The 72089-nt window shown below is 41.5% G+C and overlaps 1 long non-coding RNA gene across 1 annotated transcript; it reads right to left on the bottom strand.

Annotated features, from left to right (window-relative positions):
- Positions 1-45577: 45577 nt before the first annotated feature.
- Positions 45578-50004, bottom strand: LOC140701970 (uncharacterized). Its single transcript, XR_012081005.2, has 2 exons — positions 49003-50004; positions 45578-45908 (listed from the first exon to the last, which is right to left on the bottom strand). It is a non-coding gene; the product is annotated as an uncharacterized LOC140701970 (long non-coding RNA).
- Between the last annotated feature and the right edge of the window lie 22085 nt (positions 50005-72089).

The following is a 72089-nucleotide window of genomic DNA, read 5'->3' on the forward strand; positions in this document are numbered from 1 at the left end:
TAGGGACTTAACTTCCCACGGTCCTGGTAAGAACGGGTCATAACTTAGGACAGCAGTTTCTTCTTCTTTGTCTCTTAATAACGGTAGTGTCTCCTCATCTCCGCTCTCTCTCCATAATGGGTCTCCCTCTCTCTTGAAGGGACCCCACGGTCCTGGAGGTACGCCATCCTCCGCGCCTCCTCTGCACTCCATACCTGCTGTTCTTCCGCTTCCCGGGCTACGGCTTCTTTTTCCTCCCTCAACCTTCTCCTCCACTCTCTCGCCTCAGACTCTCCCCAGTATGATGGCCACTGGGGAAGCCCTTTTCTCTGTTGATAGTCTGCTTTCTCCCGTGGGACTTGTATCTTTTCCCATTTCCCAGTCCACGGGTCTTCCACCCAGATGAGTTCCCAACCCCCCCCCCCGGTATACTGTCGTGCTCCCTATTTATAACTCCCATTCCTGCCTCCACTACGGACCTCCCCTGCTCTTCTCTTCCAGCCAATTCTTCTTCAGTCTGCATCGCTACAGTCATACCCCATAGGTTTGCTTCCAGCTCCCAGGTGTCTATTCCCCGGTGTACACCTTCTCGAGGGTTTGGCGGCAGAGTGGTCTGCACCTCTTTAGTTATCTTACGGGTGGACGGCACTCCAACGAGAGCTTCTATGTTCTCCTCTCGTTTATCATGGACTGCAGCTTTACTACAGGAATAAATGCCATCAAACTGGGTGGGACCTCCTGAGTATGCAGGCAGAAAAGATGACTTGGATAGCATGCAGACACAGTATCCAGAAGCATTATCCTCTCAGGTAGACCACATATCAGCATGAAAACCACACTGAAACCCTGTGTGAGTTACTCAGAAGCAAATTCTATGGGATTCAGTGAATTTATTCCCAGGTGATGTTGTTTATAGCCTTTAAAATCCTCTCTATGAGCTCTGTATTTATGGTACTGCATTTTGGTACCTCCAAATGATTTCTTCCGCTGGAAATTTGGACATAATATGTGCTGTTAAACTTCCCCTTTAAAAAGCTAGTGCCATGAGCAGTAAAAACCTAGAAAGCTTGCTGAAAAACTGCCATTCTCACCATTGCCTTTGGTGAGAAATTGTTAACTGATTAAAAAAGGAGCCAACTTCTGGAATTTTCTCTTTCTTTGTATCTCTGAGTGACAGCAAGAAGAAAAGGTGATCCTGTAGCCATCTTGATTGCTGATACTGGCATTGTCAACATTCAGGCTTTGCTATGTAAACCCTGGCAATCATTGTCCTGCTGGCAACACACAATATTGCAAGGCAACTTTGGACCATTTCCTGGCATTTTAAAGCATGGATGCCGAAGTAATGCCACACATTCATCCACCTGTGTTTTTTAATGGATTGAATAAAATAAAATGAGCCTAAAGAAGTCATCATTATGGTAGTTTGAGACATGTGAAATGTCTTTTTGGGGGGGGGATCACAACTCTTACAATCCAACAGCCAACATTTCTGTGGTTATGCTGCTGTAGGATCACAGGAGATGTGCTTTTAAACCACAACATTTTCTCCTTTCTGCACAGTTTCTGCTGTAAATCCCTCTAGCTTTAGCTTATGTGTGAATTACTTGCATGACAGAATCGAATTTTTACTTATGGGGATGCATTTCGGGTTCAGAAAGTTTTCCAAAGTATTATTTATCATTTTCCAAACCAACCTGAAGCAAAGCAAAGACATTCTGAGTGGTACACAAATTGTATTGGGGCTTTCTGGAATGCTGAGTATTGCTTCAGCACACCAGACATTAAAAGCTGGGGGAAAGAAAACTTGTCACCAATGAATCTCACTTGGGAACTGAAAGTAGTACTTTAACAGAACCAGGAATCCCAAAGCAAAAAGAGATTGACTACTTAAGCTCCAAAGTAAGGCCCAAGCTTTCCTGGAAACTCTAATCATGGAGTCTCTTGAAGGGATCAGGTCTGCCAGATAAATTCTACTTTCCTTGGTGACTGGCAGCGATTTCACATTTTGGTAGGGCAAGAGAAGAGTGTTAATTAGAAATTGCTATTTGCATTCCTTTCATTTTCAGTAGTGGGAGTGTGCATTGCATGGGAATTTCTTTTCTTTTAGGTAACTACAGATCTCATTTTGTGTGTGCCTGTAGATGTGAATGTGCCATGGATGCCTTGAGTTTATCATATAGGATTTTAGTTGGATAGGTCTAAGTAGCATTAGGAATAAGACCTACACTATCTCTCCCAATCCTGTTTTATACTTTGCCTCTTTTTTATGTTACCTTTAATTCTGCAGCACTTTGCCTTTTTTCTTTTTTGTTGTGTATGCCTGTGTTTCACACAGAGTGAGAGGCAAATATAACACATGATGAAGCAATCAGGTAATCTGCCCACGTCAGAGTGAAGCTACTATCTGGAGGTACTACTTCCCCCTTCAACAAATATTTTGTTGACTAAATTGGAGTAAATAGCATCATTTCTGGTTTGTGAAGTAAAGTAAGTGGAAGAAGCTTTGCCAGCACATTGGAGGTGAATCAGTAGTTAATAGCATTGTGTTTCACCCTACAACCTAGATCAGACCCTTTATTTCTCTCATTTTCATTTTTTCATTATTATTCTGACAAATACAAATATACTTTAAAACATGCAGATACAAAAAAAAGAGGATGTGCTACAAATTGGTTCTAAGTGAATCACTGCAATTTGTAAAATAAATAATTTAGACTGAATTATATGTGCGCACCTGTAGTTACTGTCTTTCTTCCTGTGTGTACTCCTAAAGCAATAATGGGCACATGGAGTAAATTCAGCAGTAACTTGCCTCCAGTTCACACCTCACCAGCAGAGGTAAATCAGTACCTCTCTCACTAAGGTAATAAGGCTAGGATGTATTTACTCCATTCCAGCTGGATATTTAAAAAAAGAACAAGTAATTTGGCCGAAAGAAAACAAATGTAGGCGCAAGCACTCTCTATGCCTCGGTGACATTTATATTGTAGTAAAAATTGATTCAGAAAATGCGCCAGCCTTTAAGACTGGAAATAAATTACAATCAATTAAAAGGTTTGCAGTTTGCATTTACAAACAAACAAAGGGATAGGAAAAGAAATAAAATAAATCAGAATTTCTTTAAAGGGCCAGAGAACAGCGCATGGGGAACTTGCAGAACACAATTTACTGAAGAATCATTAGTTTTTAAAGCAGTTCCAGGAATTCTGCTCCTGGCTCTCTAATGATCCATGAAACTTGAATTCAATCAAAAATGATTTAACAGCAGAACAGTTGAACTCTGTTGACTTGTTCTTGCTTGCTGATTTCTTATGCTCTTTCCTTAAAGCAAAGGCTCCCTTTTGTGTGTAAATAATGTCAGTTTCTTTGCAATTTAAAACAGCTTCCCATGGAAAATCTTGTTTCATTCCTTGGAGGTAGTTTTGCAGCTTTATTGACCTTTGCTCTCCATTCCCTTGACGGTATCACATACACCCAAAACCTGATAGCAGGTAACTTACTGGATATGCACAATCAGTTTGCTAGTCTAGAGAGACTTCTGAGAGCTCATGCGTTAGACTCTGACTTTCCAATCCATTAATTCCATTGTTCTTTGCCTGTTGGGAGCTGTATTGTCTCTTGTAAGAATAACAGATCACTGTTGAAGCTTTTAAGCTCTATTACTGAGAAAAGCTGGCTAGGCAGTCAGTCTGTCTCTGCTTAAATATATGCTTTCTGTTGCCAAACTTCAAAGATCAAGTAAGTCAGAGTGGCTTGTTTTTTAGAAATGGATGATCAATCAAATTTCTGATCCCCTTCACAGCAGTGTGCTCTATGGGAATGGATATTCTACATGCACAGTAAAGGTGGTGGCTTTTCTTAATGCAGTATCTATGCTTTTGCAAAGGTCATGCTATCATGAAATTAGGAGGTTTGTGAAGACAATGCAAAGTTTTCATCCAACATATTTTCACATGTCCTGGATTCTGAAGAACCAAGTGAAATGTTATATACTCCTTTTGAAATGTTACTCCCTGTGAATGGCATCATAGGTTTTAGAATTGTCTCTAGTTTTCTAAATCTAGGGGAAATGGGTTTTATACTTCACCAAGCTAGAAATCTCTAAGTTAGCTAACTTCAAAACAGCAAGCCGCATCTATCAAAACAACTTATTTGAAAAGGTCTGAAGTTGGGCTAAAGTTAAATGGTCAAATGAGATGGAAGATCCAACCAGCTACCAAAAGGAATGTGCATTCCTCACAATTCACCTGCTTTCCCAACTGCATTGTGACTTCATTATAGACACCTACCTCAGCAATCAGATTTGTAAATTAAGCCCATGCTTACTTTCCAATGACCAATTGGAACCCTAGCCTGAAAAAAAGCATCCTAAATGCAAGATATATTTGACCCATAGACTCAGTATCAGACTAGACATTAAGGAGAAATGTATCTTCTGTACTTAACCTACTACCCTTCACATAAGGAAGTGGAAAAGGATTTCCTGAGACATACATTCCTCAGCATTCAGATTTACAAACTGCACCCATGTTTATCTCACAAAGACCAATCAGAAAACAAAGCATATTTCAATGCAAGATAAGCAAGTCAGGAAAATATATGCTGTAACAAGCCAATATCTTTTGGCACTTGAAGGTGCACCTTTTCTAAAAATGTGCTAGACATGTTACGAAGCTCAACCCACAAATATACTCAAAATACACATGAAAATGTTTGCTGCCTTTGAGACAACAGGGGAGTAAGCATGATCTCTATCTGGGCCATTTCATTTCTAATGGGTAATGGGTAAATTTAATGGAGAAATCTGCAATGTAGCCACCCCCACTGCCAACTGGTTTTATAACTAAAATTGTGCTTTTTGCAGTAAAAATGCAATAGCTGAGGGTTTGGTAAGATCCAATGAATCAAATGGACTGACTCTAGTTATGACTATCTTTAGTGTAGTAACTAGAGTAAGTCCATTAGAATCAATGGAATTTATAGAGGAGCTGACTCATCAAATCCCCCATGGTTCAATGGGCCTCTTTCAGTGCAATTTACTGCACTTAGATTAGGCATCCTTCAGTCTTGAGAGACTATGGTAATGTGCTCTGAATAGAGGACTTGGAACAGTGTCTAGTGTGGCTGAGAAGGCCACTTCGAGAGTGACAATTCCTTCCACACTAAAGACAAATATGATCTGTCCCCTGTCCAGTTCCCTGATTTTGCTGGTTTTGGGACTGCCTCTTTGCCTCGGCCTGCTGAACAAGCGCTTCTTCAAATTGGGAGAGGCCATGCTGTACTGCCTGCCTCCAGGCTGAATGCTCAGATGTCAAGGTTTCCCATCTATTGAGGTCCATTCCTAAGGCCTGCAAATCTCACTTGCAGATATCCTTGTATTGCAGCTGTGGTCTCCCTCTGGGGCGTTTTCCCTGCACTAATTCTCCATACAGGAGATCTTTTGGAATCTGAGCATCAGCCATTCTCACGACATGCCCGAGCCAACGTAATCGTTACTGTTTCAGTAATGTATAAGCAACAGGATTGTAGTCCCTGAATGTTTTAGTAACAGGACTATGACCAACATAGCTCTTTCATTCCCATGTCAATTATTTATTTATTTATTTTTGATGCGCAAGAGGACACCAATATATTGTGCTGACAGCAGGATTCAGCATTCCATAAGCCAACTTTGCTCATTAACAACCATTCACATTTATTGAAAAACACCCCTGATAATTGCTTTGTATTTGGGTGAGATGTGATTGACTGGTGAAAAAAGGAGTCAGCTCCTGCAGTTTTCCCATGCGTGGTGTCACTTTGTGAATGGTAATAAGCACAAGAGGGTATCTTCTAGACCATCTTGACTGCTGCCATTCATTCAGGCTGCCCTTGGCAACCCTTGTCCTGCTGACAACACGGGCATGATGTTGTGCAACAATATTGAATGATGGTTATGTTGATAGCTTTTCTATGGAGTCTGATGGATATTATTCAGTCAGACCTTGCATTGCATCACCATTTCCTGGTGTCTTAAATTGTGGCTTCAGAAGCAAAATATCACACATTCATAAATCAGAGGGTTGCTTTTTTTAAAGAATTGAATTTTTTTTATTTATGATCATTATCTACTTGTTCACTGTCCTGGTGATTAGAAGAATAGAAGATTGGATGAAATATGAGTATTACACATCCAAGCATAAACAGTCAGCAGTATAGTAATCATATAATTTAATGATCATGTTGTCTATTGGAAAAGGATGTATTATTCTTGAAGCTTGATGGTTCTTGGTCCATTTGTTTCTAGTTCAAACCCAGAAAAGGTAACACGCACAATAGAATTATTCATTCAGGACAATTAACTTTGAAATGCTTCCTACCTTATATACTAATGAAGGATGAACAAAATTACCCCTGAAGATTTACTCCCTTGTCAAAACTTTGTATACTGCTAAAATTCCTACAAATGGTACATCTGAGGGAGAATTTTAAATTCCATTAGATGTTGCATTTAAGGAAGAACTTTTGCTTTAGGCAGAATTTCAAAATAGCATCCAAAATATGTAGATAAAATCAGATCTACAGAGAACCCTATGAAATAGGTCAGAGGGGGGAGGGAGGGAGAGAGAGAGAGAGAGAGAGAGAGAGAGACTGGCCTAAGGGCATCCAGTGAGTTTCATGGCTCAATGATGGCTTTCAGCTCTGCGGATAAAGTCATAGATTACATTTTTTGGGGAGTGTTCAAAATGCTTAGTCTCTTTCCTTCATAGCCTGAATGGTAGTTTATTTTTCCTCTTCCATGGTGTAAGAGAAATAAAGTTGAAATAAGTTCCTGATGCCCAGCTGATGGTGCCAAAGGAGACATGAGAAGACTACTAAGAAGTGCCACAAATTATTGGTAGAGTAAATGATTTACAAGAACATGGTGACCATGCTAACTGAGGGATCTTTATGAGGTACTATGATCGAAAAAAATAACTTTTTGAAGCTCTGTGTTCAGCATAGGGCTGCTTCATCTGTACATTGTGAAAAACAATGAATAAGCTTTCAAGAAATAAAATCTGTTGCAGAGTTGATTTCTTTCCCTTTCCCACCTTTTGAATTATTTCATTTTCTCCCTTTGAAATCAAGTCAACAAGGAAAAGAAACTTAAGTTTTTGTGCCAGATCCAGACCTTCTCATACTTAGGGTAAGACCATAGAAATAAAGGGAATTGCAGTACTCATAAACCTGTCTAATTGATTACAGTGGATCTGCTCTAAGCATAACTAACAGTGCATCCAACACTTCATTCCCAAGTTTGTTGTTAATTTCAGAAATTAATTTGAAATGGAAAAAATCTCATATCTGTGCATTGGGATTATTAAGATTTGCTTTCTGGAAATTATCAACTCTTCCTGTTTAAAGTTTTGAAAGTTTATATTCCACTGAATTATTTCTCTTCCCTTCTATTTGGCAAGGAAAAAAATATTCAAATCTTGGCTCTCTTGTAGGGTGAAAAATTCCACTGGACAAAAAGTATTAATGCAGAATGTAACCTTATACTCAATTATCTAGACGTAAGCAACACTGACGTAAGTGGTACTTACCAAGGGATTGATGCACTCCCACATCTCATCTCCTTCTATTGGTTTTACGCCACAGCCATTGTTGTGAGGAAATCTCCATGGTAAATCGAACAGTGGAAGAGCTGAGACAAATTTGAAAGGGGCACACAGCACTTGTGAGATAAGTCAGCGTCTCTGATGTTTTCTTGTCTGTGCCATCTCTTATAACTTTTACCTTTTTGGACAGCACCTGTTCAACAAGAGTGGAAAATCTTGTTAAACCAAAACTAATTGGAAGACAAGTATCACAGAGGGTAAAGTGAAGAAAACAACTGAGAGCCGAATTTGGCCATTTGGTTGAGTTGGTATTCAAAGCAGAGCTCCCTTTAGAGGTAAAAGACGGTTGATTCTAACACACAATTGCCTGAATCCAGCAAATTAGCATGCTTTTGTTTTGTACTTTGTCACTGGGAGATAAGCATAGCTTCACTTTAAAGTCTGATTTCTGAAGCACTAGCTCTGGAACATTTGCATGCTTGGATAGGAAATGTTGTGAGAGAAGACCTCTCTTGTGAGAGATTTGGCTGAGTGTGTTTACTTAACATAGTCCCTCAATAAATACGTTAACAATGTTGCTGCATATGCTAATGTAAAAATTGGTACTGCTTGTAGAGATAGGAAAGAATTTTGTAGGGTTTTAGAATCCCAATGAAAATGGATGGAAACCTATTAATTTTAATGTAAGGTTTCAGCAAGCTACTGTGCCTAATGAACAAAGTGCCAGAGTGTATCTTGGTTGTACAATCAGCTGCATGACCAGTCACATAATTGAGAAACACTCTAGCACCCCATCAATTAGCTGCAATTAGCCATAGCAAGTTATGCAGAATTTGCATGAATGCCCCTAGGATGCAGGTCAATATTCATTATACACCACTGGAGAGTTGTTGTGAAGCACAGCATACCTTGCCTTGGAAATGTTTCATATGTGAACCTAATAGTGTGTTTCAGAGAAATAAAATACACACAAAACCATGTAATGGTGGATGCAGACCTTAACATGGTGAACAGGTCTGAGTTTGTCAGTGAAGCTGAGAGCAATGCCATCAGGAAGCCTGACTTCATTATGAGCCTGGTCTCCTAAGCGAGGTCACCCAAGGTGGAAAGGTCACAGCTGAGATGCCACACTAAAAGGCATCCACTCTCTTCAAGGCAGCTACTGGGCAGCTGCAGCAGCTAAAAGTGACCCTCGCAGAGAAGGCAACAGCGGTGACACTCAGACTAACTTTTGTTAGGACTTCACAGAAGGTGGCAACGGCAAATCCCTGCTGATCTTGAAAGTCCTATGATAAGACAGTCCAAAATAAAACAATAAATGTTGTGGAAGATGGGATTCCCAGGTCAGAAAACACTCAACCAGCTACTGGGGAAGAGTAAAGTACTAGTACAATTAATTTTGTCACTAATGATGCAACCAGATTAAAGCCGTGATGATGTCTAGTGGTTGACATACACAGAGGTGAAAGGAAAGTCTAAGGCTGAACACCACATATAATTGGAACATGGAACTTGAGAAGTATAAATCAAGGTAAACTGGAAACTGTAAAGCAAGAAATTGAATATATAAGCATTGCTGCACTTGGTGTCAGTGGACTAAAGTGGACTGGAACTGGATATTTTCAGACGGACAAATACGAAGTGTTTTACTCTGGAAATGACTAACTTAGAAGAAATGGAGTGGTTTTAATACTGAGGTAAGATGTAGCAGACAACATTAGGTGATGCAATGCAAAGTCTGACTCTGAATAATATTCATCAGACTCCATGGAAAACCTATCAACATAATCATCATTCAAGTCTATGCTCCAACCACCAATGCTGAAGAAGATGAAATTGAAAACTTTTACAGAAGAAATTAATCCCACATCAACACAGGACATGCTTATAATCATAGGTGACTGGATGGCAAGAGTAGAGAACAAAGCAGGACTCGTGGTTGTTGTGGGTTTTTCGGGCTCTTTGGCCGTGTTCTGAAGTTTGTTCTTCCTAACGTTTCGCCAGTCTCTGTGGCCGGCATCTTCAGAGGACAGCACTCTGAGGATGCCAGCCACAGAGACTGGCGAAACGTTAGGAAGAACAGAACACGGCCAAAGAGCCCGAAAAACCCACAACAACCATTAGATCCTAGCCGTGAAAGCCTTCGTGAATACAAAGCAGAAATCAATTGTTGTTGGAGAATTTGGCCTGGGAACAAAAATAAAGCAAGGGAATGACTCTTGTGTTCTGTGAAGGAACAATCTGTTTGTTGCAAATACATGCTTCAAACAACCGAACAGACTGTGCACATGGACATCACCAGATAGTCAGTAGAGAAATCAAAGAGACTACATAAATGAAAGCAGGAAATTGAGAAACTATTTTCTCAGCCAAAACAAGACTAGGAGCAGATCATGGTACTGATCATGAACTATTAATATCCAACAATAGGGAAAAGCTGAAAAAGAACATTAAAAGATTAGTGCCAAAATATAATTTAAGCAACCTTTTTGATGAATTTAAAGCCCACATAAAGAACAGATCTAAATTACTAAATTAAATTATGTATCTAAACCAGAGATATTATTATTCCTGTAATAAAAAGAAAAGAAAAACCTAGATGGAAGAAACACTTAAAATTGTAAAGGACAGTTGAGAAGCAAAAGAAAAAAGTGACAGAAATAAGGTCAGAACCCTGAAAGTTTTTCAGTGACTGTCACATAGAGACAAAGAGAAATATTACACTAACCAGTGTAAAAAAGAAAGTAAAAAGAAAGAAAGAAAAGAAAAAGAAAAAGAAAAAAGAGCACAACAAAAGGAGATAAACAAGAGATCTCTTCCAGAAGATCCAAGAAATCAAAGGTAAAGTTACGCCTGGATTAGGAATGTTGAAAGACCAACTGGGAAGCATGTTATGTGACCAGGAGAAAATAAAGAGAAGATGGAAGCAGTGTACTGAAGACCTATACAAAATTAGTAAAAGGATGACAGACTCCTTTGAAAAGGAATGCTATGATAAATAACCCACAGTTCTAGAAAGCCGCTCTGAAAGCACTGTAGTAGTATTGGTCATTGTTGTAGCAGTTTTGTGCCATTAGTCCTCTCTGACTTATGGTCACCCGATGAATTTGTGATCTCCAAAATGTCCTGTCCTCAATAGCCCTGTTCAGTTCTTGTAAACTCAAGCCTGTAATTCCTTTAAGGAGCCAATCCATCTCATGTTTGGTCTTCTTGTTTTCCTGCTGCTTTCCTCCTTTCCCAGCATGATTGTCTTTTTTCCAGACAATCCTGTCTTCTCATGATGTGCCCAAAGTAGGACAGCCTCAGTTTCAAAAAAGTTTTGGCCTCCAGAGATAGTTCAGGCTTGATTTGCTCTAGGGCCCACTTGTCTTTCAGGCAGTCCTAGGCATCTGCAAAGCTCTCCTTTAGCACCACACTTCGAACAAATCAACTTCTTTTCTTTCAGCTTTCTTTGCTGCACAGCTTCCATACCCATACATGGTGATTAGAATTACAAGAAGGTGGATGACCTAGATGCATCTCAGTCTCGAGTGACACATCCTTACATGTAATAATTTTCTCTAGTTCCTTCTCAGATGGACTGACTCCCTAAAGGAAGTCACAAGCTTGAGTTTACAAGAGCTAAGCAGGGCTGTTGAGGACAGGACATGTTGGAGATCACTCATTCATTAAGATTGCCAAAAGTTGGGATAGTAGGTAACAAGAACAATTGTGGAGTGAAGTGGAAAAATATGCAGAAACATGTCTTAGTGAATGGGAAAAATATGTACCACACTGCGTACCTTGTAAAATGTGTACCTTTTTTTAATGCACAGAAAAAGGCAGTGCAAATTCTCTTGTGTGAACAAGTCTCACAATTCAACATGAAGAAATGATAATAGCGCAGGGTGGATTTAGAGAAACGCAATACAACCGAGTCAGACTGCACATGCTCCTCTGCACTGGGAACCAGACTAATACGAGAGCTCCACAGTGATCACCAGAGCTTCTGCTCCTAGCGGCTGATTCCAGGAAGCTGAAATCTGACTGACAGCTGCTCATTTTAGTATCGCCAAATGGCCAAACCAGGGCCTTAACTAAGGGCAACAATTCACTAGAGGCAGGCACCAGCGCAGAAGGACAATCTCTGATATATGGGGAGAGTTGATGCACATGTAATTATGGAATAATTTCAAACAGCTTGGTCAATGCTGAATGATAAATGTTCTCCATTTGTTTTTATACCCTTCCCAATAGCACGATGCGTCTACACAGACCAGGTGCGTTCCATATAGCAGTGCCATATTTGGCATTTTTTTTCATTACCATTAATTATATTACCCACCACCAAGCTATTTAGGATCCCATTTTGATATATAAATCTCCTCAGCATTTTATATATTGTAGATCTGATTTATACCAGGCAGCTTTTTTTCTGCTGGTGCTCACTCTATTACTTGGCCTCAAAGTTAACAGCAAATATTTGGTTTCTTTATGGGAGCCTATATAACTCCTGATAGAAAGGCCGGCGGAGTATGATTGTTGACGTTCCCTATGTCTATATATAGCTATTGTTAAAATTAACAATCTTTTTATTTATACTGCCAATCCAAGAGAGATATGTTTATTATCCACATTATCTGAGGTAATCTCTCTGTCCTTATTTCAACCTTGACTGTTAATGTTTATATTAAGTTTTTATATCAAAGAAGTGCAGCTGCTTCTGTTCATCTGTAATAACATTAGCATTACAAGAGGGAAAAGACATATTAGCCCTACATCATAATCAAACCAGTCTGTATAATGCAACAGGTATAATAAATCTGTACTTGGAATAAAGTTTGCAATTGCTTCTATAATATCAGTTCCCAGACCAGTTCTGCACACAGGTAACAAGGTTGCACATAAGATACAGAGATGTGCCTCCACATATCTACCCAGTGACACATTGATCCATGTCAGTGGACGTGTGCATCACACTATACAATAGCATAAACAATGGAAAGCTGTTTCCTTGTATGGGCCTCTCTTATTGTATACCAGCACATGTTCATACATCATTTCTGAAGTTTATGTGAATGTAATTATGGCTCACATCATCCCAGAGGAAGCAAACCTTTTGATGCAACCCATTAATTCCATAGTTTCTGGAAATATAATTTATGTTAAATTATATTTTATGGTGGTATACTCCATGCTATGATTTATAGTGCTATCTTAGCTCAAAGATGTGTGAGATTACATGGGCTGAGGAGAGGCAAAAGTAGGGGTTTAATGAATACTCAGGTTTTTTTTTTTAAAGTTACAGTGATTTTTAACATTTTGGCTTGATACGGATTGTGTATGGTGATGATGAGGTTTGCCAGAGAAACAGTGAAGACAAATAGTGGGCAGGGTTTCTTGCCATCTTTTGAGTAACGGGAAGATGTCAATAGCAGTGCTCTGTCTTCCCAAATGGCAAAATAAAACAAAATGCAGGCAAGAGAATGTTTGGGAGGGGGTACATCCCAGGTTTCCCAAAGAGTCGGTGTCCAAACTATCTGATTTGTGAATGATCTTTGGAGGGCAGTGAGCCTTTCCTGTCAAAGAATGAGATGGAAAGCTGGCATTAATAGCCCTAATCCCCCCCCCCCCACAAAGCAAGACAAGCAAGCAAACAAAACATTTAGGAATTGGAATATTTCTAAAGTGGGTTTTCTCCATGTTTCTAAGCAACAGATCTCCCAGAGAACTTGGGAGCACAGTGAGCCTGTGGAGGATGGCGTTGATTCCAGAATAGGATGTAAAGAATCATTTGACAGATTTCACAGGAGGGGGGGGGGAGAAACCAAGATAGTTCGCTGGTTGGGAAATTCTGGGGATAGAAAGAAAAGGACAGAAATGAAATTCCCAGGCAGAGCTTTGAGACTGAGAAGCATCTGGAATCAGAATCTCTGGCAGAAACATGTTCTGCTGACAGGAATTCTTTTCTAATGTCGCAAACGACAGGGATGGTGATTTCCAAGATCTTTAAACTGAGAGGGGCTTGGATTCAGCAGTTTCATCTGGCCCTCAGCCATCTTGGCTAGTTAGGACTGTGCTCCTGGAATATGTTGTGGAGAGATTTGAGGTTACTGAAAAGTTCATGTGAAATGAACTGAAAGTACAGAGGGGAAGAAAGTGAGGGACAGGGTTGGAAAAGCTTCTTTTTCAGGATCACAGAATCCTGTAGCTATCATTTATAGGCATTGAGAAAGCTGGAGTGAGAACTTAGACATGATGACAAATGTGTACAGCATACAGTAGGTGGTTAAGGAGAGATAAAAACTACATTTCTGCCCCACAGAGAGCTGTTGGTCCAATTGTTTCCCCAAAATTCAACATGATTTTGAAGTTAATAGAAGGCTGTGCAGGGACTTCTAATTCCTACTCAACCTTGGAGCCATCAGAAGTGCCATGTCACTCAGCACTATCCAACCAAGGTAAAGATCTGTCTGGAAATATTCAAGGCCAGTGGTCCCCAACCTTGGGTAATCCAGGTGTTTTTGGACTGCAGCTACCAGAAGCATCCACCACTAATTGTGCTGAACACGGTTTCTTGGAGTTGCAAATTACCTGGGCTACACAAGGTTCAGAACTACCATTTCAGGCAGATGTGAATCTACAAATACAAATGAGCACTACACATTCTGCTTACTGCAAATGTACTGCTTAGCTGTGGATTTCTTGCCTTAGCAGGGGGTTGGACAGTAGAACCCCTTCTAGCTGTACAATTCCACAATTCTGTGATTCACCCAGTCAGTACTTTCTTGGAAAATCAACAATAGACAGGGTTGGTCCAAGATATTTTGCCCAAGGTAAAGGCCATATGGAGTACGATAAGGCTTTATATTGTCCCCCTTACTGAACTTATATGCAGAATATATCATGCGAAAGGCTGGACTGGAGGAATCCCAAGCCGGAATTAAGATTGCCAGAGGAAATATCAACAACTTCAGATATGCAGATGATATCACTCTAATGGCAGAAAGTGAGGAGGAGTTAAAGAACCTCTTACTGAGGGTGAAAGAGGAGAGTGCAAAAAATGGTCTGAAGCTCTACATAAAAAAAACCCAAAAAACAAAACTAAGATCATGGCCACTGGTCCCATCACCTCCTGGCAAACAGAAGGGGATGATATGGAGGCAGTGACAGATTTTACTTTCTTGGGCTCCGTGATCACTGCAGATGGGGACAGCAGCCATGAAATTAAAAGATGCCTGCTTCTTGGGAGAAAAGTGATGACAAACCTAGACAGCATCTTGAAAAGCAGAGACATCACCTTGCCGACAAGGGTCCACATAGTCAAAGCTATGGTTTTTCCAGTAGCGATGTATGGAAGTAAGAGCTGGACCATAAAGAAGGCTGACCACCAAAGAATTGATGCTTTTGAATTGTGGTGCTGGAGGAGACTCTTGAGAGTCCCCTGGACTGCAAGGAGAACAAACCTATCAATTATGAAGGAAATCAACCCTGAGTGCTCACTGGAAGGACAGATCCTGAAGCTGAGGCTCCAAAACTTTGGCCATCTCATGAGAAGAGAAATCTTCCTGGAAAAGACCCTGATGTTGGTAAAGTGTGAAGGCAAGAGGAGAAGGGGACAAGATGGTTGGACAGTGTCATCGAAGTGACCAACATGAATTTAACGAAACTCCGGGAGGCAGTGGAAGATAGGAGGTCCTGATGTGCTCTAGTCCATGGGGTCATGAAGAGTCGGACACGACTTAATGGCTAAACAACAACAACAAAACAATTAAAAAGGCCATACGGCACCTCCTCTCATTCCATGGTCAGATGCAGACCACAATGGTGGGAGAACCATGATTCAGCACAGGTGATGCAACAGTTTCTTCCATTATACCTGACGACAAGTAGGGTAGCTTGAAGGGTACACTCAACTTTTTCCAGCTCCACATCAGGTGGCTGATGCAAACAACTCAACTCGACATATTACAGAGCTGACTCTGGTAACAGTACTAATGGTCCCGTCCCCTTTTCTCATTTGCTTTGTTTTTCTTATCAGTGTTTACATTCTTATGCTATGAGGGCATCTTGCTGTGATGCTGATTTAGTAAGGTAGTAATCTGCATACTTTGTAAACATACTTTGTAATTCACATACTTCATTCTACACTTACCTTGCTTTCCCTATGAATATGGAATTGAGAGCTGTGTGCTGATTGTGTGATCTGCTAAATCAGGTGCCTAGCATGTATCTGAATGTCTTATTAAACTATCTAGAATATCTGTAATCTCTTAGCTGGGCTGATTAGCTTGATTTTATTGAAATGTATGGGAGATTATGAACAATGGTTCAAGCGTAGTATAAAAAAATACACACAGATCTTGAATGGTATTCTCCCTTGTGTGTGCCAACAATTGAAAACAATATTCATTTTGGTCATGGTAAAAAGTTTAAGAACATTTGCTAACATATATGTAGAACAAACTAACAGTGCTTGAAACATTTGGCCTAGTCTAGACTTTTGCTTGACAGACTTATAAGGATTTCATATTATCTTCTTTAACAGACATCGTACCAGGAAAACTATCAGACCAACACTACAAACAGACTGCTAACAGACAACATAACAGACTACTTCCAGATTACTTCTAACAGACATGTCTAACAGACAATCAACTGGATAATAATATTTTATCTATTTGGAAATTAACCTACTTAACAACTATTGGCTAACACCAGACATAATCTGATAGGATTACATAAATTCTAATATGTAAATTACACAACTCTAACATTCTTTTATGAATGTACTGTACATGTTGCACTGCACAACCGTATTCTAACAGATTTTGCTATGACTTTTACTAAATAGGAGTGTTACTGGCTAAGAGAATGACTGTGTGTGGAGAGCTGCATGATTGTTCCACCTTTTAGTAGACTGCTGTTCAAACCTCAGTGTTTGAGCACAATGTACTGTACATTTTCAGGGTTGCAGTTTGTTAACCCACTAATCATTTTAGCACTCTATGCCTACAGAATATCAAACCTCCTTTCTGAAGAACAATTCTACATGATTTCCTATTGTTTACGAGTGTTTTGCGCTCATAGTTTTGATGTACAGTCAATTCAAGGCCATTAATTTTGGGCCTAACCTAGCTCTAAACAATGCTGCGAGGTCAAAGCGGAATGGCCTCCTTTATGTCACCATGAGCAAGGAAAGTGTCTCGGGCTAAGAAAAGAGAGGGGGGAAAGGCTGCCCCAGATATCTCAAGTATCTGGATTCTGTGACTGCACCTACTCTTTCTGCTGTCTAAAGTGCAAACAAGGCATGTATGCCATCTATGCCTGAAAGCGAATACTGTTATTTTAAAGCTGTTACTGATAATGATAGTCATTACATTTTTAAATAGCAGGGCACCCTGGATGAACACGACACTGACTGCCAGCAAGTGGAGGCCATTTCAAGACATAACAGGGAGAGTGAGTGTGGTTGGTGGAGAATCAACATAAATAGTGTAAAAGGGAATTAAATTCATCACTACTGACAGAGGAACATCTGTCTTCGTTTGCGACTGCTCATAAAATGCAAAGCTCCGGTTCCACACATAGGCGCAGGACTGATGAGAGCACAAAGATTTCTGATGAAGTGGAACAGAAGGCAGCAAACCCAATTTCTAATGTGAATTCTGAGAGGTGCATCTGTTATTACCAAGATGGTATTCAATTGCTCTTTTTGTCTCCTATCACTCACTGTGCGAGAGGCATGTGAGCCAAGCCCGCACGTTCAGTAGAACAGTGAGCTGATTGATTAAAGCAAACCACAGCAATCTGTTTTCTCTAGGAAAATGCTTGGGCACTTCAATAACACTTGGGCTATGTGCACGCATGTTAACATAGCCAAATAGGGCAGCCACTTTGCTTTTCAGCAAGGAGAAGTACATGCCGCGTGTGTGTATAATTAGAAGTTTGGATACACAGCAGCCAGCAAGTGCTGTTGGACATCCGTTGGTCACATTGCAGCATGGAGAGAGAATGTATAATGGCTTAGCCGTGGTTGAGCTGTTGTCATCCCTCATCATTAGTTATAGCACTGATGGGTGGTGGTGGTTATAGTCCAGCATACCTTCCACTACCTTTTGGAAATTCCAAAGGGAGACACTGAAGTTCTCCCATTTTTTGTGGTCTCAGATCTGGGCCATGCCTCCTGACTTTACCTATGGCAAAGGGAAGGCCAGACACATTGAGATTTTTTTCCACAAAGGGAAAGATTTCCTCCCAGCTTTCTCCTTGCCAACAGAGGAGTACAGGGCTTGCCAGGGTTCATCTCCTACTGTGCTCTTTCAAAAATTATTTCTCCTAACTCCTAACTTGTGTGGCTATATCCACACATGGAAAAGGCTTCAGGAGTTAACCACGAGGCAAAATCCGGAGCTGGAGTCCCGAAGGCAGCTTGTGTCGTTCTGCCAACTCCTGCGACATTGCTGGAACCAGTTGTATTGGCTCTTGCCTTTCCATTGGACCATTTCAGCAATGTGGAGAGGGGGGATCTGCTGCTTGGGTAACAGCCTATCCTCCATATTACCTTACCCGGGCTTCATGCTCTGGAGAGGACACTCCTCGATTCAGAGCATGTTACCATAGTCTCTCGAGACTGAAGGATGCCTATGATGATGATGAACTTGTCCTAAGAAAAAATATTTCCAGAAACAATACTTTATGAGAACATCTGTATATTTTTTCAAAATGTACTTCTCACAATAATTGATTCTCAGCTGAAAGCTTTCAATCTGGAGCTTGTGTCTATAGAAATGAATTTATTCGGGTGGGGGTGCCACAGTTCTAAATTCCAATCCCATGCAACAAATAGCAACAAGAGGGGCACAAAAAAATCAGGAATTTTGTCAGTGCTTGTCACTGTTTTTACTGAAAAAAGTCTTACATTGTGTGGATGTATATAGCAAGTTTATGAGGGGAATACTCATAAACTCACTGGCTCATTTTGGTCTGTCTGGATACTTTTGAAGTACTTATTTCAATAATTGCATTCATTACACTTCTGTTCTTCTGTACACAGGAGAGGGCCTTCTCTGTTGCTGCTCCCAGACTTTGTAACTTCCTCCCACAGGAAGCCAGGGCCCATCTTTGTTGTCCTTCTGCAAGCAAGCAAAGATGAATTCCCCCCCCCCTGGGATGGGGGATGGCTTAGTCCCCCTTTCCTCCTCTTCCTATGCCCACACAGCATAAGAAGAGGAGGGAAGGGAATCAAAGGGGGATCAAAGCGATCCTGCAGTTGTGCTGCCTTACCAAAGGCAGCCAAGCTAGGGGATTGCTTCGATCCCCTTTCCCCTCCACTTGCTATGCCCTTTGGGGCATAGGAAGGTTGAGGGAGCGGAGGCCTTTTTTTTTTTTTTTTTAAAGATAGACCCACGGCTGATTCATTGGGTCACTTGGGGAGCAATTCATTTTTGCGCTTCATCCCCATCTCTTACCCTATGCCAGCCTTGTTTCCTGCTATCAGTTCACCATTAATGGCATTCAAAGACACATGGAGATACTCTGAAAGACTCAGGCTAACTTTTACTGTTGTGTGACAAAAAAGTCCAATAAGGCAGGAGAGACTTAATGCCAATTGCAGGGTGTGAACTTGAATTCTCCCACCTCTCAGATGCCAGTGTCTCTGTGGGTACTGAGCCCTGATGTTCTTGGTGGCAAGGTGGGAAAGCTACATGCTTTCTCTTGTGAATTAACCCAGTCAGAAATCTTAGCAAAGTCCCGCTGAGGTAATTAAATCCAAGCAAAATTACGTACAAGGAGCCTATGGTCTTCTGGGAGATGGTGACATTATGAAAAGCTTAATAATTGGTAATAATAACAACTGCACATAATTTCAAAGATGAGAAACCTTTGTAAAACAAGCAGATAAATTTGAGTCTATTATCTATTATTATTGGGCTTATTATCTATTACCACAAGTCTATTATCACATGGCACCCAGGACATTACTTTCTTTCTTCTCCTTGTTTTAATGCACTCTCGGATGCCTGTCAGTTACTATGCACTGCAAAGCCCAATAATAAATTAGGAGGCATTTTGCCAGCAGTAGATTCTGTCTTCATGTCTAAGTGCTCCATACGCTGCGCTGTGTGAGTAAGCAGTGGTGCTTACTATAGCAAACTCCAGGCTACTCAATTACTGAATGTAAACTTGGTATGAGAAATGCTATTATTCAGACATGATTATCAAACCCTGCACATTCTTGTAATTATTCAGATACTTAATACAGCAATCTCATGGCTATTAAATTAAGCCTTTTGGTTTGAAATTCCTTTCTCTTTTCTTCTTTTTCTTTCAGTGTTGAAAGGGGGGAACCACAGAATCTTTGCAGTTTTGATCAGGTTTGTCATTTTGCAAGCTTCAGGCAAATTAATATTCAGAATTCTATTAAGGAAATTATATTTCAGAAAGATGGTGAGCTATTATCCAATTGAGTTTAGGCAGCACATGCTTATTAAGTATAATTGTCAATATGAGGAATGTATTGTGAAACTGATTTTTTTTTTAAATAGAACTTCCGAGCCTTGAAGGGCATCTAATGCAATGAAATATGATATGCTCTTTTCTAGGAAGAGCTGACCATGGTGGCTAAATAAGCCATGGACCAGTCTCCTTCTAGGAACAGGCTTTGAGATTTGGAGCCAAAAACTGAGACAGTCCCACGAAAGCATGAACCATCCTAACCTCCATATAGGAATGTGCGTAGTACCAGTAGATAGTATGTGGCTGATGATGGGTTGGAGGATTGTTTGTATGGGATGCTTGAATGAGGGGTTGTAAGGAGCTGTATTTTCAGTCAACAACTTAGCCACTGCTGTATTTTACTGGTTTATTTCAAGAAAGATTTAGGAAACTGTGGCAAAATAATTAAACTCTGGACGCCATCATCCAGTATTTTTAATACATATAGGATAATCCTTTCAGTTACCTGTTTCACTGCTAGTTATGCAATTGCCACAGAACCAGACATTACTTACATAGGACAGCCTTTGGAAAACATTTAGGCCTGATTCTGGCCTATTAAAAGAACCAGTACGTGATCCATTTTAATGAAAGATGTCACTAAGGTTTTGTAGATGTGGAAAAATCCATTAGGGGCTTGTACAGGGCACCTAAAAAATGTGAAGTGAGCTTCTCAAGTTCCAAAATGCTTCATTTCTTCAAAGCAAAATCCCAGGCAGAGAACTCCTAGCTTGCTTTTGACTTGTTTCTGCCATTTCCGCCATTTTTCTAAAGACATCGTAACCATACTCTACCTATCTTTCCTTTCCTTACCTTGAAGCTGTGTGATACTAGAAGCAGCCCCTCAGCCCTTTGCATCAACCTGAAACTGCCACTTGCACGGGTATAGTTTCATAGCTGGCTAAAAACAAACAAACAAACAAACAAAAAATCCAATATCAAAAAGATGAATTAATCTCCTGTGCGTAATTATGCCTGACAGGGTAAATGGTTCACTGACTCCCTTGCTAGATCCTGGAAGAAGGTATTTCCTTTCTCCACAGTTCTTTGCCCTCATTAGTATTTGCTGAATAGAGAGGTGAAATAGAGAAAGGGAAAAAAAAACCCCACCAAAATGATAGTTCATCTTGGTTCGTAGTTCATCACGGCTGATGCACCATGAACCTTGAATTTCCCTGCAGAAAATCTGCCTGCAGAGAAACAAACAAATGCTGGATGTGGTTAGGCACTCCCTATTCCCCTCTCTCTGCAGCAGCACACACTGGGTCAAAGACATCAACCTCCTTTGCAAATTCTCACATGAGAATGGGGCGATGGGCTTTAAATGCAGGTGAATGCACCCCCTGTGATAGTCTTCAGTTCAAAAATAAGAATGCCATGATTAGTAAGTTGGAGCTTTGCTCTGAAAGTCTTTTGAAGCAGGGGGAGGAGCAGGACAGCAATCTTTGAAAAAGTGGCTGTTCTGCTAATGATAATAATTCAAATGCTAATCAGTGTGGGAGGTGTCCACATTCTTCTCAGGATTTCCCCCTCCCTTGCTGTCTCTGAGACATTCCTGGTGCAATCAGATACTTTAAACGGTTTATTTGAAAGTTTTCATTTCATTCTATTCATTTCCTCCTTTTATTTCATCTTTGTTCCTCTGTTACTCAGATGATTATGACTGTCAGGTAGCAATATTAGATGTACATTTTCTCTCTACCCCCGCCCACATCAAGCTCAACTGAAGATAAATCCCAGTTTCATTTCCCATCATACTTTTCTTGATTATTCAGAATACTGTCTGCAAGGGGTGAGGGTCATCGCTGCCTTTTCAAGCAGGTATGCGGATTCTGGGTTTGTGAATGTATGAGATTAATTTAGATTACACAGCAAAGCTGCAGCCATTCCATGTCTTTTAATACACCCATTCGAATGTTATACTAAGTACCAGTAAGCTAAGCATGGGGCTGGTGCCAGGTTTGAAGAGCTGCCTTCTATTACTACTACTAATGACACCTTGGAAATGAGGATAGTTGCAGCTGCTGCGTGTGTTAAGGATCATGAAGCTAAGGCATTCTGGAATGACAAGGATATTTCTGGATGTTTTGCTGGAACGTTTTCAGGAAGGAATCTTTCCATTCCTGACTTGGGAACATCAGGGACTGTATCTGGCAGATTCTGCATGCAAACCATGTGTTCTGTTATTAAGCTTTGGTCCTTTCCCAATACTCCATGGTAGGTGTATAACCACATGATAAACTAGGTAGACACTTCTGACCACTTAATGCAGTGGGTCCCCAGATATTCTTAGACTAAAACCTGCAGAAGCTGCTCTGGCTAGGATTTCTGGGAGTTGTAGATCAAGAAAATCTGAGAACCCTAGATTGGGAACCACTGATTTAATTGTACACTTGCAGCCACTGTATCATGCTGCTCCCGAAAGAAAGGAATTCTACCTAAGATGCATCACTTCTGGAAAGTCTAAAGAAGGGTGGGGAAAGGAAAAAGAAGACCCCCCACACACACACAACCCCCCAAGATGGTGACACAAAACAAATGGCCTGCCTCTTCTAGGTGTAAGGAAAGCTTCATGCTGGTTTTTGAGGTGGATCCCCTCTGCATGAAGGTTTTGCCCCTTCTTCCCTTCTCTGCATACTGCAAAGTCCTTCCACACCTTGGCCCATCTTTGAAGTCCTTTGCCTTCTCTTCTCCCAGCCTGTTCCCTCCCCAGTTTTGAAGTGGTGGCGGCAGACTCAGTGGCAAGAGCAGTAGGAGGGACAGCAGTATTGATTGTGCCACCATGTTGGGGAGCAACAACAACAATCTATTTATGCAAGGAAGGGGGGAAATACAAGTTACTTGGCTATTATAAAAAGGGATCATGGCTCAAAAAAGGTTGGGAACTACTGCTTTAAGAGGTGATAGGAAGGTTTTGAGGTGAATGTCAATCACATAGTAGTAACTTTTTGTTGAAGCCCCATTATCTCAAAGGAAACTATTTAAACCAATACAAATACAGGAATAGGCAATACCTTATTAGACAAATAAAATAAAATAACCAAAAAGCTTTAATGAATCATGTCCCCTTTTTCAGGCCCATATACTGACATGAAGTAGATAGTGCATAAACATTATAAGTGAGTGCCCTAAAAATTCATGGCAGATGTTAGTGTCAGGTCTGCTTCTTAGAAATGAGTTAGAAGAAATGCAGGCTGCCGTGGAGGTGTGGTTTACAAGTTGGTGTTGGCTGGATGTCACCCCTCAGCTCATCAAACAAAGAATCCCAGATAGTTTTCATCCCTCCCATACTACCTTCTTTTGCAACTGCAGTATCCCTATTTGGCTGGGGAACAGGGCAACACGAGATCCTAAAGCCCGAAAGAGCTTGAGCCCAAGGAACCTCAAAGACTGGGTCTCTCATTAGGGCCTATCCTAGATGTCAGGAACATCAGGAGAAGCTTTTCTCTCAGTCCCACCATCTTCACAGGTACATTTGATGAAGACATGGAAGAAGACCCTCTCTATTGCTGCTCCCAGTCTTTGGAACTCCTTCCCACAGGAGGCCAGACTGGCCCCATCTTTGCTGTCCTTCTGCTAGCAACTGAAAACTTTTATCTTAAGATGAGCTTTTCCTCGGTGACTGGCTGCCTGAGTGGGTTTTTAAAAGATGGATTCTTATGCACTATTGCTTTAGTACAGGTTGTGTTTACCGTTTCCCAGAGTGGTAATTGTTTGTTCCTTTTTAATATTTTTATACTGAATGCTTTTAGTTCATATTGTCTTTCAATGGTGTTAGCTGCCTTGGGTCCTTTTTAAGGAGAAAAGCTGGGTAAAAAAAAAATCTTTTAAATAAATAAATAAAATACCCAGTTAGGTTCCATCATGGCATGGACCACATGGCTGTCTTTTGTCTCCCTACCCCAGAACTGTTGAAACAAAAGTATAATATAAGCCACTGGTTCTTAACCTTGGGTTACTCAGGAGTTTTGGACTGCAACTCCCAGAAGCCTTCACCACCAGCTGTCCTGACTAGGGTTTCTGGGAGTTGCAGTTCAAAAGCATCCGAGTACCAAAGGTTAAGAACCACTGATATACAGTAACCAAATGTTACATTCTGCAAAGAAGAGAAGGTTGTACTGTGTGGAAATGGAATAAAATTCTTGTTTCGCTTTTTATAGCAACTTATGCCAAAGAAACATTATCTGTGAGAGAGTCCTGGAATTGGAAACCAACTGTGGAGTTGTTATCAGTTTCCCAATGAAATATGTTTTGGGGGAGAACTCTGTGGCAACTCATCTCCTTTTTATGAAAAAAAAAGCCCTCAACCCTCTTCTTTTTTTAATTAAAGTGTTGGATGTGTTGCTTCCCTGATCCTCTGTTAAATAAATCCACAGTAAATCTGCTTAAAACTGAGTAACTAATCTCTGGATAATGAGAGGGCTACACCAATTCCGATTCATTCTCATTAGCCCATGTTTCTCTCCTGCCCACTTCAGCTGGGCTTCCGTCCAGCCCAGGAGAGCTCAAGGAGACCAAGTGGAACCCCAAACTGAAGACACTTGTTACAGACTCATTAATTTTCCAGATGACAACACTTCCTCAGTTTAATTTTTAATAGGCTTTCACTTCCAGGGCTAAGCAGTCTATCCGTCACTCACCTGGGCCTCTGTTTGGCGAGCTCCCTTCAGTGCCATCTAAAAATAGAGAAGAAAGGTCAAATCTCTAATGAATGTAGCCTCTGCTTTTTGAGACTACATTCTGATGTATTTTTCTCTCTTGAATGAAAATGTACGTTACAAAAGAACATTTAGTTCAGTCATGAAACACATATATTATTTATACAAGAGGTTCTAGTTCAGCTCCCAGCATCTCCAGGCATGACTAGAAAAGGATGCTGCCCCAAACCCTAGAGATCTGTTGCCAGTCATACTAGGCTGTAGACTGAGTATAAGGCAGTTTCCTGTATTCCTTTTGTTTCCGTAATCCTGTGTTCCCAGTGGTACAGTACTTTGCATTTCTCCACACTTGGTCCACATCAAATACAGAAGCTTACTAGGATGAAAAAAATATACTGTATAATGATATCAGAAGAACCGGTAAGTTTACCTAAGTAAGGAGACAGAGTTTTACTCAGGATTGCCATTTTCATTTATATATTTAATAACTGATCTTACCTTCAGTATCGATTCAGCCATTTGGTCTACTGTATGGTGATATTTCACTATCAGTGTATGGTGAGAGCCATGTAGAATGTGAGTGTTCAAAGGTTTTAATAAAATGCCAGCTTTGGAGTTGATTACAAAATCATCATCACCACCACGACCACCATTTATTTAGATACTGTAGTGCCACCAATGTACACTGTTTTGTACAGACTGGTTAAAATGGAATGAAGAAGCTCTCTCCAAAGGGGTACGCAACCTGAAAAAAAGAACACAGGCCCAATCTCTCAGTCATCATTTTAATTTTACCAAACTGTGAAAGCATAGTTCCTAAAAGTGAATCAGTCTGGGTTGGTTTGCTTCAAATACATTAGGTCAGCAGTGGAGCTTAATGATTCCAGGGGCACAGAGGGTGTGAGTCTCTTCTGGGATTTTGTACAGACCTTACAGGACCTATCCAGGCACCGAAACTCATATCCAAACACATTTAGCAACTTGGAGTGCTCCTGTAAAGTTCGTACTAAAACTTGGAACAGATTTGCTGCCCTGTGACATTGGACTCAACTATAATTCAGTGTAAAGGGATGCATGTTGGGAATTCACTACATACTGATAGGGTCTAAGCTGGCAGTAACTGACAAAGGAAGGGATCTTGTGACGGCCAGGTTAATGAACATGTCAATCTCCTGTGTTGCTGTGGTTAAAATAGAAAGAAAGAAAAGGGAAGAAAGGCAAATTCTTTGTTTAGCATAATTAGAAAAGCAATCTGTATACACAAAGGAAGGTGTCTGTCTGTTTGTGTGTGATACACCACACAAAAACAGTTGGATGAATTTCCACCAAATTTGGATGGTACGTATGAGATGGTTTAATGTAAAGAAGTAAGCTAAATGGCATACACAAAAAGCATACTGAGGGCTCTCAGTGGCATCCGATTCGTTTATCATAAATGGGGGGGGGTATGAAGGTTGGTTGAGCTGCTCCTCCTAACTGTTTCCATGAGGCAAGAGCAAGGTGCCCGGGTTTGAGCTGCTTAGTGTGTGGAAATAGCATCCGTCTTCTGTGCTGCACTACCAGCCTGTTGTTGGCCAATCCAAAGACTCCACAAGGATGGTCATGGCAGTGATCAGTGGCAGGGCCTTTAAAAAAAAAACAGGTGGGAAGCTGAGATGGGCAAAAGAGATGCACAAGGGAGGAGAAGCCACAGACGGAAGAGGTGGCAGGCAGGAGAGGTGTACACAAAGTGGTGGAGGAGTTTCATGCTCAGGTAGGAGAGGCTGCTGAGGGTTGGGGGAAGCTGAGGGCCTGGAACAGATCTGGGTACTAGGCAGGAGCAGGTCTGTGGGAAGAAGGAGCACGCAGCCTGGAAGCCCTCCTGCTGCACCCCAGCAGGGATGAAGGGTACTGCTGCTGCAGAAAGGAAGCAGTGGGGAGAGGAGGCTAGTGAGTCCTGGACAAGAGACCTGCTAATAGGCTTCCTATAAGCAACCAGTTCCCTGCTGTATGAACAGAACGCTGGTGTGATCCACTTTGGCTTCATTCTTGTGTTTTTATGATCAGAATATGATCCGATCACGGTTACACGAACAGTTAGTATTAGTAGGGAGAATATCCCAGTGGGCTCAGCAAATTGATTTATGCAAATATTGACTAAATGCGTCTCTGCATCTAACACTCAGGCTTTTAAAATGCAAATTGCTTTCCTGTGGTTTGGAGGGGAGAATGGGATGATAATTAGTGGGATCAAAGCATATATGGAGGGCTAATTTAACCTTTTGCCTGTATGATGCATTTCTGAGGGAAATCCTTCTTCTGAAGCTAGTACTGTATTCATTTTGGCTTTAAAACTTTGGATTTCAATAAGTATTTGCTTGAATCTCAATTCACAAGGTCTATGTTTTGTAGTGATTTATAACTTTATTCAGGCTTTCTGTATAAATAAATATGTGAGGACAGGGGGGAGTGTACAAGTCCACCTCCTCCCCCATCATGCTTTGTTCATGTGTAAAGCAACTCGTCTGAAAAGGAGGGTTTCCTGTATTCAAGAAGATTCTCCATCGGAGCAAGAACCTTGGAAAATCAGGATCCAGAATAGTATTGATAACCTCCATATTTGAAGGAGGTTCCAAAATTTACAGGTCAAACAAATCATTTTTCATTTGAGTAAATATAGAAGTGGATCTGGTTATTGTGCTTTTCCTTCTTGTGTGTTTGGTGAATCCTTTTAGAATACCCGAATGGGCTTTTACTTTCCTTTGGATTAGGGATTAAGATAAAAGTGAATTAGGAACAACATGAAAAACACTATTGAATTCAGAGCACCAGAATGATCCAAGAGCTGATATGATCATGATTAAGGTTTTTCCTAAATATCTGAGAAATATAATTTGATTTTAACTAGGAGTGAAACTGTATTCTAGCTTTTCAGAGATTCTGTTCTGGATAAATTACTTTAAGCAATGGCTTTCTTAAAAATGCAACGCTTTCTACTTGTAGTTATTTACAAATGAATACAATGTCATAATAGTTCATCATGACTCTGATCTTACAAGGACATCTACGAGTAGGCATTCCGGCTTTAGAGAGAGGCATTGAAATGGTATCATGAAATATTTGGCGGCACACTCATATTTTTGCAGTTTTCCCATGCTCAGACTTTTCACCACATACTTAAAATCCTTACTTTCTTTTCCAAACTTAATCATTTTGTCTTCTGGTTTTTCTGAGAAGTAAAGAAGATCCTAGGCAAGCTATGGAATTATAATGAGTATCAGTGGATAATGCAGTGTCCCAGGAGATAATGAGTGGAAGGAGGGGGAGAGATAGATTTTGAAAATGAGGAAGGAGACTACCAGGTTTAAGGATACATAATCATGGTTGTTGTGGGTTTTTCGGGCTCTTTGGCCGTATTCTGTCTGTGCTCTGGCTCCTGTCCTCTGAAGATGCTGGCCACAGAGACTGGTGAAAAGTTAGGAAGAAAAACCCTCAGAACAAGGCCAAAGAGCCCGAAAAACCCACAAGAACCATCAGATCCCGGCCAGGAAAGCTTTCGCAAATACAATACATAATCATCTTTAAAATGAGGATCATTATGAAATGAGTGTATCCTTTTTGCAGCAGTTGATGCTTTTATTGCAGCTTATATTTTCACTATGGAAAGGTATTATAAACACATAATGGCAGATTTCTCTTTTAGTAATAAAAGAGATCCACAGGTTATCTTTTGGGCAATTGCGCTTGTGGTGTTCTCATCAATTATAGTCTTGTGCAGCTTCCTTTCCCTATTAAGAGCAGCAATGTCAGGAATAAATGGATGCCTCCTTTGGTCTTGAAATTGATTGCTGTTGCTTTATTGTCTGAGCTGTCCGTTGATACTGAGGTCTGTCTTCATCACCCACTGGTACTGTCCATCCTTTTTATTAATCATGATCGTGATCATCCCACTCACTGAGGTTCAGAGTTAATTGCAATAAAGAATTCCAGCCTGCACTCTGGAAACTGTGCCTGTGGTTTGTAACAGCTCTACAACATGTTAATAAACAACATTGTTGTGGATTTTTAAAGCCTGTGGACAGATGTGATCATGATTAAGGTCTTTTAAAATATCAGGAATCATGCAGGCCAATCAGTGGGTATCAGCAATTGAGGAGCCTGTCTTTGGTAAAGTTACTGGCTTTAAATTACCCATTGAAGACCAAACCGCCCTCCATTACTTTCCAATACAACAAGAATAGTTTGCAACCATGTATTGTTCCTGGGAAAATCATTTATCTGCTGGCTACTGATGGGTCTGCAATTAAGTTCACAGGAAACAGTGAAGCTTGAAAGGGGATCATGGACAATTCAATTCTTCAAAAAACCTCTGGTTTATGAATGCGGAATATTGATAGGCTGGCACATGCAGAGAGGTAGTGGCAAGATCCTGGCAGGGACGCTATGCCACTGCTTCTGAGCAGATGCCCCCTGCCCAGCTGATAGATGAGTGCATGCTCAGGGAAGCCGGACTTGATGCCTCTGAGGATGGCAGCAGTGGTGGCGGAGGCAGCAGCAGGAGCAGGTAGGGATTTGACAGGGCAGTGAAAAAGGGGTGGGTGGGCAGCAGAGGAGGTGACGGGCAGACAGCGGGCAGAAGCTGGTAAGACCCTCCCCAGCACAAACTGGAAAAGTGAACCATGAACCAGGGATCTGTAACAGATTTGTAACAGTTTTAAAGTTATAATTGGGTGGGGTGGTAACTACTACGACGACGACAATGACTACAACTATGACGACGACGACGACTACTACTATTAGTAGTAGTAATTTGTTTGGATTCCCTTCCAAGAAAAGAAAGATAAATGATATCATGCAACAATTGACTGATTACTCAAAGCCTAATTAAGAAAGAAAGCACCTAACACAGTTGCAAACACACTTAGCACTAAATGAAACTGAAACTAAACAAGCCAATGCAGCATCTGCCCTAAATGATTCCTCCCCACTTTTTCTGCACATCTTTTGAAAATTTTAATGTTCTCGATTTTCTTTTCCTCCCAGAAGGATTTGGTTCGGTTCTGATTTGTGTCAGAACTGGGCTGGGGCGGTTCACTTTGATCTGAGGCATGTCCAGGTTGACACAAGCAGTTCCAATCTGACCCAGAGTTTGTCATTCATACAAAGCTTGTGCTTCATGCTAATGGGGAAACCGTGAGGATATTGGAGATAAGGATGAAAAGGAAATGGTTGGGCTCATCTTTCTTTACACTAATATCTATTCTCACCTGCCTTGACTGGCACCAAGCAAATATGCACCCCTCTATCTGTGTGGGGGGGTAGGTTCCAAGCCCCCCTCCCCCTGTGGATGCCTGAATGAATAGTAGTGAACCCATTAAAGACAGCAAGTGTTGTGGAGGGGGAAGAGAAAGGAGGAGATAAATGCATGTGCACACTGAGGGCTTGGACTGGCGACTGTGGACAGCACATAAGCAGCAAGCAGCAGCACAAGATGGGGAGGAAGGGGGAAAGGGGAAGGTAAATGCACATGTGCACTGCCAGCTGGGTTGGAACAGTGGCAACTTCAGACAGCTGTAACTGTGGATACTGGTGCCATGAATACAGGCATCCTGCTTTATGATTAAAGTGGTTCAAAAACACTTTCTTCAAGGAGAAATTGCATTAATTAGTAAATGCATGTACAAAATGCAGATGTTGTGGGAAAAATATACACAAGTGTCTATGTGGGAAGTAAAAAAGTCTCATAGTTTTATATGACATTGGGATGAGAGTGCTGTGGGATTTTGAGACACACTGGTATTACCTACTCTTGCATTTGTATTTTGTAATGGCCTCACATCTCGCCCCTTTTATAACACTGAAATTGCGACTGACAGAAAATACCTGACAGGTATTTCCATATACCTAGTTGGAAGGATCTGCAGTTCAAATTCCCTACTCATGATGTCCTCACCATACCTTGTGAAATTTTGCAACTTTAACTTGGCTAGTCATAAATGATTTTATTATATAATATAAAACATTTTGGAAGCTGAGATTTTAAAACATTTTTAATCCAGTTATATTCCCCCTCCCCTTTCCATTTTATGCATTTTAATTTGGGGGTTGTATTCATATTATCTGATCTTTAAAATGCCATTGCTGAAATCTAAACTCTTAGTGACTTAGGAAGTTCTAACTTCTAATCAGAATCTACAGTCGTTATTACCTTGCATTTAAGGGTCCAAGTTTCTAACAAGATGCTGGAAATAACAGCCTAATAAAAAGTGCTACTAATTCAGGCTGAAGGACAACTTTGGTTCTCTTTGAAGACATGAGGAATTAAAATGATCAAAAATAAGTTTCATTGTGGTTCCATTGAAATAAAAGGGGGGAGCTGTATGGCCATTATAAAATACAAATGCAAGAATAGGGAATACCTTTATAGACCAATAATAAATAATAAATATGTATATTTTTCGTGGTCTAAAAGGTATCACCCATTCTTTCGTTATGATGAGAGTAAAGGCAGACCCAGTCTTGGGTTGACGAACATTTTCAGCCCAATCCACAAGTCAGTTAGACCAGTGGTTACTCAGGTGTTTTTGAACTGCAACTCCCAGAAATCCCAGCCAGCACAGCTGGCAGTGAAGGCTTCTGGGAGTTGCAGTCCAAAAACACCTGAGTAACCCAAGGTTAAGAACCACTGAGTTAGACAAAAGCATTTGGTAGGTTTGGGATAATAGTATCCTTTGCGTTCAAAAATAGCATGATGTTATAGTATGTAGAATCCTTACTGGGACCTTTGGTTTTGTCCTTCTAGTCAGTTTCCTTTGTCACATTACTAAGCTAGGGAATATATCAATTAACAAAATAGAGTAAGTCAGTTTAACTTGTGTCAAGAGCTTGCTGTGTTCTCTGTAGCTTCAAAATGCCAGAAAATTGCAGATGATCTTAAACTCCTTCCTTCCTTCCTTCCTTCCTTCCTTCCTTCCTGCCTGCCTGCCTTCCTGCCTGCCTGCCTGCCTTCCTGCCTGCCTGCCTGCCTGCCTGCCTGCCTGCCTGCCTTCCTTGGCATTCTTAAAAACCAACTCCAAATCTAGAGACCAAGTTTGGAATAGTGGAGATTTAGCTGCCTGGTGGAAACTCAAGAGAGATCAAGCCACATAGTTTCCTTTGGGAAGGTGTTCCAAAGCTGTCACACTGCTACAGAGAAAGAAATGTCTTCTATGCCCATCTAATCTCTTGTGGTGGTACAACTTGTAAAAGAGTTTCTGTTGAGGATCTCCTACTTTGGACAGGTATATGGGAAGAGTTGGTCTTTCAGATAGCCTAGCTTAAGACATTTTGGATTTTAGAGATCAAAACCAACACATTGAGCTTAGTGTAAGGCAGTGCTGTTTGCTCAAGACCAGGGTTACATGGCCTTTGTGGTGCACATCAGACAACAGCCTGGCCACTGCAGCTTGCTCTAGCTGTAGTTTCCAGATACTCTTAAAAGACAAAAAGGTCTCAGGCAGTAGTCTAATGACAAGGTAATTAAGCCACGAATAATTATGGCCAAGTCTGGGAAGGGGTGAAAATGGCATACAAGCCAAAGCCAGAGCAAGTAAGTACTGGGCCCAGAAGCTTCTTGGTTCTCCAGGTCCAATTTAGTCCAAGAGCAGCTCCATGCTATAAACCTGGCTCTTCTTGGGGGTACAGCCCTACGCTGGCTTTAATCTGAATCCCTGGTTGCTGTTGATCATCATCATCATCATCATCATCATCATCATCATCATCATCATCATCATCATCATCCTAGAACTGCAGAGCTGGAAGGATGATGATGACCAACACAACTATTGTCTCACCTAGATTAAACCTCAGTTTGTTCACCCACATCCAGTCCCTGACTGCTGCTAGACACTAGTTCAGGGTTTCCACAGCCACCTTACAGTCACTTTAAAAAGAGAGCTAGAGCTGGGCATCATCAGCACAGAAGGGAGACCCAACCTGAAAAATCTGGTTGACTTCGTCCAGTGGCTTCATGTTATGTTAAAAAGCATAGGTGGCATTACTGATATTCTATACTGTGGTTCAGTGTCTTGGAGTGCATTTGGAGGCTCGTCAAGGGATAGGTAGATTGGTAGGTGGAGTGAACCTTATTGTGCAACTAATTGGGGGCAGGGTTTTGTCTATGGGTGGGCAACTGTAGCCCTCCAGATGTTTATTTATTTATTTATTTATTTATTTATTTATTTATTTATTTATTTATTTATTTATTTATTTATTTATTCAATTTCTACCCCGCCCCTCTAGACAACGTCTACTCGGGGCGGCTTACAAACATTAAAACACATTAAAACAATGTAGAAAAATAACTAACATAATTATTATAATTAATATTATCCAAGATGACAACATTAAGAACCAGAAAAAAGGGGGAGGAACTTAGGTGACTGGGGGGAAGGCCTGTCTGAATAACCATGTTTTTAGTTGGTTTTTGAACACACCCAGCGAGGGTGCCAGCCGAATTTCAGTGGGAAGTGTGTTCCACAGCCGAGGGGCAACTGCCGAGAAGGCCCGGTTTCTTGTTTTCTCCTTCCGGGCCTCCCTCGGCGTCAGTCCCCTCAGCCGTCCCTGCTGGCTTTGTCGGGTGACTCGGGTAGATCTGGGTGGGAAGAGGCGATCTGCCAAATATTGAGGTCCCAAACCGTTTAGGGCTTTATATGTAATCATTAATACTTTGAAGTCAATGCGGAAACGAATAGGTAACCAGTGCAGCGCAGCCAGAGTGGGGGAGATGTGCTGATATTTTCTCACCCCACTAATAAGCCTGGCTGCTGCATTCTGGACCATCTGGAGTTTCCGCAAGAGCCTCAAAGGCAGCCCCACGTAGAGTGCGTTACAATGGTCTAGTCTCGAGATTACGAGCGCGTGGACTAGAGTAGTGAGGGCCCCCCGATCAAGATATGGCCGCAGCTGGGCAATCCGCCATAGATGAAAATAGGCAGAGCGGACCACGGACGCCACCTGGGTTTCCATGGTTAGCGCCGGGTCCAGATGTATCCCCAAGCTGCGGACCTCACTCTTTGCGGCAAGGGTCGTCCCTCCAAAAGAAAGGGAGTCACCTATGCCGCTGACGGGAGGGCCACCCACCCTCAAGACCTCCGTCTTGTCCGGGTTCAGCCTCAATCCATTAGACTGCATCCATTCCAGTACGGTGTCCAGGCAGCGCTGAAGGGACTGGACGGCATCCACTGAAGTTGGAGTAAAAGAGATGTAGAGCTGTGTGTCATCAGCGTACTGGTGACACGATGCCCCACACCCTCTGATGACCCCGCCCAGCGGCCTCATGAAGATGTTAAACAGCATTGGGGAGATGATCGACCCCTGTGGAACCCCACAATTGAGATTCCACGGGGCCGAGACATTCTCCCCAATCTGCACTCTCTGGGGGCGGTCCTCCAGGAAGGAGCGGAGCCAGGCAAGTGCGAGGCCACCAACTCCCAACTCGGAGAGCCTCCCCAGGAGGATACCATGGTCGACGGTATCAAAGGCAGCTGAGATGTCGAGGAGGACCAACAAGGACACATTGCCCCCATCGGCCTCCCTCAACAGGTCATCCAGCAGTGCGACCAGTGCCGTCTCTGTACCATAGCGTGGCCTGAAGCCCGACTGAAATGGGTCTAGAGCATTGGTTTCATCTAAGAGCGCCTGAAGCTGGTCTGCCACCACCCTCTCAACCACTTTGCTGAGGAAGGACACACTGGCGACGGGCCTATAATTGCCAATTTCATCCGCCGCCAGATTTGGTTTCTTCCTGATGGGCCTAATGAGTGTCTCCTTGAGGGCAAGGGGTACCTTGCCCTCCTGGAGAGACCCATTAATTATTGCAGTGGCCCATTCAGTTGTTACCGGCCTGGCTGCTTTGATTAGCCAGGCCGGGCAAGGGTCGAGAGAAGAGGTGGTGGCCCGACAGCGATCAAGCACCTTGTCTACCAGCTCTGATGTTACAGGCTGAAAAGAATCGAGAATTACCGGGCAGGACGGAGCGCTGGACATCTCTGCTCGATCCATTGTATTTAAAAAAGGAGAAAGGTCACGGCGGATGGCCTCCACTTTGGATTTAAAAAATGAGGTGATGGCACAAGAAAGGTAATTAGACCAGAAAAAGAAAGGCATCAATGAGAATCATCTACAAAAAGCTACTCATAAATTTTATATCCTCCAACAGAGCTTCAAAAAGTTCCTCTTTTTTTTGTACTAAAATTCTCAGAATCCCCCAGACAGTATTGCTAGTATTGCTTTGCTGGCTGTGGGATACTGGGGCTAACAATTAAAATTAACTTTACTGAGCTCTGGGTATCAACTTGGATCGTATTTCTCCCAAGACAGACCTGATTTAAATGTTGAAGTTGGTGCAGACATTCCTATTGACTTTAATGACTTTCAGGGCTGGTTTCAATAGATTCAGGAAAGAGATGTAATCTAGAGCTTAACTCAGAGTCAAGCATTGCCCATTTGGTTGATTTATAATTGGCTGCTTTATCAAGAGAAGGACAACAACTCACAACCACCAGTTATTGACCTGTCCTTCCTGGACTCAAGGATCTTTTTCTAAGACCTGTGAATATTCCTTGGTATGACGGGGGGAGGGGAGGAGTGTTTTTTTTTAAAAGAAACTTTCAGTTAATACTTGGGGAAATTGCACTTGCTCTTATCTTAATCCTACCTTATTGATAAAAACTTATTTATGAAGCCATTTTATTGTTACTTAGAGAGCTAAAATCCTCCTAGAATTACATGGGCACATTTAATATCTACTGAGTGTTCCTAACTGAAATGTGAAGTCAGTTTTGAGGCAGCAATATTGTTTTAATTAGCTACCGCTATGCTATGGAAATGCCAATCATTCCTGGATCCTGGCTAGGGAACCCAAAAGCTATGGTCTGAAAAATTCCATTCCATCTGGTTGATTGGCATACTATAATGATATTCTGCCTAGGTGGGTTTAAGTGATTGTCAGGGTGTGATTGCTGTTTATTGAAGCGATGCCTTGTTCACAACAGCACCGGACCTTTCAATACTCTAGGGTGCAGGAACCACCAAAAACAAACAAAACCAGTTGGTTTAAATCAGATCTTAATTGATAACTGACAAGACAGTAGGTAGATAATATTGGAGGGCTAGTGTTGTGCAATTTTTGAAGCTATAACATGAGAATCATTCAGCAAGTTTGCAAAGGATAGAGACAAATATAGTCTTGGCCATATAGTGAATCCAAGGCAAAGCAGACCAAACCTGGACTTCAATAGCACTAATATTAATGAAATTTATGTCTCAGAAACCAATGGAAATCCGGGCATAGGGTGAGATTTGTTTATTGTTTTAATGCGACAACATTGCAATCCTAACAAACACACCCTGTAATAATTAACCCTTACTGGAATTGGCATTGATTCATCTATTAATCATTGTTGACATTAGCTGGAATAACAAGACTTACTGCATATTCAGCATTTTATCTACAAAATTTCAAACACTGTTGGGGTAATAACTGACACTGTTTGTATATGTCTTTTGTATTATAAGAAGTTTCAAATTCAGTATGATAAGGTATTTGGTGACAAACAGATGTATGAGACTACTTCCTATACATCTTGTTCAGTAGCAACAATGAGAAACAAGTACAGGACAAAATAGTTTGCTTTAACAAGACATATTCACTCTATAACCTAAGATGAATATAAATGCATGCACTCATATTGGTTTCCTCATGAGTCCGAAAACTGCCCAAAGGTCTGGCCAAAGATATTTTGCTGCTTGAGGTGAAGGACAGGAATGTACTCTGTTCCAAATACAGGAAAGGATGGGACCGATACTTCAATCTTTCTTTAACAGCAATGATAGAAATGTATCCACCAATACACCTGAGGCTTCAGATAGTGAGTGGAGGACAAGTAGTGTGGTGAGATTGCTACTTCTCCCCCAATAACTGTATTGGGTGTTTGTTGCCTAATTTTACCTAATGTGACAACTGGTCCTTTCTGCCTGCCTATCCATATGCATTGAGTTGGCTTAGAAATAAGCAGATCTACTGCCTCCAGAAGATGCTCAGCCTGTTTTTGACATTGCTCACAGTCACCACCTTAACTCCCTCAGCTGTTGTGTTCCTGTTCATGATCCCAGCTCTTTTCTCCCTGTGCTGTATGGACTATAAACATTTTTTTTGTTGTTGTTTAGTCATTAAGTCATGTCCAACTCTTTGTGACCCCATGGACCAGAGCACGCCAGGGGCTCCTGTCTTCCACTGCCTCCCGGAGTTTGGTCAAATTTATGTTGGTAGCTTTGATGACACTGTCCAACCATCTCGTCCTCTGTCGACCATTCTCCTCTTGCCTTCACATGTGAACAATTAACATTCCTTAAAGTATTCTAGGCTGCATATGACATTCTTTCAAACCTCCAACAGTACTAAGGCTGAAGATGGCATTTTAAAAAGAGTGACTTTTTAAAGAAAGAGAAAATACTCTTTTCTCCATCTCTGATTTCTTACCCTTGCTGTTGAGGTAAGTATTATCAACATAGTTGCTAGAATCAGCAGTTCTATTCAGTGTGAAAAGCTGACTGTCTTTGTTTTTAATCTTACAATTATTCTTGTTTCTGTCATGACATGGGGAATGGGATGTTACTGGATAATGTTAATAATTGGTGATGTGGAATGTAAAGCATGCAGTAAAATGTGGTATAAGTATTATGGAATTCATTGAAGGCTCAGTTGCCAATGTATACTGTACTCCAGAAGGTTTTCTTTACTAAGGCTCTTCAGAGTCTTGTTTTAAATGCATAGCTTAAAGTCAGCGTGGTGCCATGTTGTGTCTAGGCGAACAAATAATTTACAGGACTGAGTTGCCTCCAGGCTGGCTCGTTCCTTTGTGCTGTGCTGCTTTCTTGGACTAGGATGAGACTGTGTTTCCTCTTGGGACTCCATTCCTGGGCTCTCTGGCCTTGCAGAAGAGAATTCTGCAAGCAACTCTGAGGGACCCAGGTTACTCTGCCATCTGGTTCTGGAAGCAGCGAATCCTCTCATGGGGACATGATTCCTAATCCTGAGTGCTTCTATATTGTGTTAATTTAAGGGCTGTGCATCCCCCTCCCCCTCCTTTTGATTTGGTTCAGGTACCAATTCAGCTCCACCAAGCTGTAACCAGTCCAATCAGGGTAGTCTCCAGTCTCCCTCTGTCTCATAATGGGCTCACATTTGTCATGATATTTGGGTTTGTGAATATAAAAAACACCCCTTACCACTTATGGGGATATAAAAGCATATGTAACTTGGTGGTAATTTTACACAATGACATACAACATGTTCATATGATAAACATCAACAGGTGATTTCACCAGGACCGCTTTATTGAGAGAATTGAGAGCATATTATCCTACTGTCTCTGTGTATGGTTCACGAGCTGCACAGTGGCAGAGAAAAAGGCAATTCAAAGGGTGATTAAGACGGCCCAAAACATCATTGGCTGTTCACTCCTCTCTTTGGAAGAATTGTACAAGAACAGATGTAAGAGGAAGATATCTAACATACTGAAAGACTCCTCTCATCCAGGACATCAGCTCTTTAAACTATTGCCATCGAGAAGGAGATTCAGGGTATTGAAAGCAGGGACAAGCAGATTCAAGAACAGCTTTTACCCAAGTGCAATATTGAGTTTAAATGTGGGGTCATAAGTTTTTTAATTGCTGGGAGAAATGGGCTATCTATATTTGTATGGTGAGTGTTCTGTATATTTTAACTTTTTTTGTAGTGGTGTTGTCCAGTTTTACCTTGGGGAAGAGCACCTCATTTCGTTGCACCCACTTGTGAGTGCAATGACAAATAAATTTCTTATGTCTTATGTCTTATGTCTTATTCAGAGGGCAAAGTGGGCGTTTGCCCAGGGCCCACTGTCTGTAGGGGCTCACATGGAGAGGGGGATGGAACGGCCAGAGCAGCAGCAGCAGCTGGCAGGGAGCTCTTGGGGCTGAGAGGATGAGGCCCGCCCAGGGTGGTGCTAGTGCAGTGCATGCAGATGGTGCTTCTGGCTGGTGAGCTGTGGGGGCTGGATGGCGGGCAGATGGTGCTCAGTTCCTTTGTGCACCATGGCCTGCCCCCGATGGCCTTCCACGGCCCTGCTACTACTGCCGTGCTTGGGAAAAAGCTGCAGGATCCTCTGGCAAGCAGGCCACCCTCCTTTGCCTCCTCTCCGCTACCCTGGAGGCTGGCTTGCAGCTGCCGTGGGTGCTGCCGGTGTGTGTGTGTGATCTTCTTCGTGTGCTGGCCGGTATTGCTGCAGGAGCCTGAAGCACACTTGAGGGAGGTGCTGCTGGGCATTGCTGCACAACGAGGAGAAGGGCACCCTCCTGCACCTCGAGGACCTGCTCTGAGACATCTTCTGGAGCTCTGAGGGCACCACACCCCTGGAGGTGCATAGAGCTATCTTCACCAGCTGCCCTGATGGCATCCTGGAGCTCAAGCACCTCAGCCAGACTCACCTCTCCCGACAGAGGTGAGGATGCAACAGAGTAAAGCTGGCTGGGACATATGGGGGACACTCCTTAGGCTCACTGTAATCTGATTTGCTCATTTGTTTGTACAAAACTGTGATTCTGTACAGCAATACTGACTGACTACAGGTGAAATCAGGGTTAGAATACACTACTTCATCTCTTCAGCTAAACACTAAATCCAACACACACACACACCCAAACTGTTGGGAAAGTAAACTATTGGCAACAGGGAGCCAATGCAATCTGTAGTTAGGCTGAATATGGGAGAACATGTATATAAAAAAAATATAATCCCTAACTCAAGGACCCTTCCCACACTTTGAGTGATTGGAGAGTAGAAGAGAGATCATTGGCTTTCATTGGAACAAAGAAGCTGTCTGTCTCCTTCATTTTCAAAACTGGTGACAACTCACGATGTGCTCTATGATGTTGTTACTTTCTGTTTCTCCTTTCCCACTTTTCATGACTTATTTAAAAAGCAATATTTTAAAATTCTGAATGTTGAATGTTTTAATGCAATCCAGGACAATCCTGATCTATGTCAGAACTGAGTAAGGTTTTTAGTAGTATCTGTTTTATGAACCATTTTATGAGCCATTTTGGGTCTCTGTTTTGGGAGAAAGGTAGCATATAAAATTAATCAGTCAGTACTGAGATATGGTACAGATTAGGGGTTCTACTGATCTGATATTCATCAGTCTCCCTATCTGAGCTGACAGAGATGATCTTGGTCTGGTATTGAGAAAACAGCCAAGCTAATTGTTCTGGGAGATTAGTGTCTAGTCTGAGAATGCTCTCCATAATGAGGTGAAATATAAATAATATGCCACCCCATTATTATCTACCTCCACAAATGGAAGTGAAATAATAATGTATTATTTCTCTTCCGTTTGTGGAGGGAGACTTTGCACATGTGCACTATCACACATTACATAAAGATTTGTGGAACGTTTTGCTGTGTACTTCAAGAAACGCATGACACTCTGCATGTGACGAAGAGATTAAGAATTTTGTGTCATGCCTCAGCAGGAAGAGTCGTCATCATACAAAGACGTAGAGCCTGCTGAAAGCCCCTATCTGGAGTTATTTGAATTATTGTTGGAATCCATAAGATCTCCAAGGGACCCAAGTTACAGCAGGTTGTAAGGAAGACCAGACAGATGTGGTTGAGGGTTCATTCCTCCAAAGGGGGATAGATCTGCAGCAATATTTCAGGTAAATCCATCTCAAAGCCCTGAAAGCAGCTGGATCTTGGCTGAGAATGAATTGAAAGCAATGCATCCATAGCTGGTGACCCTCAAGTCCTTATGTTCCTGGAAAAGCTGTATCTAAGCTTGGCTAGTAGCACTTTCTTCCAATTTGACTGATAATTCTCCTGTAGTATTAGAGAGATCAAACCTCTCGGGAAGAAAAAAATTAATTTCAGCTAGAAGCTAAAGATGGTTAGCCAAATCTTTGTTTCAACTTTCAGGAATCCTACCTCCAGCTGTAGAGGTGCATTAGGAACCCCACATGGTACCCGGAGAATCACTCTTTGAAATCTTGTCTGGACCCTTTCCAATGGTGTAAAGACAGAGTAGGATCCTAATTGCATACCATAGAGTAATTGGTTAATTGATTTAGCCTCAAACACTTTTAAAGCTGCTGGAATGTATTGTCCCCCTTTGTTATAAAAAAAAATTCAGTGTTCCCGATGCAGATCTCTGTATGGCTTGGGCCACATATTCTGCATGTGCTCTGCGGCACTATTTGCTTGGAAGACAACTCTAAGGTATCTAGAGACCTTTGTTTTTTCAATCTTGTAGCCATTTATAGTCCATCTGTAAAGTTTTGGTCTTTTAGCAAACACCATGATCTTAGATTTTTCATAGTTTATTTGAAGGCTTTCTTCTTGCCTATAATGTGCCAAGACATACAGAGCCTGCTTCAGGCCAATTGGTGTCTGCGATAATATCACTACATCATCAGTATACAGCACCGCCAAGAGGTATCTGCCCCCTAGCTTAGGGGGATGGAAATCTAACCTGCTAAGGGCCACCACCATTGAGTTAATATAGAAGTTAAACAATAATGGGGCCAATATGCATCCCTGTTTGACTCCATTATATGTGGGTACTTTGCTGGATAAATGACCCTCCCGATTCCATCTTATTTTCAGATTTGTGCTTTCATGGGGTTTATCAATGAGCAGTAATAAACAAGGATCTTAATTTGCACCACAATTTATCTCTAGAGATGGAGCCAAAGGCAGATTTAAGGTCAATAAAGGCTGTGAATAGGGCTCCTTTGGGGTTTTTTTAAATGTACTTTCCAACCAGGTGTTGTAAGATCATCACTTGATCCAGAGTTGATTTTCCTGATCTGAACCCTGCTTGTTCTTCAGCCAAAATGTTTTCAGATTTTATACAACTTTGTAATTTCCAGTAGAGATGGCTCGTGTAGAGCTTTCTGACTGTGGATAGTAAACTCACTGGGTGATAGTTTGCTGGGTTGTACTTCTTGCCCTTCTTATAGATTGGGATGATAATGGCCGTACTCCAATCAGATGGCATATGGGCATTTTGGTCTATATATAAAAAAAATTTGCCAAAATTTGAGCCCACCAATTTATATTTGTCTTTATTAACTCAGATGAGATGCTGTCACATCCTGGGGTTTTCCCTGGTTTAAGTTGGGTGGTCAGGTCAATGACTTCAGCTATTGTTACTGGGGGCCATTCTGGTAAGTTTTTAAAAATATATTACAGCTGGAAGGTAAGTATCTTGTTACCTGCATATAGTTCACAAAAGTGGGTTTCCCATTCTTTAGCTGGAATATGGCAATCAGCATGTGCTGAGTGATTGTTTGTTACTGATGATGTGAGGCTGCAGAAGGTATTCATATATTTCCTCTTAACAGCATTAATAAATTGTTCCCATGCTGTGCATTGAGCATTGTTCTTTTTATCCTTGATTGGTTTTTTATATTGTTTTTTTAAGTCGTGGTAGGGTTTGATCCTTAAATAAATTGCATGTGTTGTTCCACAGGATTCAGGTCAAATCTTATTATGTGAGTTACTTTTTGGCATTCTCTACCCATTATCCCTCTTCCAGTTTTCAGGATAGAGAGGACCTTTCTCCTATACTTACTGTCATTTTTACTTTTTCATTTCCTGCCAAAGTAGTTCAAGACAACAAACACCATAGAAATAATTGCTAGCATCTCTAACACAATGTTCTTTTGTTTTGACTTAATTTTTCATGTTTTCTGAATATGTAAACACCATATCCCCAGGGTTAATTTAATGACAGGACAATTCACTCTTTTAGACTAACAATCAATCTAATGAGACATCATAGCTTTAAAAATCAGTCTTAACAAATTCAAGGACATAAACTTGTTACAACAGGACAGTGTGTATAAACTAATGTAGTTCTTCCCAACTTGTTGGTCTCCAAATAAAATTGAACTACAACTCCCAGACTCCTTCCGCATGCGTCATATTGGTTTGGGCTCCTGGGGACTGAATATGTTCAATAACATCTGAGGAGCCAAGTTGGGAAACCACTGGTCTAGCAGTAGCTATGGTTGAGTTTGGAGGCTCACGAAATATGCTTTTGATTCTCTGTCCATTTAATGTATTAGATTGAAGGAAACAAGTTGTAAAATAGAATCACCTTTTTTAAAAAATGGCACTTCCTGTACTTGACAACAGAAACAGGAAAGTAAGCCTGGTGTAGTGGCTGGAGATGAGTAGAAGCCCTCCCTCTGTGAAGCTCATTGGGGTACCTTTGGGCTATCACCATTAATCTTGGGTCAGTGACTAGCAATACAGAGTTGATGTGAAGACTGAAATGGAGGATGTACACATTTGTCCTTAAGTTCCTTGGGTAGACTGTCAGAATATAAAAAGAGCAATGTCAGAATATAAATTAGTACTGTACCTTCTTTTCCAACAGTCTGTTCCCAAGTATCTGTTCTTCATGTTAAATGAGATGATGGCATAGCTCAGCTTTTCCCAGCTGGGTCCCTCCTATAGACATTTTGTACTGCAGCACCCATCATTCTTCATCACAGGCTATGGTAGTTGTGAGCAATTAAAGTTGCAATCCAAAAGATCTCCAAGGGACCCAAATCAGATATGTCTCGTATAGCACATGGGCAATAACCATGTATTCAGGTGACTAGTGAACACATGAAGGGGAGTTTGAGGAACATTCACCATCTTCTCTATGTAGAATTTTCCCATGCAATTTGTGCTTTGATTCTCTCTGATGTCTGTAAAACACATGGTGGTAGTTGCACCAAATAATCTTATATATCCAAGCGCTGCCCACAGATGGCCTCTGTGCATAGTGAGTCTTAGCTGAGACATTTCCATGTGAAATATAGAAGATCAGATGAATGCACAGAGGCTATGGGAAGGCAGAACAAATGTGGCTTTGTCACTGGTTGCCTGAACAGAGTTAGTATCTTGTTGTATTTATAAAATCATAGAAGTGACTCACGAGCAGGACTTTCATGTGGGGGGATTTAATAAACCTACATAGTAAGCATGTGTCCTTTATTTAGATTGACAAATTCTATGAATGGCTCTCCATTTGCTATTGCACTGAATGGTGGAACCTATTTCTGCATTGATTCTGTGCTCCATCAAAGCTATAGTCCTTTCCCTTGGATTAACCCTACCGCCAGGCAGAGTGAAGTGGTTGCCTCAGGCAGCAGACATCAGGGCAGAACAGTAGCATCCTCACAGCTGTTGCTCCTAAACATCTCCGCTGTTCCTCTCTGTTGGAGAATTCAAAAACTGCATTAAGCCACAAAATGTCTCTTAGGAGCCCTAAAGTCATCTGCTCTCTGAGATTTGGTAGAGGGCATTACCCATGAACAGTGCTGAAGTAATATTCAATGGCCATTCCAGCCAGCTTCCATACGTGGAAACAGGAAGGGGGCAACTTTTCTTCACCACACACATTTTAGACCAGACCTATCCCCTCCCTTTCTCCTTGAACAATGTGTAAAAACCTTTCCACATCACAATCATTACTTTTGGTTTCTTCCAATACAGCACTTACAGTTATATAGTACTGGTCATATGATGAAACTAGGGAAATGGACAGCAATGCTAAAGTAAATCATATTGCTGGGTGACTTTCAGAATATAGCTAAATCTTCTGAGCTATTCAGCAATTGGGCACTTAGCTACTATGGTGAATTGTGCTCTATAAATACTAAAACAGATCACTCAGGTAGGATTGAGTTATTCTAATGTTTAACAGAACAGACAGGCAAGGTTGCTGTTTTTCATTAAAGCAGCCTATAATTTTAGCTAATAGCATTGCTTCATTTATACCTTCCCACTTCCCAGTATATGCTGCATGAAGGATGAAGTTCTCAGTAATACACAAACATAAAAAGTAAGTGTCTATTCAAACCACATTAAAATGATTTAGCCATGAGGTTTGGCAAGTGTGACAAATTGTGTGACAAACTGTGTATCATGACTATGGTGGGGTAGAAGTAAATGTTTGGAAGATTAAGAAAGCTCTGAGAAGAAATCAAGGAAAGAATAGAATTAAATGTGTTACCAGCACTAGTTCTAGAGTTTTGATAAGGAACACAACATTTGACTTTTTACAATATTGTTGCCATGTGTTTACAGTGCTGTTGCAGAGTCGGGTAGTTTCCAGACCACTAATATTCCTGGAATTCACTGAGGCTGAGGCATTAGATAACATGATCATGATTCGAGATGGGCATGAACTCAAAAATGAACTGGGAAGTTTGTGGGAGATTGGTGGTTCATTGGTTCCGGTTCATCAAATCTAACCAACCTGAACCATGATTTTGTTGTTGCAATGTCACAAACTGTTTGCTTTGTTTCCCCCCCACCTCTACACATGTTCCTGCTCCTTTCCCATTGCCCCATCGCCTCCCTACCTGATCCTGTTGCCTTTTCCACCATTGCTCCCATCTTGACAGACAGCAGCCTATCAGCTGATAGGCAGGCCTGGCTCCCAGAAGAGAATCTGGGCTACTGTCTCTCAAGATGGTGGGTATGGCAGAGGAGGCAAAGGAAGGGGAGGAGGCAACAGGCCCAGGTAGGGAGGCGATGGGGGCAGTGGGAAGGGAGTGGGGGCAAGCTTTCAGGGTGGGGTGGCATTTGTTTTCCCTCCTCCCAGGCATGATCTTTTCAAAAATGAACCAGTTTAAGGTTAGTTTTTTTTTAAAAAAAGTTTGGATGGTTCATGGTTTGTGGGTATCCATGAAACTTTTTTTTGGTTCGTGCCCATCTCTAATCATGATTTTGTAGCCATTCCACTCACCTCCACATAGGTTAAGTTCATCGATTTTAAGTGCTTTATTAGAAAGCAGGACCAGAGGTTTCAAAGGCACCATATTCTTTCTTCTTCTTCTTCTTCTTCTTCTTCTTCTTCTTCTTCTTCTTCTTCTTCTTCTTCTTCTTCTTCTTCTTCTTCTTCTTCTTCTTCTTCTTCTTCTTCTTCTTCTTCTTCTTCTCCTCCTCCTCCTCCTCCTCCTCCTCCTCCTCCTCCTCCTCCTCCTCCTCCTCCTCCTCCTCCTCCTCTCTCTCTCTCTCTCTTTGGGTGGGGGAAAAGGTAGGAACAGGGAGTCTAAAAGCATGCCTTAGGTCAAGTCAGCAGTTGGTTGTGGGCAGAAGATTGTGGAGCATTGCCTTCATTTCCTCCTTCCTTTTTTGCCTTTTAGAGGACTTTCATGTTTTGTAAAACAACAACAAACAAAGAAACAAAATGTTTGCAGTACTTTAAAGAAAAGATTTAGAAGTGGCTGGCACACACACACACACACACACACACACACACACACACACACACACACACACACACACACACACACACACGAGTCTGAAGCTTCATGGGATTACTCCCCTCTACAAATGGACAATTGTGCCTACATGTTTGTTTGTGTGAAAATAGTTATGCTCCAGTGCAAATTTTTGCTCAGATTTCCCAATTTTGACTGGGATTCAGGCCCATATTGCACTGGATCAAGTCCAAACCAGTCCAGAAAAATTAAGGCCAAATGTGAATCACCAGATTGGTTCTAAATGGAATCAGACAGCACTTGTACCACTCTGAAGCATATGAAAAGAAAATGTTTCTAGAGAATAACAATAATAACTACTGTATAGTAACATCTTCAGCATTTCTTTTCAACCTTCTCATACAGATTTAGAACCTTATTTTGTCACCTGTGGACTGCATTGCAAATAAGGTGATCTATGGACTATATTAGAGCATGAAAATCTATATATTTATATTATCCATACCTTCTCTATCTCACACACACACACATGCATACACATACACAAAATTTATATCTGTCTGTCTCCAACTGCCAGGCACTTTCAGAATTTCTGCTTATTTGTGAGGGATTTTAATCTTTAAAGGATTAGTAAGGAAAAGAGTTTTTAAAAATTCATCAAAATGGCCTGTCTTTCCACGTTTTGAATTTCAGACACCATATGTGGTTCTATAAATTTCACAATGGTGACATTTTGAAAAATTCTTTACATTTTATGAAGATTCAAACATTGACCTAATAGACAGTGAAAACCATAATGTTACAAAGCACTCAGAAGTGATAGATTAATACAAATGGCCAAAGGGGGCTATGGTTAATAATGCTGTTGAGAGTAATTGCTAAAATTAAGGTGCTATCATTTAAGTAAAAAAAAAATTAGTGGATTTATCTGAAAACCCACTATGAAGAAAAGTGAAAAGAAACTATGTAAAGCTGTGACTTATATCCCATCTGTACCTTTATTTTGGATGACATATCTTGCACTTAAATGATAAAACAACCCCTACAACCCCCCACCTCCATCTTCAAATTTATAGAACGAATAGAGCCACACCTTAGTGACCAGGCTGCAGAATGTGTGTTTCTGAACTGTCAAATTTTGCTGCCTAGGTTGGTTTTTGTTTTAATTATTGTATGAGTTATAAAATGCTATTATTTATGCACAGTGAACCTGGCCCAAAATCCAGTGGGACAAGCTGGATGTACAGAACAGCTAAGGGTTCAATGGAGGTATTTTTCATTTCTCTCTCTCTCTCTTTTTTAAATATCTACCAGATATAGTTGGTTAAAAAGTTTCCAGGAAAGCCATTGTAGTGGTCTGCGTGAACGATAAAGCCTAAGATGATGTCAAATACAGCTTACTGACTGGGTGTAAATTGTGGAAGCTGTTGTTGGTTGCAGCTACAGTATCAAGATAGGAAGATAAACCTTGATGATGGCCAACTTTATTCTTCCATAAGCTGTGTGTTTACATTAGAGGTAGGCAAACTACAAATGTCTGGGGGCTGCACACCCCTATTGCTAGACAATGCAAGGTTGTACCTGGGCTCCTTCTCTTGGTCCCTCCCAAGCCCCCCTTTTCTGTATATAAAGGTAAAGGTAAAGGTTCCCCTTGACAATTTTTGTCCAGTCGTGTTTGACTCTAGGGGCCGGTGCTCATCCCCGTTTGCAAGCCATAGAGCCAGCGATTTGTCCCAAGTCAATCTTCCGTGGTCACATGGCCAGTGCGACTTAGACACAGAACGCTGTTACCTTCCCACCAAGGTGGTCCCTATTTATCTACTTGCATTTGCATGCTTTCGAACCGCTAGGTTGGCGGGAGCTGGGACAAGCGACGGGCGCTCACTCCGTCGCGTGGATTCGATCTTACGACTGCAGGTCTTCTGACCTTGCAGCACAGGCTTCTGTATATAAAAGTGTTTTTTTTAAAACAAAACTGAAAAAGACTCTGGCATCCCCTAGTGGCCATTTTTTAAAAAGGAGGTCTGTCAAAATATGGCACAATTACCATATTTTTTCATGTATAAAATGACACTTTTTCCTTAATTAATTTGAGAAAAAATTGAGGGTCATTTTATACATGGAAGGCAGCTCTTTACCACTGCCTTTTGTGAAGGCACGGGGCTTTAGCAAAAAGGAAGGGGAGGTGTTGCTCCCTTCCTTTTTGCTAAGCTCCGTGCCTTCTCAAAAGGCAAGGAAAAGTGGCAGTCATTTTGACCGACTCTTTCCTTGCCTTTTGCCAAGGCACGGGGCTTAGCAAAAAGGGAGCCCTTTGATCCCTGCTTTTTCTAATTTGGGGTTAGAAAAGGGGTGTGTGTCGTCTTACACTTTGGGTTGTCTTATAAATGAAAAAATACGGTAATCCCCATACTTCCTATATAGAGGAACAAGTCACAGAGTTTCAGAAACAAAAGGCAATCTATAAAATAGGTTCTCAAGTGTCTGTGTTTCCAATCAATCTGGATATGTCAGAAACTTAGGTAGGGTTAAGCTAAGAAAATTAATACGTACAGATCCTTACAAAACATGTTGTTCTGTACCATATCTGGGAGAGGTAAACCATCATTAGAAGCAAGAATGTCTTATGTGGTGAGAACATCTGACTATCCCAGCAGGAGCTTTTAACACCTCCTGAAATTTGGAAATTAGTTTGCTTTGTATTGTGATTGGTCAGCAGGAGGTAAGCCCAGGCTTTGTTAGCAAGTATGAGCACTACATCAGAAAGATCTGCATGAATCACAGCTCTGGAGCGATAAGGATCTCCAGCTTCTAAAGACAGGCTGTCTGTGATGTATTATTTGACACTCATATGTAATATCCACTGAGTTACACAAGGATTTTTTTCGGTAGCCTATTTTCTTCCATTCCTGCTACAAGGAATCTGCTGACCTCCTGGCCCCACATGGAATCCCAACATCCTTAGAATATAAACATTGTTTTAAAAAAGTAAAGTTGGATGAAATGCAGTGGGGGCTACTTACTCAGTACTGATGATCATACGGGAGAAATTGCTTTCAGTGTTTTGTTTCCTAAGCAAGCTGCAGGGAGCATCTTGAAAGGTCAAGAAAAAAAATATCTGGAGTAGCTGAGGCTATGGGGGTAGCATTCCCCCCCCTCTATTTTCAGAACAAGGTAGAATGGTCCTCGCCTCATTTCTTTCCTTCCAAATGGTGGTAACAGACAGACTGGCTTAAATCAAAGCCCTTTCACAGCATTTCTGTTCTAAACCCTTTTGTCATCCTGAAGCTGAAGGCACATACTAGCAGATCCCCCTCCCATACATAAACGTGGGGAAGGCTAGTTAGTCGGCATGACCTCTGCTTGCCCACCAGTGATCAAAGACATTTTTGAACTCTGTACTGGCTTGAGGCAAAGTTAACCAGTTTGCTCCTGCTTCCAACCCTCTCTATTCTAGGATATGCCTGTTGCTATCTTTAAAACACACAGTGAGATATTTTAAACCCTGAGCTGTGTTTCTACAGCTTTCCCCATCGTTGTTTTATGCCTTGCCAGGCTCTTCGGTCAGATCCCCCCCTGCCAATTATTCTCTTCATTATGCCATCTGAGAAGAACAATGCAGGCACTTCAGAAAAAGTTTAATTATGGTTTATTTAAGAGGGTAAGAAAACAGTGGAGGAAAGATCACATGGTATGTTCTCGTAAAGAAAAGAATGAGGCTTGCATTACAGTGGAATATTGGCAGTGGTGCTTCTCAGACATGAGAAAGCTGCACAGCACATAGTTGACCTTCATATGGCATAACAGCATCCCATTCCTTGAGATGTCCAGGCCAAAATATGAGATCAAGGGATGATGTCAGAGAAATGGGGAAGGCACCGGTGGGGTGGTGGTGGAATGGATTCTGAGGGAGTGGACTGAAGAATGGTCATGAAAGAAATCGAGGGAAATGGGCTCAAGATCCAGGTGAAAATCTAACCACGTTTATAAAAAGCCAATATTAATACTCAACCCATCATCAATTGTCCCCAGTTAGTGACAGACAACCTTAACAACTACTGTCCTATCACTAACGTACCATTCCTGGGCAAGGTGATCAAGAGGGTGGTAGCGAATCAGCTTCATCCATCGCCACCCGCTGTGGTGGCCTCCGCAGCCACGGCCTGCAGTAAGGGACACTGGCTGCCCTTTGTAAAGATGGCAGCTGTGGCTTCATTTAGGGTAGGGAAGCTGCAGCTGCCATCTTTGAAAGGGCAGCCTGGATTCCTTTAGCCTGCCTTAAAGGAATCCAGGCTGCCCTTTGCAAAGATGGAGGCTGCAGCTTCTCTTAGGCAGAGAAGCTGCAGCCACCATCTTTGCAAAGGGCAGCCTGGATTCCCTTAAGGCAGGCCATAGCGACAGAGGCCAGTGTAGTGAGCAGTGGTGGACAGAGATTGTGGAGGCCATAGTAGCATAGGCTTCAATGGCTGGTGGCGGCTGGGGCGGTGGGGCGGCAGGGGTGGTGTGGTGGCAGGGTGGTGTTGGTGGCACAGACTGTGGCCACCAAGGAAGGGTGGCGATAGGAGCGGGGGGTGTGTGTTCAGCTTTTTAAAAAAAGACAGCCTGTGACTGTCTAATCCTGCAACTAAGCAACAAATAAATTTGTGCTTTGTCGATTCATGGGGAAGAGCTTCCTGCTTCATCAACTTTGACCGATCATGAAGCAGGACAAATTGCCAAAATGGTGATTCATCTCCATCTCTAATGTGAAGTCATTGGGGGAGGTCATCAGGAGATCTGGAGTAAAACATCATCAATACACTGATGATATACAACTCTATCTTGGTCATGTGGGTGTTCTTCTGGACCCAGCTGTTTCTTGGGAGTCCCAGATTGCATCCGTGTCCAGATCAGCCTTGAACCAGCTGAGGCTAATCAACCAGCTCTGCCCCATACCTAGACAAGGGTTCCTTCAGGACTTTGGTGCAGGCCCTGGTCATCTCTCAGACTACCTAATGCAAGCCTTTCTACCTGGGGCTTCACCTGGGCCTGATCCAGAGACTTCAGTGAGTCCAGAATGAGGCAGCCAGACTGGTTGTTGGTGTGAGCAAATTTTATTGTATCACTCTGGTCCTGGCTCACCTACATGGTTGCCTGTTGCCTCTCGGATCAGGTTGAAGGTTTTGACACTCACGTATAAAGCGATCCATGGTTTGGGCCCATGTTACTTTTTGGAGTGTCTTTCTCCATTGTCATCTGCCTGACCCACTATATCATCTCAGGCAAGTTTCTTCCTGGCTGCCACCCTGAGGGAGGCCCCCAAGTCTTCAACAAGAGGTAGGGCTTTCTTCATGGTATCTCCAACTCTGTGGAACCAGCTTCCAGGGGAGCTTTGCCTGCCCCCCCCTCCCTGTGGATATTTAGGAGGCAACTAATGATGTGGCTTCTCAGGGAGGCTTTCCACACTGACCCCAGTTGATTGTCCATTCTTTTTCATCCCCTCTAACTGGTCCCCAACATCTGTTTTTAATGGTTATTGGTTAATTGCTTTTGTTTTTGTTTTTTTAAAAATTTTCTGTTCTGTATCACAGTTTTTGTAAACTGCCCAGAGTAATGCCTTGGCACTAATTGGGGGTGATATATAAATCAAAGAAATTGATGGATGGATGGATGATAAGTCAATATGGCAACCCAGAGAAAGCAAGGAAAAGAACATACCTTATTTGCAGCTGTATAGCTAGCATAATGTACAGCTATAGCAAATGCTCCCACTCTCACTAGAGCTTGCATTCTGCATGGCCTTGCCTACAAGACTTAGGACACATTTTTTCCAGGCTGTACACTTTTGTTATGACTTATGGAAGGGTCACCATGAACCAATTGGGTGTTTGTTGGTTTTGCTTTGTGGGGCCTGTGGCACAAGAAGGTGCATGAGTCATAGTGCTGCCACTCCACTTCTTGCTTTCCTCCAGATACCACTGTGAGTCCTAATATATGCACCCACAGACTCTTTTTCCAGAACGCTTATTTTACTTGTGGATTTTTGATGCAAAAATGTTTTGCAAGCACAATACACAAACAAATAATTTTGTGTGGAGCTAATAACTCCAGGTGCAGACTGGAAATGTTTGCAGCTGGATGCCATGGCCAAGCTATGAATGTACCTCACAGAGAAAAATAATAAATGCTCCTTATCTATTGTTGCTTGTCCTGAGATTTCTCTCCACTTTGGAGACCCAGGGAAGCACAGCAATTCCCTGAGCGTTCAGTCAGCACCCAGAGACCTGACAACTGTACTCTGAACCTTATATGTGATTTGCATGTCCTATCTAGTGCCTAGTTTTACTCAACCACCTCACAGTCTTTAGTTGAACCAGACTTAGTTTCCTATCACAGCCTCTCGATAAAGTATGAAATTCTGTAATTTTATTGGTGTGGGTAAGTTCTCCCTCCACCAATGACGTTCACAAATATTCCATATATACTTGCTGTGAATAACTTGCCATTTGGTGGTCATCCTTCTGGTGATGACCCTCTCTGTACTTGCTAGGCTGCCATCTTCAGATGGCAGATACAGAGTCTACCTTTGAGACCACTGAATGCACTGAATACAACTTACCAGAGCTTATGTGCCATTGTCATAGACTAAGAATCCAGAGTCACCACAGTGCCATGATGAGGCATGCTATATACTATACTACAGTCTACCTGTAGCAGTCCTGTGCTCTTGCATAAAGTCACCCCAGATCTTACCTTTACCTCTTTATATGGAATGCTTTTATGTGATGTGATATACAGATGTCAGTGGGTTTATGGAACATGATTTCACTAATTAGTGTTTTGCTTGTTATGGTTCTGGGTAAAGTGATAGCAGAGAGCCAGTGTGGTGTAGCAGATAAAAGTGTCAGCCAAGGGCCCAAGAGGTCTAGTACAAATCCCCTTTAGCTAGATAGGGGTTGAGATGGCAATAGTAAACCAATCCTTGATCATCTCATAATTTTGCAACCCTGTTAGGATTGTCAGAAGTTGGAAATAACTTGACAGTATATAAGAATCACATGCAAAGGGCAGATTGAGGGGCTTCCATGCATCCTTAGATGAGTGTGTGGTATTTTGAAATTGTTTTTACCACTTCTGCCCCTCCCCCCAAAAAAGACTAGAAAGCTCAACATTTGGGGAAGGGGAACCACATAATTGGAACCATGTAATGAGCCACTCAATGTAAATCCAGAAGGACTAGAATTTAGGCAGTTAGGATTTACTTTGTTCTTGGAATCTCCCTGCCTGTTTGCTGTTTACAGTTGAACTGGTAAGTCACTGTATAGTTATCGGACTTTGACCAGTGGTTCCCAAATGATGTGCTATGGCACCCTGGAGCACCACCAAACCCAGCCAGGGGTGCCACAGAATCCTCAGAAGTACTTCCTCCCTGCCCTATCCCCCATCTTCACACAAAGTATTGTATTGGGGAAACAGTGGCCAATGGCCAGTAAGTCAAGGGTGTCACGAGTCAAAAAAGTTTGGGAACCACTTGATTTTTACCTAGGATCTTCCTCAGTGGGTTTTTTTAAATTCTTTTGTAAGTTTCTTTTTGTTCCTAGGCCTTAGCTTTTTTTCTGTGGATTCTCTTTGTTTGGTTCATATTTTTGTGAGCAAGTTTCTTACTACCAGTGCACCAAGAAATAGGCATATACCAGCAGATTTAGATCTCCTTTGTGCCCAGCCCTGATATTAATGCACTGCCATTTCCTCGAATAGGATATAATTGTCTAATTGGTGAGTGCAAAGGTTTGAAGACTTTCTCATCTCAAAATATGAGAAGATTTAGCACAGATTCTAGATGTTCTGATAGCAATTCTTTTCTAAGGAGAGAATCTTTTCAAAAAGAGCTCATTAGATTTGATTTCTGTAGACTTATTTCATTTAGATCTGTCCCCACAGAAGGATAGCAGTATTCAGGTTTTGTTTTGATATGTCTATTAAATTCTCTGGTTGGAATTTGTTGTGGGCTTTGTTTGCTTGTTTGGATCTTTGGCTTTATTTTCTTTGGCCTGTTTCTATAATGTCTTTGCAGAAAATACAATAGAATGTCATTAAATGGTTGTTGAATTAATTGTCATTTGCACAGTGCAGCAGCTAGTTGAACTGCACTAGCCCATTTGTTCTGCTTCTTATTAAAGAGAGCAGAAAGGGATCAGAGGAAAGCTAACACAGTGCAGACTCTGGAAAATGGCATTGAATTGGAGGGTGATTCTGGACCCTTCAAAACCATGTGGATGTGAATCTTAGTCATAGCTGGGGACTTTCTGTCTAATTTATTGTCAGGTACACAATGGTCTTAATGGAATGCAAGGTCATTAGGTCTCAATATATAGGAAGATCAGAACTATTAATACATGCCTGTCTTTAGCTGACCTTTTTAAAAAAGTAGTCAACCTAACATATATTGATTAAAGTTTTTCCGCCCTTCTCTCTCCAGCTTTCAGTAGAAAACTATGTATTGCTCCTTAACTTGAAAGAATGACCTCTAACAATCTGCTGAGGTGGAAATTTTCGAGAAGTCAATAAAGTACATCCTGAGTCTCTAGCTTAGGCCATGAGCCATGGGTATTAATAAACAAAGGGTTAAAAAAAGGATCCTCCATTGGATGAGTGCAAACCTTCTTGTACTTGTATCCTTTGGCATTCCATTGCCTTCCTTGCTCACAATTACCTGCAGTTTCCCCAGATGAAAGAAGATGGGGGAAAAGATGGAGTAGCAGATCATTTACATGTGCCTGTAGTTTTCCCTGCATCTGTTTGGTATCTGACTGGAGCAGATATTTTGAACTGTTCTTCATCAAGAGTTTCTTGCAGATCACATCAGTACACCCACTATGGGCAATTGGAAATGTTTTTGCCTCAGCCTGCCCTTGGTGAGCAGACGGAAGGCCTTATTTATGTGGTAGTGAAACTGCTGCCATTACCTCCCCACTTTACCCAAAAGATGGAAAGATTTTGGTTGTGGGGCATCTGCCTCCCTGGAATTGGAAGGCAAACAGCCAAGAGCTAAAGATTAGCTTTTCCCTTTATTAGCTGGAGAAATCTCTGGTATATGTATCATGGAAGGCAAGAGGAAGGCTGGATTTTATCGAAGAAGGAATTAAGCTTTATTATCTGTATTTAAAAGGATAATGGTTTATTGGGGGGGGGGGAGAAGTTGATGCAACAGCAGAATCAGTTCACAGGATTCTTTGCTTGGACACAAGGTAATTAAAAATATCCAGGCAAATGTTTCCAAATAACATCAGGTAATGAAATAAACATGAATCTCTCATGTGCCTGATAGTCTCTGACTTGGGGCATGGTTACATTCTTGATTGGGTCAAGGTAGGAGCTGAAGCCCTGTTGGTCAATCTGGTCTCCACAGAGTTGCTGAGGGGACAGGTGATGTCAGAGGGCTAAAGATCAATGCACCCCACCACTCAACCTTCCTTTGACTACCAGGACTTGGATCCCGGCTTCTTTCCAGGAATTCTGGACCAAGATCACATCCTCCTTCCCCAGGGTAAAGAGCACTGGCTCCAGTTCTTTTTCAGCCTCTCTTTACTCTTCCATATTTGAGCACGTCAAGGGAGATGAGCCTTTCTCTCTTTCTCTCTCCTCCTCCTTTTTAGCAGGCTTCTGCCAGCTAGACCCAGCCTCTGCCTCCTCATTCAGGTGGAGCTAGTCTTCCCCTGGCTCTTTGCTTGCACTGATGGTCTGCATCTCCTTGTCTGCACCTTCCTGGCATCCAGCAGTCAGAGTTTTAGCCAAGCTTGCCAGGAATGAGAGTGTCCCCCTCACAATGTCACATTTTATGCCTGTTAGTTAGCAAGCATTATTTGAGAGCCAATGTAGAATAGTGAACAGACTAGGACTGAAGAAGTGGGGGTTCAAATCCCTGCTTAGCCGAGGAAACACATTGTGAAATGGTGAAGGTAAATCTCATATACCTCATATATGTGAAAAACTGTAAGTCAGGACGCAGTTGATGGGGCATAACAGGCAGGACACCATTTGATGGAAAGGCTCGTTGCAAACAGACAAATGGTAAGGAACATTGTCGTGTCATGTGAACAAGTTGGGCACACCAATGCTAGTGTGCTGCATTCAACTTGCAACCTCACTGAAACTGGTAGAGAAGCAGTATAATTAGGCTATTGTCAGTCCTGGATTTTTTTCACGTGTGAGCAAGCAAACTCAGGAAAAGTTTGAAACAAAAAAAATAGAAGCATTGCACTGAGCCTTGTCAGATGAATGCTGAAACAAGTTCTAATCACCTTATCTATTTGTGAGAAGGAACAAATGGCTACAATGATGGCAATGTCTTACATTATGAACAGTAATTAAAAAGGCAAATGGAAATCAGGTTTCTTTTAAAACACTGATTTACAGGAGGAGGACAATAGAAAAGTGGTTCAGATTGTGCATTCAAAAACGAGTATGAGATTTTATTATGCTTCACTATCTATAGTCAATTTTTGTTATGCAAAGCACTTTACAGTCTTTCTCACTCTTCCTGCAACAAACTAGTGAGTCAGAAGATGACCCGACTGCCAGTTTGCTTGATCCTTCTTGGCTAACAGTATCATTTCGAAGAGAAGTGGCTAGGTGAGCCATGGAGACTACAGATACTCTACTGAGTGAGGGGGTACGTCTGGATAGCATGAAGAAGGTGTTTTAAATCCATTCCTGAAGAAGGCCTTCATAGCCCCACTTAACAGTAACAGCATCTGAACAGCATCTGATCTTTTTAATTGGCATGAGAATTTGTAGTTCAGTTCCAGACATTCCTGGGACAAGTAGGGTACCAGGATCCATTTCTGCCCCAATCCATTGAAGTTCCAAACATAATCACTCATTTTCTTTTCTCATTCCAGTATTGAATAGCAACATTGAAAGCATGCAGCAAATATTGGATTTATGCAGATATTTCTAGAATCTCCACCTGTCACTGACTACACTCAACATGGAACACACTCATTACAGAGATCATGTAATGTCAAGCCAATCTAATGATTATTTTACTTATTTACTTTATTTTTCTTTAGAATTCCTAGCCTTGTAAATGTTCTCAGAGTAGAATATCTGGGTTCAGTGTTGAAATAAATGAAGTAGGAATGATTAAGCGCCGTTCTTATGTGAGGTCTTCTGAATCACTGAGCAAATGCTATCTTCCACCACATACTGTATCTGGATTTGAAAGCAGGATGGCAAGCTTGTCTTTCTGGTAGGCTGGATCCTTGGAACATTTTGATTGCACACACAGACCAAATGGGAGAAGATTTGGAAAATAATAGCCAAGTTTAGAAGGACATTCCATGCATTTCATAGCACATCTAGGAGTACGTCCCAATCTCTTTTTCCCTGTGTTTATAGCTATTAGACTAACTCACACTATTTATAACCTCACAACTTGTTGCCTAATGGAAAGAATGCCACTCATATCGCATGTATGGAAGGTGAACATATGTGGCAGTAGAATTCATTTCTGGCAGTAATATGAATCCTCCACTGTACCTGAGGACGCCAGGCCACTGAGGGTGGGGGACAGTAGGATATAAAACTCATATCATTATTTCCTGCAACAGTTCTTCATTGGTCACCAACCCCAACAACTGCTGCCTCTGGTGATCACATCATATGCTCTAATAGTAGGGCTGGCCCTGTTCATTAGCAGTTTTCCTTTCTTACACTCCCTGTTGGCCCACCATTCTCTCATCCTACCCATGAATTTCTTGAATAGACTGTGAGGAATCTGACAGTCTCCAAATTACAGTGATTCTAAAGCTTCTTCAGTATAGCACAATATATATTAATTTACTATGTCCAGTTTACCATATCTGTAATTTGTGTAGCCCAGTGATTCCTATATTTCGAATATCACTCAGTGTGACCCCAAAGCTGTTCTGGGTACTTGGTTATGAAACCTACCAAGTTCAAAGGGTCCTTTCAATTGTGCCCTCTTACCATGTAGAGTCTGTTTTTTCTCCCTCCACTCTCTACAGAGTACTGTTTAATAAATGGCTCCATAAACAACTGAGGACAAAGCAATTTTAATTATATCAAAGTAATCCAATTTCACTTCTTGTTGTCAACCGGCAGAAATACTTGGCTCTTTCTTCTCATTTTCCCCATGAATAATCTCTTCTTTCAGTTCATTCATCTCTGTCACCTCTCCTTCTGGGTGATGCTGCTTAAGAATTCTATATGGGGTATGGAGCTCAGCTGCATTTCTAGAGCAAAAAAAACCCCTAATTCTCAGTCCCATGTGAACTTAAAGCCTTTGTTGAGAGATCTTTGTGATGACATTATGGGGAGCTTGGACTGCAGACAGAGAGAGTTTGTCATGAGATAAAAAAAAAAAATACTCCTCAGGAATCTGGAGAGAATGGACAAGAGGAGTGCCACAGGACTCTATCCTGGCCCAGGGTTGTTCAACACCTACACAAGTGAACTGGATGTTGACTTGTTAGTAGATGGTAAAAGAGAAGATTGTACTTAAACTGAACTGTTTTTTTCTCATATCTTGTTTTTTGTTTTGTTTAACAGCAATTACAAGGGAGGAAGATCCTTCCTTCACAAGACAACTCTGTCTTGTGTGTCTGAAATGCTATAGAGGTGCAGGACTCAAGCCTGTAGCTGCTCTGTGTCACTTGGGCAAGTATGCAGACATAGGCCTGTTCTCTTTCTACATCACTCTGCAAGTTGAAAAGAACAACAATGGCAGTTATAAAAATGAGCATTCATTTTTGTACACAACATTCTATAGCACACACATTCCACATGAATTGTTCCCTAGTACATGAATGTTTGTGTCTATCTTTCCCTGGTATGCACCATTATCAGATTCCCCAGGTTCTAAAATCTTCAGGGAATGCCTTTTTCTTGGTCTCATTGCTCTCACAGAAATGCTTGGTGTGGACACGCCGGAGGACCTTTTGATGGCTGCTCCCAGGTTGTGGAAATTGACTAGGGCAGCCACTTTGGTCCAGGAAAAAAAAAACTGTTCTCACTCTATGGAATCCCTTATCCATCTAGACCAGGGGTGTCCAACCTTTCACCTTCCCTGGGCCACATTAGAAGATGAAAATTTGGTTTGGGCTGTCCATAAATTTGGTTTGGGCCGCATGGAGGGGCAGCCCTAGCCGTCCTCTGCAGCCCTGCTCCAAGCGCGCTTACCGGCAGCTGCGATCTCAGACAGCAGAGGCTGCCAGCTTCAACTCCAGCAGCTTTATGGGGCCAGGAGGGGGGGGGCCACCTATTGACGGGGATGGCGCAATGCAGCCACGCAGACCCCCTGCCCCCTCCCCTCCCACTCCTTCCTTCCCTCTCTCCCCCCCCACCGTTGTGACGTGCCCTGGCCGCATTCCGGCCACAAGCACCGGCAGTTTAACTGGAAACTTTGGAATTTCTTTAAAAATAAAAATTGCACTGGGCCGCATTACGAGCTGACCTGGGCCGTATGCGGCCCTCGGGCCGCGGGTTGGACAAGCCTGATCTAGACTGTCCCCTCGTTATGCCAACCCAGTGCTGGAACTTTGGAATCACTTGGCTAAAGATGACTGTCTCCCCAATAAGAACCTGTGCTGCACTCTCAAAGTTTTGGAGCACATGAACCATTTGGCCCATCATGTCCCACTTTTCTCTGCCCAAAGGAGCAGCCACACCAATGGAAGTCTCCAGTACCAAATCATGGAGTGCCCCTTGCCGCTTCAGCACTCTTTCAAGAAGTAGAAAGTAGAGTTCCATTGCTACATCCTGGATTAGGTGGTGGATTAGGGCAATCCCAATTTTTCTTTCTTCTTCAGCAACAGATCACTGGCCTGGACACTGTGGTAAAAATGGCCTGCCACTTTTCTGTCCTACTCAATAATATTAGTTATTAAGCCTAATCTAATACACACAGAAACAAAATCTATTAACTTAATCTATCTTCTATATAGGACAAAATCTTATTCCCCTGCCTGATACACCTCAAAGGGGGCCTAAATCTACTATAATATTTCCCTGTTGATTTATAGCATATTAATCTATGAATTCAATATCCTAAATCTTATTCCTAACTATATTAAGTCAACAATATAAAATGAGATGTAGAGAATGTAAATATAAGTTGAGGGTTCAGAAAAGGACAACGAGAAAACTGCTGCAGTGCAGGCTTGCACCAGAACATATCCTAAGAGCAAAGGCTCAGTGGATTTATAAGCAGTCACACCCACCTTTCAATTGGAAAAAACAATGTGAAAAAATACCTTCTGGTGTCTGTGTCTGATTCTAGGTTTCACTGGTGCAGACACACATCATTTATTGGTTTTGCTCTCACCCCAGCCACCCTTGCTTGGGAAACACATGGCAGCTTCCATCAGGAGACACTGAGTTCTCTTACTCCACTACTCTTCGTGCCAGAGTATCTTTAAATTTAATTTCTTAAGAAATTACTCCCAAAGGCCCAAGAAACAGGTTTAACCTTCACTTCTTCCTCCAGTAAGCAGAAGCCTAGCATTTTTCTTTCTAATCTGAAGGAGTAACTGGGACTCTGAATATAAGGAATTATTATTGCAGATATTCTGAACTATAAAATTCATATTTGGATGTGTTCAGAACGATGGCATTATTCAGTGAATTCCAAATACTTCTGAATTTGAATGCGTATCTCTAGTTTTTTCCTCTCCTGATTTACACCTTCCAGTTCCCAGCATTGGTCATGAGGACGATATGCTGTTAACTGTATATTCTTGGCAGTTCTGATTAAAATGCAGAGTACAAGGATGTGAAACTCAGGTTCATCATAGAAACATGATTTATATTAGCCAGAATATTTGTTAAGTGCAATATTGTCTGTTTAGCCTGGCAGCTACTTACCAAGTTTTCAAGCAGAAGTCTGCTCTTTTTAACTGGAAATGGCAGGCACAGACCATACACTGCTGGTGGGTTAAGATCCTTCATCATGATACACAATTGGTCAGCATCTACAATGTTGGGAATAAATTTTCTGTGCGCCACCTCTTCAGGATGGGTGAACTGCAAGGGAAGAGATGCTGAAATGCCTCTTTTGTTGCCCCAATGTTTTAAGGCTGCTGTTGTGTGTTAATGTTATATTGTGGTCTTAGTGGCTTCTTAAATGACTATTTCTTTTCTGAACCACTGCAGTGCCCAGGTTATTCCCTGCCATTTTGGTTCTTTTGCCCACCAAAGTGATAAACACTGACGGTACTTGTAGTTTTGAATGTTTATAGTCATAAGGGGTGTGTGTGTGCACACGCATGTGTGTTTCGTGTGTGTATGTGCATGCATGTGTGTAACTCCAAGGGTGTGACTTGCACTCTTAATGCCTCCAAGCTGTTCTGCTCCTACCTTTCTTTGTTCTTCTCCCTCTCCTTGTTTTGCGTGCTGATAACCATTCTTGCTTTGTCCTCTATACCCTCTCTTCAAGGGTCTTTATTTCTGTGAAGGTGTGTATCTCGGCTTGTCTAACCTTTCCTCTTTCATTTTTCATATCATGTTACCATCAAACACTTTGATTTGGTTCTAACCAGCTTAGAAGGTTGCTATCTCTCCTTTTGTGTCTCAAGACATATTTGCGTATTAGTTTAATACGAGAAAGCGGCTGTAGGATATGGCGACCCAGTGTGTTCCATGTGGACTGTTTGTGATTATTTCTCTGGCTTTTTAAAAAAAACCTCTTTGAACTTTGCAAGACTTGTTTGAGCTTTGCTTTTTATTCTCAAAAAGCCTATACAGCTGTGGAATGCATATCCCAGACAGAGCTATGGGTCCACTTTGAACAGCAGACTATTGGCATGACTCACTGGAAAGCATGCCATTGTCTTTGATTCAACAAGCTCGTGAATTTCCAGCTTGCTGGAATGATAGACTAGAATGATAAAACCCTGGTAAGTTGAATCACAATAAGAAAAGAGCCTTTACATCTTTTCATTTGGAAAAAGGACAAAAAGGCACAATTTATGTGAGAAGACCTGCTAATATTGCCCTGACTGTCTGCAAGGCAGCGGTTCGTAGTACCAGAACCATTGTGGACAACTCTTTCTATATCATATGAAACCTCTATCCTGGGTTCTGCTTAGATACAGCCCCCCTCTTTTCTTCTACTCTTTATGCATGGGTCTATATATAGACCAAATAAATTGGGTTGCTAGAACCCTCAATATTCCAATACAATCATATCATTGATTTGTGTAAAAGTGTTGCAATAAATTATTTATTTATTTATTTAACTTATATGCTGCCCACATTACCCAAAGGTCTCTGATTTACAACAATTTCAATACAGTAAAAAGATAGAACAATTAAAATATAATTTAAAATACAATGCTCTAAAATTGCCATCAGGACCCACAGTGTATATTATTTCAATTAAAAACCTTCTGGAATAGGAAGATTTTGACCTGGCACCGAAAGGTCATCAACGCTGGCGCCAGACAAATCTGATTCGGGGTGGTGTTCCATAGTCTGGGGGCAGCTGCCAAAAAGGCCCTTTGTCAAGCTATCCCTCTTACCTCCTTGAAGGATGACTCTTTCAGAAGGGCCGTCTGGCTAGATCTTAATTGCCAGGTAGGTTCATATGGAAGGATTTATTTTCAAACCTGCTCCTGATGATCCGAATATGGAATTCACCTTTTTTTCTTTTTTGAACCTATTACATAGTGAGTCAACGTTTTCATTGAGCTATCTACTAGACCAGTGGTTACAAAGCTTGGGTTTCTAGATGTTCTTGGACTAAAACTACCAGAAATCTTCTCTGTGCTGGCCAGGATTTCTGGGAGTTGTAGTCCAAGAACATCCGGGGACACAAACTTGAGAACCACTGTGCAACACCCTTTCCTGCTTGGTCATTACTTAGACCTGATCAACATATGATGAAGTTAGACTTGCTTCCCCTAATGTATACCACTTTATGATTTCTTACACTGAACCACATATGCCATTTCCATGCCCATTATTCACGCAGTGCCATTTTACATGGTGATGTTTTCTACTCATGTAAGGGCTTTTCACATGACCGTGTTGCATGACAACAGTGAAAGTGAATCTAAATATTATTTCTTTGATATTATGTTCATTTGTTTTGGAAGATATCTTTTTATTAATTTTTAAGTATGAAAAGGATAACATTTGGAAAAAGGACAAAAGTACAATGAACATTTAGAAATTAAAGTTCAAGAATGTTGCTATGCAAACAATAACCATAATAATTAAATTGTATGACATCATTTCAAAAGGAATTTCATTCAAGCAGATATACTAGAAACTCACCAAGAAGATAATTCCACAGAGTGGCATGAGGAAGCAGAGTAGAATATGAAGATTAATCTGGTTAATACAGTCGATAAAAAGAAATCCAATGAGTCAGTTTGTCCATAAGTGCTATTTTCCACATGTCACCTTTTCTCTGACTGAGTACTCATTTTTATTTTCACAATAGTATTGTAATGGAAGTTTTACCAGGAGGTAATGACTAGCCCAAGGTAACCCAGTGAATTTTATGGCAGTGTGGGAGTACAGACATAATTCTTCTCAGTATTAGTGCAACACATTAACTCTCTACCATCTTGGCTCTTAAGTTCTTCTGTTGTCTCCTAGGGAAAGATTGTGAAATCTTCTGACCACTGCAGAACATTAGGCTGGAATTAAGGCTCTTGTGTATGTGTTTATGAAACAGAACTCATCACTAGATGTGTGCAGATGTGTGCTTTTGGATTCCAACTCCCAGAGTTTTCCAGACAACACAGTTCTTGTAGTCCCAAACTTCAAATTTGCATGGCTCTGCTCATCACTGTTTGCCTTCTGCTTGCAATTCTTTGGATCTAAACAGGTAAGACTGCCTTGGAAATGAGGATCAAAAAGTAGCTGTGGAACCTATTCCTAGAAGCAAAGTTCTGGGCTAAGCAGCACCTTTGTTAGATCAGTAAAATGAGGTGTGCTTTTGAGTTCATTTTCATGTTCAAAGTTGTCATGGGGAAAGGCATTTCATTCTGTTATGAAATTATTTTTAGAGAAAAAGTATATTCATTCAAACTATTCAAAGAATAAATATTAAGAAATGGCATAAAGCAAACACACTTTTGTATAAATAAAAAATGTAAATAACTTAAAAAACCAATGAAGAGGATGAGATGTAAGCTTCCTCAGAAGGAATAAGGGGGAAAAAGCTCTTAATGAAATTCCTAGAAGTTTCCTCAGAAACTTGAGAGAACTGAGGGTCACTAAAAATGCTGCTCAAGGCAGCTAACATATTGCTAACAATACAGTGGTGCCCCACATAGCGACATTAATCCGTTCCGGATTAATCGTCGCTATGCAAAAACATCGCTAAACAGATCGAAAAACCCCATAGGAACGCATTAAACTTAGTTTAATGCGTTCCTGTGGGTCCCAAACTCACTGTTCAGTGAAGTTCCTCCATAGCGCCACCATTTTTGCGCCCTCGGTAAGCAAGGGCAGGGCGCGAAAACACTTGTGGTGGCCATTTTGGGCACTCAGCTGCCATTTTGGAACCGCCGATCAGCTGTTCTGTAAACATCGCAATGCGAAGATCGGTAATGGAAACGCTTACCGATCATCGCAATGCGAGTTTCTGCCTATCTAAATGTCGCAATGCGATTGCTTTTGCGATCACAAAAGCGACATTGCTATGCGGATTCATCGTTAAACGGTGCACTCGTTAAGTGAGGCACCACTTTATTACTCAAAATAAATTCAGAAGTAAAACAGTTTGAATCACTACTAAAAAATAAAATTAAAGAAGGACACTATTAGAATAAATAATCAATAATAATTAGAGCAGTTTAAATGTCCAGTCTTACAAAATGTATTTTCTCATGATTCCTAAAAGCAAAGAGAGTAGAAACTCTGAAGGGCATGCATTCTACAAGCTGGGAACAACAGGGGGTGGGGAAAAGGCCTTTGTGACTGACAGCATTCTCAATTCTCTTGAGGTTCTTAAGATCTGGACAGGAAGATTTTTAGGCAGCCAGACACCAAGTCATTCATAGCTTTAAACATTCAAACCAACAATCTGAATTGACCCCCCCAAAAAGAGTTGGTAACTTGTGAAGACCTTTCAATATCAGAGTAATATGAACTCAGTACTGTGTACCAGTTAGTGACTGAGCTGCTGCATTTTGCTCCAACTAAAGTGTATAGACACTCTTCAAGTGTGATGCCACATAGACTTCATTATAGTAAAGAAGACACACGATGGTTGACTGTTGCTAAGTCATGTCAAGTCAGGGAAGCTCATAACTGGCACAGTAATCAGAGTTATCCAAAGCCTACTGCTTCCACCAGGGAGTTCAGGAGCAGGACAAAGCTGGAAGAGAATCGCAGATGGGGAGAGCACTGTCCATTCTAGAATAGGTTGAATACATATTCTGGGCCAGTTTTTCTTCTAACTAGCAACTCCCCGTCTTGTCAGGATTTTTTTTTTCAAGTTTATTCACTTCCAGCTAGCCCTTTACTGAATCCAAATAGTATGCAAGGATATTGACTGCTTCAGTGTTAGGTGAAAAGAAGCAATAGAAGTGGCTGTCATCGACATATTGGTGGCACTTCAGTCCAGAGCACTGATTCATCATCTCCCAGCAGCTTCACACAGAAGCTGAGCAACATCAGTGATAGAACTTTATGGGACACCATGTGACAGAGGCAGAGGTGTCAAATAATGACCTCCCAACTCCACTTTCTGGGTATGGCCTGATAGGAAGTCCTAAAACCACCGCAATGCCACATATTAGTGCAGCATAGAAGGACACCATGGTCAATGGGAAGAAAGTCAAGAATAATCCTATTAATACTGAAAGCTTCTAAGAAGTTGATTAGAACTAATATGGTTGAGTTCTCCAGATCCAGTCTCTGGCACATGTCACCTAACAAAGCAAGTCTTGGTCTTTTATCCCACATGAGGGAATGATTTAAATAAAATTTGTTCCCTGAGATGCTCAGTCTGTATCTGAAGCACATTATCTCAGAGTGGTGGCCCCCTATCTATGAAAGCTACTCCATGGAATAATAACTTCCTGGACTACAACTCCCAGAACTTCCCAGCTGCCATAACCACTGTCCATACTGGCTGGGTGATTCTGAGAGATGGAGTCCAAAAAGGTAACTTCCCAAAACTCTGGTAACAGCCACTGAAAAGCAACTGAGCAGGCAGAACAAATCTTGGCTTGTGGTGGCTGAGGGGCACTGTTTCGTGCCAGCAGAGAAAGGGCACAACCTGGGACCATACCAGGCTGGATGGTGCAGGTGCCGTACATATGAAATGCATAGCGCAGCCCAATCTGAAGCTCCCAGAGGCTGCCAATGAAGCCCTTTTCCTAGGCTATTAGTCAATTATATTGAACTGATTTATCATCCGAGGACAGCAGCCCATCCCTGTGGATTTCCTTTATCTCTCTTTCTCAACTGAAGGCCTTTTTGAATGAGGCTGAGAACTGAGAATGAGTAAAATGTAGATGATTTATTACTTAAATGTTGCAAATTGTTTGCCCCAAGATGGACTCTAGACATAGAAAACGCCCAAGGAAGGAGGAGAATGTTGAAGAGGATGCATTTACTGTCAGAAATGATTCATTTATCTTTGCTCCACACGTTTACTTTAATTTAGACAAGACATCTCATTTCTCAGGAAAGGACAGATCTTCTTTAATTCAAAATCCCCTCCCACTCTTATCCTTCACACACACAAGTGTGACTTACTACTGAAACAATCCTCCAAAGTGGGAGATTTTTGGGCATTATTTCATTTTTCTTCAAGCCAAAGGATAGTGAAACACAGCAGCTAAAATCCTGTTGCTTAGTGTAGTAAGTCACACTAGAGAAGGCTCACTGAAACAGTGGGGATTTGCTAAGTCAATCCCTTCATAGGTTCCATTGGTTCAAGCAGGCCTCCTAGGAGGCCCATTTGAACCAATAGAATTTACAGAGCTTATTTCTGCTTTTAGCAAGATAGCAATCTCAACGTCATAAACCTTTATCGTAATTCTTCCTTCTTATATTTTTCTCTCTTAAAATGTCCCAAACTTTAGTCCCCTTTCTTAGTACTTACCTAAGTACCTAATTTCTTAGTACTTAGGTAAAGGTTCCCCTTGACATTTAGTCCAGTCGTGTCCGACTCTAGGGGGTGGTGCTCATCCCCATCTCCAAGCCGTAGAGCCAGTGTTCGTGTGTAGAGAGTTTCTGTGGTCACGTGGCCAGCATGACTAGACACGGAACACTGTTACCTTCCCACCGAGGTGGTACCTATTCATCTACTTGCCTTTACATGATTTCGAACTGCTAGGTTGGGAGGAGCTGGGACAAGTGACGGGAGCTCACTCTGTTGTGTATTCTATCTTATGACCTTGCAGCACAGAGGCTTCTGCGGTTTAACCCACAGTGCCACCATGTCCCTTTTCTTAGTACTACTGCTAACCTATCTTTCCTATTTTCCATGGAAAGGAAGGTGACATAGCTACAGTTTTCACAACATCCTCCATTCAGAAATTGACCAGACACAGACCTCTGTATTGTCAGTCTTGCTGTATCACATCAGTTAAAACTCTCAAGCAGCAGAATGGTCTTGGGGGAGAGGGACACTTTGCAGAGGAGGATTCAAAGGCCCGCTGTGTTTCTGCCTGGCAAGGCTGAAAAGGAAACAGACAACCCAAAGAGAAAATAAACATGGCTGACGTATTTTCCTCCCCTGTTGAGTCCTTGTGCATTTCAGGGGAAAGAATAAGCTTTATTTTAACTCATTAAAAGGGCTTTAGAAGCCTCCCTTAACCTAAAGTAGCATGCCCCTTTCTTTCGGATAGCTATTGGAGTACTGGTGGCAGAAAGTTCTGTTACTGCAAGTTTCAGGAAAGCGAGTTGCCTTCTCTGCCTGCAGAGAGCGATGTCCACAATATCCTATGGCCCCCTGGAATGCAATCCTAGCAGCCACAGAACTGCACACTTATTATTTCAGCTCTCCATAATTCTTGGTGGCTGTCTCTCTTTCAATTAACACTTTAATTGTGGAAACTTCCTAAGATGAGAACTTTAATTAGATGACTAACATTTTCCAGGCACATACAAATCAATGGTTCTTATAATCCAAGGCTTTCAAAATGCATGAGTAGTGAAGAATCTATTGTGATCTATTGACCTATTGTGATCAATTCCAGGGTTTTCTATGTATAATTTACTGAAAAGTGGTTCATCGTTCCCTTCTTTTAAGGGCACACTTGAGTCTGTGCAGCTTACTCAAGGCTACACCGGTTTGGTTGTTCTGTCGGGAAACACAGTGGGGAATTAAGCTCCCTATCTAACTCACTGAGATATCCATCCAGTAAATACATAGGTGGGGCAAAATGAGTATGATGTAATTAATGATTAAGTGCAAAGTTCTACATCTAGGAAAAAGAAATCAAATGCACAGTTACAAGATGGAGGATACTTGGCTCAGTAATACTGCAAGTGAAAAGGATCTTGAAATTGTTTTAGATCATAAGCTGCATATGAGCCAACAGTGCAAGGTAGCTGCAAAAAAGTCAAATGCTGTTTCAGGCTGCATTAACTGAAGCATAGTCTCCAAAGCCTGTGATGTACTAATTCTCATTTATTTGGCACTGGTTAGGCCTTATCTAAAGTGTTATGTCCATTTCTGGACACTGTTCTTGAAGAAAGATGCAGACAGACTGGTACAGGTTCAGACAAGGATAGCAAGGATGATGAGGGTACTGTAAACCAAGCCCTTTAAGTAAATACTGAAATAAGCAGGCATGTTTAGCTGAGGGGAGAGATGATAGCTCTCTTCAAATACTTGAAAGGTTGCTGGGCACATAATAATGGGCAAAAGTTACAGGAAGCCAGATTTTGATCAAATATTAGGGGGGGAAAAATCTACTAACAGTTAGAACAGTATGACAATGGAACCAGCTATTTTGGGAGATGCTGAGCACTCCAGTGCTAGAGTCATTCAAGAGAAAATTAGACATCTATCAAATAAACTTGGATTCCTGGACTGAGCAAGGAGTTGGACTCCATGTCCTTATAGCCCCCCCTCCCAACAACTACATTATTTTGTGATTCTACAACAGGGATAAAAGTGAAACCAGGACAATTAGAAACCTAGAAAAGGAAACTATTCATGTTCGACCCATTTCTTTTCTTTCCACAGTTTTTTTTTCAAAATAAGATTTGGGCAAAAAAAAAAAAAAAATCCTTGAGCCTACCTACCCAAACTGTTCTCTAACACAATTTGTTTGCTTGCTTGCTTGCTTGCTTGCTTGTCTGTTTAAGAAGCAGCATGAGGTTTGGGCACGCTGAGGAAGAATTGACACAACTGAAAAAAATAGGATGAATATTTATTTCCCTGCCAACCTGGATTCCAGTATTGTAACAAGCAGCATCAAATTTCAGAATGTTTATGTATGTGTCATAACACTCAATTTCAACCTGCTGAGTTAAGGTTTTCCTTCAAATACACAGTTCAGAGTTGTGTATCCTCCCAAAGCTGAACTTGAAGTATGGTCCTCAAAAGACAAGGTAATATTTTTGTTTCCACTATTCCAATAGTTCCCTCTAAGTAGCATTAATGTAATTACAGCAAGAGGTTGCAGACAATCACATCAGTTGAAGAGCTGTCTGTGGTTCAAGTCCATCCAGAGGCCAGCACTGCATGCATTCATGCGGCTGTTTTTCTACCAACATATGGTTAGCTCATTTTCCTGATGACACCTCCTGCTTTCTTTTCAGCACTTAATTAACTGTGATCCTAGGAGATGAAAACACAACTTGGTATTCAGGCAATCCAGCCTCCATAGATAATGAGATGTTCCCTCTGTTCCAGTGGGCACCTTGCTGTTGAACATAATGACTGTACTTCATACCGAATGCAGACACATCACACTTTGTATTCAATAATCTTCTTTTTGGCCTTGTTCCCTGCTCAAACCCCAGGAATGAGTCAGCTTTATGTCCCCAATAGCATATCCCTTACAAGGACCAAGCTGACATTTTCAATAAGAATGCAAGGCATTTTATGACATTTCTATAGCTGTTTGTGGTTCAAGGTTCTATGACTTACGAGACACTGCCCTGTAGCAGTTATTGTACACCAATCTCACAACTGGTTATACTGTGTCAATCCTGCAATAATGCTGTTGCACGCACACAACAGGTGGCCCACAGATCCAGTAGGAAGACAGCCAAGACATGATTACAGTGTATAATGGTCTAAAAGAGCCACAGAGGTGGCAATATACACTAGTCTCTGCATAGCTACTTACCTTTCTCCCCACTACTTTTAACAGTTAGAATCTGTGCTATTAAATCTATTGAGGCCTAGACACTACCAAAAGGAAGGAAATGAAATGAAGTATAACTTTAACAGGTATCTCTTCACTTAGAATTCTAAGCAGGTATATCCTGAGTTCAAAAGACATCTTGCAATAGTTTGTTTACTCCTTACGATTCCATGCTAGAGCATTTGTGTCATTAAGACATGCTCAACAGCAATGACAAAGAGACAACACATACCATGTGATATCTCTACCAGCAATGCCTGGAGTTTGAGATGATTCATATGGGTAGCCAGACTGCTATGCTCTGGGCTTATGATGCAAACTGACTTCCCATAAGACTTTAAGATCAATATAAAACAAGACTGTGATGCCCTTTCCCCCCTCACTCTGCATTATCAGCTAAGCCTTTAGCTCTGGCCAACCAAGGTGGTGCAAAGATCAAGGAAATCCAGATTGAGAGCAGCTGTAAGAAAATTAGCTTCTTTGTTGGTTACCCAGTTTTTTATTTGATCAAACTGGACCATCAATACCAGCCTTACAGGAATTCTGATCTGCTTATGGTGGACTCTCCTGACATTGTTTTAACCTAGCAAAATCCAAAAACCTCCTAGTCAATATGCTCACTCAGACATTACTTGACAGCTCTTGCAATGCAAATTTTCCTGTGCATGCATCAAGGGCATTTAGAAATATCTGGAGGGCTTCTATCCCAATAAATGTTGTTAATATAGTTAAGGTCAGTTATGATCACTTGTAGGCCTCAATTAAGAAAAACTGTAAGGGATGGAGTAGATGGAATATACTACAAATGGCAAAAATAAAGACTGAAAATTGTAATATTCCCAAACCAGTAACATTAATTTCAGACTTTTGTCTTTCCACCCCTCTTGGTGTTATGATACTTCCAGAAACAGAAGGGGTTTTATAAAGGTGAGCAAAAAATATAGAGTCCATTTGATCATTACATTTCTTTAATAAAAGGAGACTAGTGGTACTAAATTTGTAGCAATATCATGACCACAGTCTATTTGAAAGTTATTATATATTATATAATGTGGCTGGGAAAGCTCAATGAATTATAGACCAGGCTGGAGAGCTAAAAATCAGGAATTCAATTCCATATGGTGCTTCTTGGAAGAAGAGCCAGTCTGCATGGCACTGGGCAAGCTGCACAGTCCTAGAATATCTCAGAACAAGGGAATGGCAAACCACTTCTGAACACTTTAGATGTAGGAAATTTGGAAAAGGTTGACATAAGTCTGGTTGACTTGGTGGCGTGTAATTATTATTAATAACTGCCAAGAAAAAAAAATCAATAGTTGGAGATTAAAAAGGCTTTCTTAAAAGTCTGTAGCGTATGACTGGGGATTCAGTGGATGAGCAAATACATGTCAGCCCAGGTCAATATCTAATAAATCATTCCTCAAGTCTATTTTTAAAATGTGGAGTGTCTGGCATAGGAAGTTAGCATCAATTATCTCCCCACATTGTTGTTGTTTCAACCTATATGCTGTCTCATAGTCCTAAAGCAGGGGTCCCCAACCCCTGGTCCGTGCCCGGTGCTGGTCCCTGGCCTGGGCCAGACTGGGCCGCCGAGACAGATTGCAAGGGCGTCTCCTGTGCACAGCCCTTTTCACATCACCCCATGGATATTCAATTAGATTCAGATCTGAGCTCTGACTGGGCCATTCCAAAATGTTAATCTTCTTCTGGTGAAGCCATTCCTTTGTTGATTTTGATGTATGCTTTGGGTTGTTGTCATGCTGAAAGATGGAAGTTCCTCCTCATGTTCAGCTTTCTAGCAGAAGCCTGAAAGTTTT

The sequence above is a fragment of the Pogona vitticeps genome, chromosome 1, assembly GCF_051106095.1.
Source record: "Pogona vitticeps strain Pit_001003342236 chromosome 1, PviZW2.1, whole genome shotgun sequence".
In the NCBI taxonomy this organism is placed as follows: Eukaryota; Metazoa; Chordata; class Lepidosauria; order Squamata; family Agamidae; genus Pogona; species Pogona vitticeps.